At 33.8% G+C, this 72089-nt stretch overlaps 1 pseudogene; it reads right to left on the bottom strand.

Annotated features, from left to right (window-relative positions):
- Nucleotides 1-26271: 26271 nt before the first annotated feature.
- LOC149533685 (ubinuclein-1-like) lies at nucleotides 26272-66163 on the bottom strand (annotated as a pseudogene).
- Between the last annotated feature and the right edge of the window lie 5926 nt (nucleotides 66164-72089).

The following is a 72089-nucleotide window of genomic DNA, read 5'->3' as shown; positions in this document are numbered from 1 at the left end:
TTTTTTCAGGGCTATTTGTTGTGGTTCCACAACGCACACCCCATTTCCATTAAGGAAATGGGGACCCCCTACTTTTTTCAGATCCGGGCCAATTCTAAGGCCCTAAGTCCACATCATTAAATGGTAGAAGTGAAAAATCAAAAAAACCAAAAAATAAAAAAAATGGGAAAAGTCATAGAAAGGTCAAAAAATTTAAAAATGGAAAAAAAATGGAAAAATAAAAAAATTTAAAAAAATTGCACACCTGCACAGCTTTCCTATTGCACAAAAGTGCATCCCCAAAGGCACACACCACCTAAAGGGATGGGGTTATATAAACCCCCCACCCTTCTCTTCCATTTTACTTTGCTTTCAAAATATTTTACATTCAGGTGCACTCCTTGAATCGCACTTTCCACTCAGCAGATTGCACGCCTCTATACCCAAACAAGTGTGCCCAAACCCCTCTTTGCATGTGCACCATGTTGTGTCATGCACTGTGCGACCACAAATCCACGCATGCAGCATATCATGTCACTTGCCTGCATGCACACCACACACCCTCACATACTCGTGTGTTGCACACCTCACACCTTCGTGTGGTTCACTGTGCACTTCATTCCACATGTACTCCCACATCATGTGCCTCACGTTGTCGTGCACCTCCACTTCACTGCCATATGTACCTCATGGTCGTGCATTACATGCCACATAGTTCTTGCCATCATGCACCCATGCACTTTGTGCACCTATGCATCATGCACTTCTTGCCATCATGCGCTGTGCACTTATTGTCGTTGCACGCCACACACTTATCACCCATTCCCTGTGCACTTCATGCACCCACGCTCCACTCCACTCCACGCACCCCTCTACATTGCGCACACCTTGTGTGCTCACCTCCCTTCCACCTCTGCTCACCTGGTCTCACATACTCGTTCGTCCGCACATCGTGCTACACACCACACACATCCGCGCCGTGCACCTCCACTTCGTATTGTACGCGCACCACCCATTTTCAAACCCTAAAAAAGAAAAAAAATATAAAATATAAAAACCAAAAAATAAAATAATAAAATAATAAAAATAAAATAATAATAATAATAATAATAAACAACCCATAAAACACCTTACAAATGCACTTTATGTTAGAATAAGGATACATGCTATTTTTAGGCATTTAATTTTTGGTTCTGTTAAATGTAATTTTGTAATGACACTGAAGCCTGTTGTGTTCAAGTTCCAAGGCGTGCCATCGAAGTCAAGGTCCCAAAATGACTATTCTAAAATCAAAGACATTGATTTGGAACATACTAACTTGGGAGAGTTCCTCAGAGTTTGCAACACACCCACTGAGAGATCAGTTCTGGTATTTGCTTTAATTCGATCAGGGTTGGTGAGTGCAGCTTTGCATCCAGTATCAATGCAATCATCGAAGTTGATCATGACACCAGCTCAACACTTTGCTCCTGAAAAAAGAGTGGTGAAGAGTGTGATGGGAGAAGTGTTTCTTCACCTCTGACCTGACAACATATAAAGGGTCTTTCATCTCCCAAGGGTAGATCAATTCATAAGACTCTCCTATGAAGCAGAAAAGAGGTGGTATAGGGAGCACCCAAAAGAAGCATTAAAAATCATCTGATCCTCCTACCTCATTGAGAAGACTCCTCTGGGTAGGGTCACAGGAAAGGTGGACATGACTAGGGGATACATGAAGGAGGATATTGGTTATTCTATCATTCTTTTGAGTAGAGTCATGGGTCTACCAGTAATAGGACATTTGAGTGTTTTCATATTCAATTTCATTGAAACAATTAAGATGGCAAGGATGCCATTGGACTGGGCCACCACACTAAGTGAAAACTTGTGTGAGCAATTGGGGGTAGTTAAAGACAAGAAGAAGTTCTATATGACTTCTTACATGGTATATTTGCTTGTAGCAAGGGTGACAAACTGCCCTAGTTTGTACAAAAGAGGCAATATGCATGATCCTAATGCCTGGCCCTACATTTTCTACTCTCTACTAGTGAGGCAGAAACTCTCAACATAGAGCAAGGAATACAGAATTGTGAATGACACATTCATTTTTGCAGTCATCTAATTCATAGAGGGGGACTATGCAAAGAGGTTATGTGATTAGGCAATAGCATAGATAACAACCCTTAGGGCTTATTACATCCAATTTAAAACGTTCACATATTTACGGGTAGCTGGTGTATCTGTCAACGCCAAGAAGCTCCCCAAATATCCAAGTGACAAACTGGTGTTATTGAAAATTGCACAACAAATTGAATCTGTGTATGAGAGGGTGAAGAGACAATGAAGACCTTGTTGGACATGGCCCATGGTCATAGGACCATACCAGGTGAAATAGAAATAGGATATTTCATCCTTTTAGTGGGAGTGGGAGAATTATCCCCTCAAGGAATACAATTCCCCTAGGCCCTATTTTGATAATATTGGGAAAGTGGAAAGTTTGGCAAGTAGGGAATTTCACCACCAAGATGCAATTGAAGACCATTGGATGAATGCAACAAACAACTACGATGTCCGAATAAGGGACTATTGTAGGATGACTTTGTACTTAGTAGAGAAGGCTCTCAAATTGAATATTCTGGAGGAGATAAGGCAACAAGATTCACAGGAGTTGCTAGACCCCCTGTTCAACTCAAACAAAATTAGAGAGAGACCCATCATGAATACTGAGGTTGATAGTGAGGAGGGCGATGATATTAATCATCGGGCAAGGCATGTCATTAGAATGGCAAAGGATTAGATCAAGAAGCCTTTTCAACTTGATCCAATACCTGACATCGTGATCTTTCATGCTCAAGCCTGCCCAAAGAAAGGTAGAGGGAAGAAAGTTACAATTCCTACCTTTGCAGCTCAGTCTCCCATCAGGCAAAGATAGTATACCAACTTGACTACCCGGTTGGATACTATCATCCTCCAAAGAGGAAAGAAAAGAATAAAAGGAAGAGGACCTCCCCTTAAAGGATTGAAACAGAATAGGTGGAAGTGCAAACACCTCCCCAGCAGCAGGAATAGAGTGTACAAGGGTCCAAGAATACTAGAGCTACTCAAGTCCAGGATGACCCTTAATTGCCTTCCTTCGTGCCTAGCCAATCAGAAGAGGGAGAGAGTCAACAAGTTTCTATTCCTCCTTCGCAAGAAGAGAAAACATCCCCTTCTACCTCTACGAAACAAAAGAGGATTAAGATCCAAATGAAGAAGAGGCAAAGGGTGACTAGGAGGATGGTGCCTCTCCCACCTGTCCCTAAAACCATTCGAGAGGGAGAAGAAGAGGAGGAAGAAGAGGAAACAGATGAAGAGGAACAAGTGCCCCTGCAGAGAAGAACTTGGCTAGCCAGAGCCACATAGCAAGAAAGGAGGAGTCCCACATGCATATTGCCATCCACCCTAGCAGGACCCTTGGAAGTCTATTCTTTGGAAGAAGAAGTACAATAGTGGGTGGATGAGCAGAGTGAAGAGGGTGATGACATTTTTAAAATGTCAAATTTTGATTTTATGCCCATGGGAACAGAGCTAGTTGGGGATAAGATCAGGGATACCCTTAGAGGTGAACCCTAGTAGGAAGACTGGATGCAGATGTCACCAAACTTATAGGGTCCTGAGCTTACTCCCCCATCTCCACCACAAGTTAGGGTGGTAGATAAAGGCTCGGTTACTCCTCTACCCTAGAGTTCAGAAGAGGAATAGGTTCAGAAAGAACCATCACAAGAGGAGCAACCAAAAAAAATGGCAACTGATGAAGTGTTGAAGGAGGGACAAATGGTGGAATATTCTTAACCACCTTCCCATGACACTGAGGTGCAGGCTGTAGGGTCCACTAAAACAGAGGCTGTAGAAGAAGAGCCTATACAAAGGGCAAGTGCATCGAGGAGCAATAAGGGGAAGGAGGTAGTAGAATATACTCCTTCAACATCAAGAGGTAGGTCTTTGGCTGAGCACATCCCAAGATGGCTCCGAAAGGAAGTAATGAGGAGTACCAAACACCAATTCTACTCTGATGAGGAGGACATTTTTTAAATTGTAGAGATTTTGAATAATCCTAAGTCCCCATCACATGAGGCAAGACCATTGGCATTTGTTAACAATACATGAGACTAGGAGTTGTTTGCACAAGTGGTTGTCCCTCTTGAAGACACAAATGTAGAAAGCCTTGGTCCCCAAGATTATCAACTCAAAGAGGTTATGCTGGGAAAACCTACATGGCATACAACTCGACCGATGGTGAAAATGGGAATCAAAGAAGTCTTCAGGAGCATGGAGAAAGACGAGGTTGAATTCGAAACACTTCGAAGGTAGAACAAAATCCTAAGGGGATATTTGGCCAAAGTAGTTGGTCCTCTTGATCCTAAGCACCCCGAGGAGACATTGAATACCAAACTTAGAGAAGGGGGAGCTATACATGTTGATCCATTTTTGAAATCCTATCAACAGTGGAGGGAAAGTTTTGAAGAGAAGGGAATTTTGATAATCTAAGGGAACCTAAAGTTATTGCACACTACATAGGAGAATGTGAGTAAAATGGTGGCGATTTTGAAGCAAGACTTTAGCATTATGGATGAAGTGAGGGCTTGGAGTAAGGACTTACAACTTTTGTAGACAATAAAAGAGCAAAGGTATAGAGTTTTGATAGATGTATATATAGGGGTGGAGTTGGATATGATTGATGATTGGATAGAGAAAATTGCAGATAGTAATAAAGTAATGGAAACATTACATACAAAGATTCATCGACTCAAGGACCAAGCCCAAGAGAAAATTTTGGAAGCAGAGAGACAGTATAGTGATGCATGTCTAGATATTTTTGAAGATGAGGAATGGGAGAAGTTGTTTCCTATAGAGGCAGTCGTGGAGAATTTTAAGAGGATTTTTGTGGAAGTTGCTAATGATGAGAATATCTGGCAAGCCTTTGTGTCTGAAGAAGCTTTGTTAGAATTAGATACCAAACTCAAGGATTTTGTTGATATTTGAATTGAAGTAGACAATTATAGACAAAAGGCTAAGGAAAAATATGAGGCTTTAGATTTACCAGATGCGGTGAAAATCACTGAGATTATAGAGAAATTTAAGGGCAAGCATCCAAACATATCTTTGGGATGAAGAAGAAAAAAACCCAAATGCCAGAATTTCAATTTTGACACTCAGTAAAATTTTGAGATTTTGGACCATTTTGAGGTACATAGGTTCACAGGTTCGTAGGTCTGTAGGTCCACAAGTGTGCAAGTCTGTAGGTGCGCATCTTTAGTAAGTTCTGCTGACAGTTAACTGCTAGTTCTAAAAATATAGCTTTCCATGCATCGAAAGTGCATTTTGATGGCAGTTTAACTTTGACAAATGCCCAGTAAAGGATCAGCTTCTAGTTTTGGCACTTCCAGAGACTTCCACTTTGACTTACAGTTTTCTCGTACTTTTGTTTCATAATTCTTTGTTTTTTAACATGTAAAGGCTCATGCATTCAATTAATGAATAAAATATGGATGAAGTCCTACTAAGGACCAATTAGATTGTAGTTTGTATATAATTAGTTTATTTTGTTGATTAAAATTATTTTATTGCATGAAGAATATCTCTCACTCTCATCACAAATTGAGGAGATGATTTCTTATAAATACCCCATTGTAATATGTGATGAGGGCTACCATTATTTTGCAATAAAATTATGCTTTTGGTGTTCACATTTGGAGTGTAGTAATGCTTACCTGAATGTGTCATATTTTTTGAATTTGCATTCATGGAATTGTGATTGACCCAAAGGTTTATTGCTTTGTTTCTAGTTTTGCATTTCATTAGTTTTGGTATTGATGAATTCCATTGCGTAACTAGCTTGAGAAGAAATCATCAAATTGTGCTTGCATAGCTTATCATCTCGCATGAGCGCACTTTCTGTGGCCTTGCAATTTGATGAAGGGTGAAACATCATACGATCACTAAGTTTCTCACCAATGATTTCATCAGTGGAATTAGGGAAGCATTGCTCCTTCTTTCATTAGTTATTTATCGATCTCTTTGAAAGCTTAATTCGTAGATGTGCTATTCTCCATAACTTATGACTGTTAGGAATTTTCAATTTCATGTTATTTACCTTCAAGTTTTTTTACTTGCTTTGCTAATCCCCTTGTTAGAATAGGAATTCATACTAGTTGTATTGTTAGATTGCATTCATTAAAAACATAAAAATACAAAAACATAGTTTTCTTATGTGTGTTACTTTGAAGCAACATGTAGATTCTTTATCTCAATCCAAAACTAAAATGAACCAACAAAGGCCTCCTTATGAATAATCACATTTATCTTCAACTAAACAGATTCTAGTAGATCACAAGATCAACCCGAAACCTTGGAGTTGATTCAAAAAATTAGCTTTTCAAGAGAGGAATTTGTAAGGATTCTTGTCATTTAGCATCATGCATAACGATAGCTCAATAGTAGCTTTTGTCATTTTTAGGTTTTTAGTGGCAAGGAAGTTTTGCTTCAATATCTTGCTCACCAGGATTATTCATTTTGCTATATGGTTTAGGTTTGTGTTGTCATGTTCTGTTGGGCCAGAAATATTAAGATCAGGCGACATTTTATTGTGGATAAGGATAGATGATTGTAATTTTATGTATAAAGGTTAATATGATTAAAGACACAATATACATAATTTCTAATTATGTGTTGTTTGGTTGCGGATATTTGTTGATGTTTCATATTTCTTTCTTTCTTTCATAGCCAGGTGAATTATAACTAGTTGGATTTGAGATTGCTTGTTTCTTAGGAAGGGTTTGATGGATTAATATTGTTATAGAGCCCTATGGGGTTGGATATTGATTAGTTGGTCCTCCTTCAAATTATGACGCCTGAATAAATATGCTTCAGTATTGTCAGCAAATGGGAAGTGTAATATCGTATTGATATGGATTTTATGAGTAATTTTAGATTAAATGTTCAAGTGAACTTCTTTGATGAACCAGTAAGGAGAATATGGAATTAACCTAACGTTGCTTGATTATTTTGTGATTCTTGCTCGGTGTTTGATTCTGTATCTACAAGGTATTCTTTTTTTTGGATACAATTATTTAATTATGTTGTCTTTGATGTTACAGAAATGTCATATCAATTATCAGACATAGTCTATCGAGCTCAGTTGGTCAAAAAAGAAAATTATAGAGTCTACCGAGCATTCCTAAAAAATACTCTATGGAAACAGTTTCTACTAAGCTCACTCAGGCATCGAAGGATTTTGTGGCAGAAGTTAGTGTTAACTGAGCTCACATGGTTAACAAAGGAAAGTCAGTGTTTACTGAGTTCACTCGGTCTCCAAAGGATTTTGTAGAGTTTGCAGTGTTCACCAAGCTTCAGTTGGTTAACAATGGAAATCATTTTTGGAGCAGTGTTTACCGAGCAGGGTCGACCAATTAAGGATTTCATTATTTTGGGAAATAAAGTTAATTGTTTCATGTAACAATTATAGTTGACTGATGTAATGATTATAGGTAATTGTAACTTGTAAATGAGCCGACTTGACAATTTGTAAGGTATCAAAAAGAGGTCAAGTTGTGAATTCTAAAGTATTAATGAGTGTAATGAGCGAGCATGTAAGTGTGAAGAGGAAAGTGTGAGCAAATTTTGAAGAAGGATCAGATATTCTCGAGGAGCAACAAAGTTGCATTCGATCAATGAGGATCTAGTGAAGCAGAACTGAGATCTATATCAGCAAATTCAGTTGCATCTCATTCAGGTCAATTCATTGTTACTTTCTCACCATTGTAGCAGTGATTTCTAAATCTCTTAATAGAGTTAGTCTCATAGCCATTTTTTTAAATCCTCTAACAAGGTGACAATTTATTGAATTGTTCTAAAGTCCTCTAGCAATGCCACTCCTAGCAGGGTGATTAAATCCTTTAACAAGGTCACACCTAATAGTGTGTTTTGTAACCTTTAACAGGGTTGGCTTCTAACAAGGCTCACTTCAGAAGAGTGAAAATTGGTAGCTAGTTACTTGGTGGTTTTTCCTATATTGGGTTTCCATGTTAAATCTGGTGTCTCATGTGTTCATGTTATTTCTTTTATTTTTGCATGTTAATCACTATGAATGTTTAAGATCTGTTAAAGATAACATATACTATATCTATCGAGTTACAACATTTTTCTCTATAGCTACTAGTAACAAGTTTTTTAAGACATCTAAGGGATCTGTGGATTTATTTTTGTGATAACTGATTCACCCCCTAGTTACTCCATCTATATTTCCAACACTTTTACCCCATGGCTAATCATTCTGATTGTGATAGTCAATAAGGCTAATTATTTAAGTAATTAGTTTTCTTGCTATGATTATTTATCTATTTAAACTTGATACCTCTAGGGCTAGTGATAGTGGTCGTGTAGTAATCACTCTATTTTTGGTTCCTAGCAAGATGGGATGGGTTTTTATTTATATACTCTGTTAGACCAATTGCAGAGTTAGAAGCCTATTGGCCAATGGTATCGAGTATGGCAGGGATGATTTGTTGTCTAGTTACAATTTTAAATTATATTTCTACTTACTGCTATGGTGGAGAGCATGACTATTCTTCCTTATTTTGATTTGTAGATAATATCTAGGGTTTATTCTAGTATATTTATAATGGTTTTGCGACTCGAAAGTAAGTATAGTACAAGACTTGTTTGTTGCAAATTATGTATTGAAGATCTCTGTTTCTTGGTAAGATATTACCTTCTTGCATATTTATGATCCTCTAGATTAACTCATTAGGTGATCAGAGGTTCCTTATTTATTTTGTGTATTTTTCTTGGGTGTAAATTATGTTTAAGGGACGTCTAATTAATATATGGCATTTTATTCAGTTAGCTTTAGAATCATGATAATGTTAATATTGGTAGATATTATCCTTCATATATAGGAAGGTTTGAATCTTTTGATATCTTCACAAGGTTGCCATTAATCTATTCAAATGTTTAGAATATTCACTAACCATGTTTTGATAAGCTAAGAAGGAGGGATGAGTGGCTTGCTCAGATTGAGAGGAATGGCAACACAAAAGTGACTCTCGACTTAATTCTAATAAAGCACATTAGCACTTGATAAGTGAATTGATAAGATGTAATTTGACTGGGGTATTTTTGTTGAAAGAATGTTTTCAATCATTATTTTGTCATTGATGTCAAACCTACTATTATCTGGAATGACAAATTCTTATAAGATCCAAGTACTATCACTTAGTTGATTGATGAAGAGGATTTAATCAACAAGATGTAACAAAAGCACCTAAGGGAAAAGTTGAGTTATTGTTTTGTAATGAAATGCAATGATCATTTAAACGAGTTATGGTTTTGTAATGAAATGCAAGGATTAGTTAAGAAAATGGTTAAATGATGTATTCATAACATACTTGAAGATATAGAGGTTGGCCACACTTAGAAACATTGAAGGAATAAGTTGGAACAAGATTGATTGCAAAGCTTAAACTAAGTTCATTAGTAAGTGTCAAGCAAATGAAAAATCTAGTGTGTGCTGAGTGATATGGAACGAGCCGAGCATGTTTAGATGCTAAGAAAAGTAATAGGTGTCGAGCATCAGAAAAACTTAGTGGATGTTGAGTGAATACACAGTAGGTGTTGAGCATTAGTAAAATGTAGTTGATGCCAAGTAACACAGTATATGCTGAGCACCAAAATTTCAAAAGTGTCGAGCTGCTGCATTATTGAAAAGTCAAAGATTTTCCAAATCTGAGCTGACAAGTTTGTTACCTTGAATTTTTGAACCAGTTGGAGGATAAGGATGATGAGTTGGTGGCACAGAATTCTATGTAAACTATTTTTGAGTGAATTCTTCATGATGTTTCTAGAAGGAACAAAATGTGGGTTAGGTTCAATGAATCCTACCTAACCTATTCGAATAGAAATCAAAGGAGGGAAGAATCGAGCGGGAAAATAAATTCCAAAATTCTATTTAAGGAGACATAGACCAAGAAGTAAGAGTTGTTGGAGTGCCAAAAATTGTGAAGTGGTTGAAGGGTGTCAAGGAGAGGACATCAAGGAGAAGGAAGAATAGGGCACCGAGACTCTACTTTGATTAGTGGTCAAAATGAAGATTGTACTAGTACATTGAGCATGAAGACTCAAGGAGACCAAGCTTGAAAAGAGGGTAAGCTGTCAAGAATTGCAGAGAGTGAAAGCTAGGTTATGTTATGAGCTAAAGAAGTGATATGAAATCTACAAGATAAGTTGTAAAGCTATAATTAGGTCAAAAGCCCTTATTGTTACTCTCTAGCAATTTTATTAGTTAGGGTAAAAAAATTCTATGGACTTAGGTTGGTTTAACAACCATTTGTAAATCCTTTAACAGGGTGGCATTCCAAGTGAATGTTCTAAAGTCCTTTAACCAGGCCCACTTCTAACAGGGTGGTTAAATCCTTTAACCAGGTCACATTTAACAGTGTGTTGTAGCCTTTAACAGGGTAGGCCTTTCACAGGGCATCACTTCAGAAGAGTGAGAATTGAGTAGCACGTTACTGGTGGTTTTTTCCAAATTGGGTTTCCACGTAAATCACTATCTCATGTGTTGATCTTTTCATGTGTTATGCTTGCATGCTAATTTACAATAATTTTCTGAATAGGAATGTTTAAGCTTGGATGAATGAACAATTTATTAGGCTTGCTTTACTTGAAGAAAAGTTTGAATTGGACATCTAGGCCTTGAATAATGTATTTACCCACCCCCCTCAGTTATTATAAAACATTTCTAACAATTGGTATCAGAGCTATCTGTCGATTTAGTTTCAAGGTACTAGAAGTAGGAAGATCAAGATGTCAAAGAGAGAAGTTCCCAAGCTCAACAAAGATAACTTCATTACATGACAGAGTCTGATGAAACTGCACCTTGGATCAATAGGTGATTATACAAAAATCTCAATTGGAGTGGAACATGTAGATCCAACTAGACCCCTCTCTGTAGATGATTTCAACAAAAGGAAGGAGCACAATCAGACAATGTCAAAGATTACCTCTGCACTTAGTCATGCGGAATTTGATGACATCAAAGGTTGTGATACTGCATTCAAGATGTGGAAAGCCCTGTCAAATATCTATGGAGGAGATTAGAATGTTCAGTGAGCAAAGAGAGAAAGCATCAGAGGAAAGTTTGATGACATGAAAATGGAGGAAGGTGAGAATGCTACTCAATATGCCTCCATAATGAAAGAAGTGGTAAGTGCAATAAGAAGTCTAGGTGGTCATTTGGATGATGATACTATTAATAGAAAATATTTAAGAACTTTACTCCCCATTTATGCTATTAGAGTTTCAACCATCCAAGAGCTAAGGTGTGTACCAAGAAACACACTAATATTTGAAGGAATAATGGGAAGACTTACTGCATTTGAGTTGTCCAACTTTGACAACTACAGACCTGAGAATCTTGAATCTACTTTCAAGGCCAAGCTAACATTAAAAGATATCGGGGAGGTGAAAATAAAGAAGACGAGTAGAAAAAGAAAACATGCATCCAGTGACAATAGCACATATGAAGAAGATGTAGAACAATTGGAAGCACTACTGGCAAAAAGATTTTATAGAGGCAAAGGAAAATTCAAAGGTAAGTTGCCTATCATTTGTTTCAATTGTAATGAAGTAGGACACATTGTTGCAAGATGTAGACAGAAGAAGAACTACAAAAAAAGAAACAAGTACAAGAACAAAAGAGAAGATGATGACAGAGATTACAAGGACAAAGGCAAAAGATGCTACATTGTTGAAGAAGATTTTGATGAGAATGATGATGAAGTAGTCTATGTAGCCATGAAGGAAGAATTAGATGAAGATGAGGCAACAACATTGGTAACCTGTGTGAACAAGAATGACAAAAGGATCATAGATAGTGGATGCTCACAACACATGACAGGAGACAAAAGTAAGTTTATTACCTTTACTCAATATGATGGAAATAGTGTTAGATTTGGAAATGATGCTCCATGTCAAATCAAAGAAATATTTTCAATTAAACATACAGAGAAAATTTCATATGATAATACATACTATGTTGAAGGATTGAACTACATTTTGTTGAGTGTATCACAGTTAGGCAATAGGTTGCAAAGTAGAATTTGAAAACAAAACTACCAAAATTTATGAAACTGATAGAAATCTAATAGGAAAAGGTGAAAAAACCATAAGTAATTTGTTTTACCTAGATATGGAAGATGCAACTTGTCTTGTTGTAAAATTTGATGATGTGTGGTTATGGCATAAAAGGCTGTGTCATGTTAACTTTGACAATCTGATTAGCATCAGCAAAAAGAAGAAAGTCATAGGTTTTCCCAAACCGAAGAAGCCTAAAAATACAATGTGCAAACAATGTCAACTAGGAAAGATGACCAAATCAAGCTTCAAAAGCAAAAACTACACTTTCGAAGAAGTACTAGAACTAGTCCATAGTGACTTATGTGGACCAATAGAAGTATAGAGCTCCCTAGGAGATAGATACATAATGCTATTTATAGATGACTATTCTAGATGATGACTACCATAATCTGATGCATTTCAAATCTCTAAGTGGTACTTGGCCAGAGTTGAGAAGGAAACAAGTAAAAGTCTAAAGTGCCTAAGATCAGACAGAGGAGGAGAGTCTACATCAAAAGAATTTGTGATATTTTGCAATGATAAAGATATCAAAAGATAAACATCAGCACCAAGAACTCCCCCAAAAAATGGCATTGCAGAAAGAAGGAATAGGTCAGTGATAGACTATTCTAGAACATTGATTATGGAGAAAAATGTTGCGCTAAAGTATTGGAGAGAAGCTATAAGTACTGCTATTTACACCCTGAATAGAGTCCAAGTCAAGAAAGGAACAAATGCAACACCTTTTGAACTATGGTATGGTCACTCACCTAATGTAAAACATTTCAAAATATTTGGTTGCAAATGCTATATTCTCAAAGATACTAGAAATGGCAAGTTTGATGCAAAAAGTGATGAAGGCATATTCCTTGGATACTCCACTAGAAGCAAAGCATATAAGTGTTTGAATATTAACACTAATAAGATTGTGGAGAGTGCAAATGTAAATTTTAATGAGCATGCAGAAGTCTAAGATGATGAATCCAAGCAACTAGAAGATTACAGATCCTTTGTATACTTTTATGAAGGAATACCAATTGAAAATGAAGTTGCCAATCAAGTTAGAAATCATCAACAAATTTTAGTATCAACAGAGTCACAAGCAGTGAATGCCAGGTTGCATTTAGAAGTCAAGTTGGAGAATGAACAAAATGCACATTCTAACTCTAAAAATAGTACACATGAAAGAGATGATGAAATACTGGATGGAGAAGAGCAAAATGAACCTGAAACTGAAGGACCAAATATGAAAAGAAGAACAAAACCAAGACTAGCTAAGTATGTGAGAAGACATCACCCTGAAGAATTAATCATTGGTGATAAGGATGCAAGACCAATGACAAGGAACAAACTAAGGAATGAATCATGGCTGCTGAACAAAGTTGAGCCCAAAACAATGGAAGATGCACTACAAGATGATAACTAGTATAAAGCTATGGAAGAAGAGATAGATCAAATTGAGAAGAACAAAACCTAGACCCTAGTTCCTAGACCAGTTGATAAGAATTTAATTGGTACCAAATAGGTTTTTAGGAATAGAGTTGATGATAATGGTGAGATAACAAGAAACAAGGCTAGACTAGTCTGCAAAGGTTATGTACAAGAAGAAGGACTGGACTGTGGGGAAATATTTGCCCTTGTTGCAAGAATGAAAGGAGTAAGAACACTACTTGCATATGTTGCTTACAAAGGTTTCAAGGTCTACCAAATAGATGTAAAGTCTGCTTTCCTGAATGGTAAACTGGAAGATGACCTAGAGCATGGTATGAGAGACTGCACAAATATATTGTGAAGATAGGATTTGAGAGAATAGATGACAACAACAACTTGTATATCAAGGCAAAAAAACGTAAAGACATTTGATATCTAAAATCTTTGTTGATGATATAATATTTGGAGGAAAATATATTCTATGCAAAGATTTTGTTGATCAAATGAAACATGAGTTTGAAATGTCAATGTTTGGAGAAATCAAATTCTTTGTTGGATTGCAAGTACATCAATTGAAGTTGCCAATAGTGGCATGTTGTGATGGTTAAGTTGTTGCATTGTTATCCTTGTCGTCAAGGTTCAAATCTAATGGGCATGAGGTCCCTCATTTGTGGCCTCACTGGTTCATAGCTCTAGGTCAAAGTGTTTACCCCTCTTTAGTTGCCAATAGTGGTATGTTGTGATGGTTAAGTTGTTGTGTTGTTATCCTTGCCATCAAGGTTCAAATCTCATGGGGATGAGGTCCCCCATTTGTGGCCTCACTGGTTCATAGCTCCAGGTCAAAGTGTTTACCCCTCTTTAAAAAAAAAGTACATCAATTGAAGCATGACATATTTGTGACCCAATCAAAATATATCAAAGAGATACTCAAGACATTTGGATTAGAAGACTCAAAACCAATTAGTACACCAATGGTAATAGGACATAAGTTATCAAAGAATGATGAGTCAACTGAAGTGAATCAGACAATGTATAGATCAATGATTAAAAAATTACAGTATGTTATACATAGTAGACTAGACATTGCATTAGCTATTAGAATAGTGACAATATTTTTTACAAATCCAAAGGAAAATCATCTGATAGCAGTAAAGAGAATATTGAGGTATCTAGAAGGAACTGATGACTTTGGCTTATACTATAAGAAGAGTGAAAAGTTTGAGTTGAGAGCCTACGTAGATGCAGATTGGGGAGGCAATATTGATGATAGAAAAAACACCAGTGGAGGAGCACTTTTCTTGGGAAAAAGACCGATTACTTGGACCAACAAAAAGCAAAGTTGTACCTCACAGTCAACAATAGAAGCTGAATATGTTGTAGTTGCTATCAATTGCACTAATATTGTATGGATCAAACATCTATTACAAGGCATGAAAGAAGAGGTAAATGAGCTTGTGATACTTTATTGTGATAATACAAGTGCCATCAACATATCAAATGATCCTATAATGCATGCCAAAACAAAGCATAATTGCAATCAAGTATGACTATGTAAGAGAATTGGTGGAAGACAAGCAAGTAAGGATGGCATATGTCAATTCAAAGGAATAGATTGCTAACATCTTCACAAAAGCACTACCTAAAGATTCTTTTGAGTATCTTAGAGGTAAGTTAGCGGTGATACCCCTAGCCAAGGCTACTTAACATTAAACAAGATTTCCCTGCATCAAATGAGTTGATTGCTGAAATATTACATTGATGCAGAGGATACTTACTTTAGGATTTTTCTTGAAGAAATTAAAGTGCTGAAGTTTCAAATCAGTCACAAGCAAGGTGACAGAGGGAGAAATTGGAAGTACCTGCAAAATGCTACACTAACATGTTAAAGATACTGAAAACAATATGTCTTTGGCATTGTTGTCAAAGAGGGAGATGAAAAAGGAGAAAATCGATCAATAGTTGAGGGAGAAGAATGAAAAAGAATGAAGATTGAGGGAATATCAAAATAGAAGAATATGAGAAATACATATAGAGGGAGAAGATGTAAGAGGGAGTCAATAGAGTTAGTAAAGCAAAAGAATGTTCAGTTATAAAAAAGAGAGGAAATAACAGCTTAGAAGGAGAAAATCAGTATAGACAAGAATCAATCAGAGGAAGAAAACTTATTAGCAAAAGAATTTAGAGGAAGTCATAAGTTAAATTATGATGCTGATATAATGATAATGAATAATTTTGAATAAAGTTGTCTTTTTGGCATTTGATTAACTCTTTTAACCTAGTTAGCATTTCGTTAACCTGGTTGATTAGTTTGGTTTGTCATCAATGCCAAAGAGGGAGATTGTTGTTGAAAGAATATTTTCAATTATTGTTTTGTCATTGATGTCAAACTTGGTTTTGTAATGAAATTCAAGGATCAGTTAAGACAATGGTTAAATGATGTATTGATAACATACTTGAAGATATAGAGGTTGGCCACACTTAGAAACATTGAAGGAATAAGTTAGAACAAGATTGATTGCAAAGCTTAAACTAAGTTCATTAGTAAGTGCTAAGCAAATGAAAAATCTAGTGTGTGCCGAGTGATATGGAAGGAGCCAATCATGTTCAGATGCCGAGCAAAGTAATAGTTGTCAAGCATTAGAAAAACTTAGTGGATGCCGAGTGAATCCATAGTAGGTGTCGAGCATTAATAAAATGTAGTTGATGCTGAGTAACACAGTATGTGCCAAGCACCATAATTTCAATAGTGTCGAGCTACTGCATTATTGAAAAGTCAAAGATTTGCCAAATCTGAGTTGACAAGTTTGTTACCTTGAATTTTGTGAACTAGTTAGAGGAGAAGGATGATGAGCTGGTGGCACAAAATTCTATGTAAACTATTTTTGAGTGAATTCTTGATGGTGTTTCTAGAAGGAACAAAATGTGGGTTAGATTCAATGAATCCTACCTAATCCATTCAAATAGAAATCAAAGGAGGGAAGAATCGAGCGAGAAAGTAAATTCTAGACTTCTATTTAAGGAGTCATAGACCAAGAAGTAAGAGTTACTGGAGTGCCAAAAATCACGAAGTGGTTGAAGGGTGTCAAGGAGAGGACATCAAAAAGAAGGAAGAATTGGGCACATAGACTTTGCTTCAATTAGTGGTCAAAAGGAAGATTGAACTAGTACATTGAGCATGAAGACTCAAGGAGACCAAGCTTGAAAAGAGAGCAAGCTATCAAGAGTTGTAGAGACAGAAAGCTAGACAATGTTATGAGCTGAAGAAGTGATATGAAATTTGCAAGATAAGTTATAAAGCTGTAATCATGTCAAAATCCCTTATTGTTACTCTTTAGCAATTGTATTAGTTAGGGTAAAAAAATCCTATGGACTCAAGTTGGTTTAATAGCCATTTGTAAATCCTTTAATAGGGTGGCATTCCAAGTGAATGTTCTAAAGTCCTTTAACCACACCCACTTCTAACAAGGTGGTTAAATCCTTTAACCAAGTCACATTTAATAGTGTGTTGTAGCCTTTAATAGGGCAGGCCTTTCACAAGGCACCACTTCAGAAGAGTGAGAATTGAGTAGCATGTTACTGGTGGTTTTTCCTGAATTGGGTTTCCACGTAAATCACTGTGTCATGTGTTGATATTTTTATGTGTTATGCTTGCATGCTAATTTACAGTAACTTGCTGAATAGGAATGTTTAAGCATGGATGAATGAACAATTTATTAGGCTCACTTTACTTGAAGAAAAGTTTGAATTGGACATTTGGACCTTGAATAATTGATTCACCCCCCTCCCCCTCCCCCCCCCCCGCTAGTTATTCTAAAGAATTTCTAACAGGTATGCCCCTTTTATGATGTCTTTAAATGAGATGCAATTAAATACAAGGTGATTTGATTGGGGTATTGCCCCTTTTAAGATATAATAATAAAGGACGTTTGTCCCGGGCTAGACTGGAGGTTTTCTTCTTGGTTCTTTCCTACCAGTGCTTGTTTGAATGGAGAAAGATGTTGTAACTTATTTATTTAAATTAATAAAAATAATTATGACCTTGGTCATTTACTGATCAAAAAATAAAAAAACATTATTTAGAGTTTATTATTAAAATAAAACTCCTAAATAATTATCATTAAATAAAATAAATATAACTATGCCACAATTAGAACTATAATTTATCTTTAAATTTTACTCTTTTATATTTTATTTTCCTTCGGTTTATTAATTAGTGGAAGCACTAATTAAAACATAGTTTATTATTTAAATAAATAATAATAATCAAAGCTCATTGTTTAAATGCAACTCTAATTTAATGATTATTAAATAAATAATTATAATAAAGCAATATTAAATCTTTGATATTTTAATTCTCTTTTTGTCCAACTTCTCAAATTAGACTTTTAAATTAAATATTTTAAACTGGAGTACATATTTAAATAAATTATAATTAATTAAATATCATCATATTCTAATTTCTCTATAACCAATTTTCTAAATTTAGACTTCTAAATTAAGACTTTTAAATTAAAGAACATATTTAATTAGTTTTTAATTAATTAAATATTCTCATGCTTTAATATTTTATTTTTAATCAAATAATATTTAATTATATAATCAACCCAAATATTATAATTAAATCATTTACCAAATAAATCACACAATGAAATTCACATAAAAGCAACATTACCAAAACAGGTTGAAACTCAAAATCAAACAACACAGACAAAGATAAATTCATAGGTTTTAAAAAGGGTGGAAAGTTAGTTATGAGTCCTCCTTGCAAGACAAGTATTTAGGCTATGGTTGGGATTGGACCTAAACATTATTTTCCCATTCTTACCATTAAGTTATTATGATAGGGCACGCTCATTCTCGCAATTCAAGGAAGTCGATGCTCGACACCTACATTCTACATAAAAGACGAGCATGTACATGTATATAAATATATCTAAACTAAACAAGCAATGGAAGAGAGTAGTACATCATGTAGATCCCGATTAGCAAGTGACTACAACTCCCTCCCTTAACCGTATCAAACACGAAAAATAGAAAGATAAAACAAACACACACACCATACACATGCAAGTATGGGGTAAGTACCATAATAATTATAAGTCAAACATCAAATGCTAAGGTAAAATAATGAATTGTTATGAATATGAAGTAATCATCATTAAAGCATCATTTGACATTGCTATGAAAGGAATCACATTTATTAATTACAAATTATTAAAGCATCATTAATGCATCAGTAACCATAATCATTAAACAACACATGAAATATAGTCAACTAATTAATCATTGTTGATATATCTCTAGTCCAAGTTATGAAATAATATCCTTGAAACTAACACATCCATGAAATAGGCATAAAAGAGTTTGGTAAATATAATGGAAAAGCAAACTATAGGTGGGCACTACACAACCCAGGATGCTCCTGCAGCAACATATTTTTGAATATTAAAAAAAAAAAATATTTTTTAAAAAATGAATTGGAGGAGGGGTTGCAAATGTAGCACGACTACCAAGGCAACCCACTTCCTGATTGGGGTGATTTTTACAATATTTCAATTTAAAAATAAATATAAAGTAATAATATTAATAAAATACTATAAATTAATATTAATAATAAATAAAATAAAATAAAATAAAATAAAATAAAATATTAAAATTAATTTAATTAACATTTCTTAATTTAAATTTAATTATATTTGAATTTTGATTATTGTTTAAATGCTAATCAAATTTTGCAATTAAATATGATTAATATTTAATATAATTAAATATGATTATTAATAGTACTAAAATAGTCTCTTTGCTTTATGAATTTTTTTTGTAAAAGGACATTTTTTTTATTGGATAGTTAACCATCGAACTGAGATGATAATACATAGTTGAGTAGGAAAACATGGATCCTAAAAAAATGAAAATGAAACTTAGTTTTGATCCAACTAAAATTGTAAAATTTATCACATTTAGATATCTTAGGTAAACGAAAATACCATCTTATTTACTAAAATTGAAACTTAGATAATTACTATAGAAAATTTGGAATGGTTAAATATCTACACTTGTTTTAATTACTTAATGAGATGTTATGTTTTATTTCATGTTGGGGTTTGGGATTAACCTAGTTTTGACTAGATAGTTATGTTTACCAGAGGCTTGAGAAGTGATTTGGTTGTGATGTTGTATTGTAATGTTGTGATCTTCTTGGTTTAACCTATGAGGTTTTGATCAATTTTCTATTGATGCTTTTTAGTTGCTTGTATAGGACTGGGGTTGATATTGTGATTTTATGAGTTATACTTTTTATGAGCTTAAGATAGGTTATCTATGTGTATGATGGGAAGTGGCTTGCAATGGAGGTCAGAGTTCTAAAGAGGTTGCTTGGGTAACCCATTGTAGGTTGCATTAACAAGTGATAACATTTCATTAAATGGGTTAAAATGAATTAGCAAGAGTTAGCGTATTACCTCGACCATGCTTCAAGTACTAGTAGGCTAGGATGTGAGTAGAGAGGATGCTCGGTTGTGACCTTTCCTCATTAGCATACCTTGTCTGTAAGAAAGGATATTGATGGTGTATAGATTCACTATGGGGCTGGAGTCTAGAGAGGATGTCATGGTAACCTTAGAGTTGGCTCATGCAATGACACTTGCCCACTTACATAGTAGATTTCCTATGTGTATTTGTTGCTTCTAGGATTACATGGCATTTGTGTACTTGGTACCTTTGAGATAGTTTGCTACCAAGATTTCCTTGACCTAGATTCTTGTTATGGATTTTGGATTGTTATATGTTTGGGACTTGAGATTATCTTCTCAACATGGTGGCAGTAGACCATTTAGGTTCCACAAGGTCAAGTGGTAATGTTTCTTATATCATTAAGATTTAACATCTGGATGTCATTTCTAGATGTACTTGTGCAATTGTTCCATTCTTTTGACCTTGTGATTATGTTCTAAGATCACATTCTAATTTATTATACTTTGATATTTGAGATCCTATGAGATGTTGTACCCTTTCATGATGTATATTATTTTAGCATTTCATACCCTATGACTTGTACATAGGATGATTGTGCATCTTGGTTATGCCATGTGACATCTTACGTACTTGTATATTATTTCATTTGATTTCATGCTTATGATTGTCCTATGATGTAGACTTGGTTATGTATCAAATTTAATCTTAATAAAACTTATGTATGTGATTCAATGTCATAGAACCCTTGAGAGATGTAATTGTTTTTGTATTGCTTTGTATGTATGTGAGTTATTGATTTTGCTATGTTATCTCTTGTTATTTTAATCTTAAAAAAAAATGTTTGGAAAACTTAATGACATGATAATCTAATTTATTTTGGGTTCCACGACGAGGCGTTACATAATTACTATGCACACACACACACACACACACACACACACACACACACACACACACACACACACACATTTATGAAAGAATAAAGTAAAATAAAATAGAAAAAAAATAAGAAGAAGAAGAATTTAAAGGAGATAAAGAGATCAAATAATTAGTTTAAAGAATTTTCTTTAAGGTTTGAACACTTGACCTCCCACCTACTAAACCCTCTATCTACTATATCACCACTCAAACTCTTTGATAACTTCAATAAGAGAAATAAGCTATAAGATATAAATAGTAGACAAGATAACATATGATAAGTAGGAAAAGGGCATAAGATTAAAACCGTTGACCCCTTATGTAAGATTGAAGAGACTTGACCAATGAACCATGTGGATTATTTGAATAGGAGGTTCATGGCAACATAAAAAAACCATAAACTAGTTTTCCATTTAATTAAAAATAAATAAATAAATGGTTGATTTAATTAATCAAACCATGCAAGTTGCTCGGTGCAAATGGTTGCAACTAGCCAAAATTGCTATATTCTTATATAAATAAGGAGTCTTCCCGAGAATGTAATACCATAGGAAATAATTTGGAAAAACTATAGTAAAAAATTTGGACAAAATCTATATTGGAGATACTTTGGATATAATTTATAATCCAGGAAAACAATCTGAGGAAAATCTTCAAGAAATTTGCAGAAAATAGAGAAGGAAATCCTGGTTTGGTGATCATAGGAGACTCAGGAAGAGCATTCTAAGTACTTGGGGCAAATCACAAGCTTTATTCACTGATTCTTAGAACTTGTTTCCGAGTAGGTCATTTAATCTCTCATTGTCTTCCACTAACAAATAATTATTATTGAAGATAATTAATAAGGAACCATGACTATCATTTTGATTGTCTAAAGATATGAAAATGCAATGGCCACCAATGATTAATGTTTTAATGTTTGAATTCCTCTTTATAGTAAATCATTCTTTCACTTAGAAGTCCTTAGCGGATTTTTCTCCATAAAGGTGAATATGATGAGTTGAACTCCTATGGATAAGGGCTACTTGCCAAATCCATTCTAGAAATTCAATTCCTGACATTCCTTATTTTTTGTATGTTTTGGAATAGAAGCACAAGTATGTTGCATATATGTGCAGATATACCTCACATACGTATATGCATGTAAACCCATGGTACGTTTGTTAAGTTTGAACAAATGTGTAGTTATAATTCTCCAATGTACAACTATAATGAACAAATGCACATCTACATAGAACAAAAATACAACTATAATAAATATATGTGCAACTCTACTTAACAAGTGTGCATATCTAGTGAAATTAATAAATGTGTAGTTCTACATAATGGATGCGTAGGTATATTGAATGTATGTACAAAAATAATGCATAAAAGTGCAACTTTGCTAAACAAATGCACATGAATAAGAAATGAATACATAGAAATAGGGAAAGTTGCTAGTTTAACCTCTAGAGTCAGTTCCCAACATCAAGGTATAACATAAAATGAACATAGTTTTATTTTCTTATACTTTAAGTTACATTTTATGTCATTCATCCCGCACCTTTCTAGATACGTTTCAACCTCATAGAAGTTAAAATAAAAATGATAGATCTTGAGGTTTTTAGAGACTTAAAACTTAGCCAAATTTCAAGAGTCAGCAATTCAACTTGATCATTTTGTGTTTTGTGACCTTATACATACTTTTGAGGCATTGACTCTCTAGAAGTGTGATAATCATTCTTGTAAAGTGTTTGATAAGTATTTGTTGCATTTTATTCCTTATGTGATGAATTAGGGTTTAGTGGATTACCCTGGAATGTGCCCTAAATCAGTTCTCTCTGTCTAAATTATTTGAGTTGGATTTGTTTTGATCACCAAAGGCTTGTAAAGTTTTTAGCTTATCAGAAGAGCAAGCTCCTCAAATTATTGTGATTCTATGATGTTTCTTTATGTGAATATGTTTTGATATATGATTTAGTGTTTGGGGACTAGGCGTATGAGATCTTAGGTTATTTTCCCCTAAAACTCTATGTTTTTTTATTCATTTTATGAGTAGGGTATAGACCCTAGGTGACTAGCTTACCATAGGTGTTGGGGCCTAGAAGTGTAAAGCCCTGCTTGGGAACCCAAGAGAAATAAACCTAACATGATTCAATGTAAATTGAACTATTTTTTTAAAAGTTTAAACAACACAAGATAAAAATGTGGAAGCAATATACACATACATATCAAGTACACATAAGCAATTACAAATATAATTCTAATTTCTTGAGGGTTCTTCTACATTGAGTCACGTTAAGAAGTTTATATTAGTTAGTTTAATTCTCAAGTACAATGTCACGATTACAAGAAAATAATAGATACATCATCTCATAAGCAAAATTATAAACACATATGACATAATACATCTAATGAATAACATCCACTGCACATGCTACAGGGTATGCGAGAATAGATAGAAGTACATCCAAATATAAGATACTTGTTAACATATATACATCAACTAAATAGAAGTTTTCAAGATATGCATAAGAATGATAAAAGGTACAATTGTACCAATAGACATCCAACATCTGCAAATCTTAGGGGGACCCAAATGGTAAGAAGACAATACGTCCTTCCTACTTGGTCACCTAGTCAGGTTCCCACTCCCACTATGTAGGGAAGATAATGAATGATCCACAAATGTATATCAAACCATAAAACAATCATAGACAAGGAATCCTGACAGCTAAATCTACATCAAGGGTAATAAACTACCAAAGAAGGAAAGATAGTCCAACTCAAAAAGACACTCAATCTAATACCATCACCACAAACCAAGTCAACATACAAATACCAAGTATAAATCAAGTATTATAAATCTAGATATAACATTAATGAAAGATATCCATTTCAACTCAAAAGTCAAATGTCAAAAGTAAAACAACTAATAGATTACCAATTATCAGATTAATGAAAGTAACACTAGTACATTTGGGCTCATATTTTGACCATTATTGGTCAAAATTTGGACCAACCAATTGGTCACAATTTTTCTCGTCGAAACTTCAACCAATACGTTGGTTGAAAACTTTCAAAATTGTCGACACAATTTCTGCCAAGCATTGGTCAAAATTTCAACCAATGCTGGTAGAAAATTACACAGCATTGGTCGAAATTTTGACCAATGCTTGGTGGAAAACTGCCAAGCATTGGTCGAGATTTCAACCAATGCTTCGTAGAAAATTGCCAAGCATTGGTCGAATTTTTTTTGAGGCATTCCATAAAACAATTCACATGCCTTGCCTATGATTTGAAATTTTGCATCATCGTTTTAGATAACTCTCTGTAATCCATCATAAGGTGGATAAGAGAGTCCAGGATGCATGCAAAATGTCATAAACTATATATAGAATTCACTCTAATTATAGTCATAAAGTATATTGAGAAAATCAAAATAAATAGAATAAATGCATCATGTGAATTATGAATAGCAAAGGAAATGAATTTGTTTAGATACTATCAAACTTCATAGCCTAAGTAAGGATTCACAAAAAAAATCCTTACCTAACTTAGGAGCACTGTGCCAGCCGTACATTTGAATTATGGTTGTTTCTATGCAAAAAAAAAACTAGATCAATCTAAACTTGAAACAAATCTTATATACAAATTTGAAATTTAGCATTAGTTGTTGGGGGGGGGGGGGAATATCTCAAAATTGATCAGAAAATAAACCCTGATAAGATCCCCAAAAAAGTCTATGCATTACATTTGTTACAAATTGGGCAGGTAGAATTCAGTTACACTGGTTCTTTCCCTGAGCAAGTTTATCTACAGGTTGCACAACTGCATCAAATTTTTATTGATTCAAGGATTTGATACGGGTATTGGATATGATCAACTATATTATAAGGTTCCAGATAGAACTCAAGTTCTCTCCTCATTAATTTAGTCTATAATCTTGGTTCTCACAATTCTAATTGTTTGTTTTCTTTATCTAAGTTAATGTATCTGAATAATTGTTGATGTATTGATCTATTTTTGAGGGAGGACATCACAATTGTTGTTTAGATAAACACATATATTGCTCTTAAAGAAGTTAATTTTCAATACATGATAAGGGTACTGGATATGATCAACTATATTATAAGGTTCTAGATAGAACTCAAGTTCTCCTCTCATTAATTCACTCTATAATCTTGGTTCTCACAATTCTGATTGTTTGCTTTCTTTATCTGAGTTAATGTATTCAAGTTAATGTATTTGAATAATTGTTGATGTATCGATCTATTTATGAGGGAGGACATCACAATTTTTGTTTAGATAAACACATATATTGTTCTTAAAGAAGTTAATTTTCAATACATGTCCCTCCGCCCATATTTTTATATCAAATTACTTCTATGCTTGAATGTCGAATCTGTGATCTAATATGTATAGTAGTAAAGTCAAGTCTAAAATTGAACTGAGTATTTAATATCATCAAATTTGAGGAAGATATTTCAGGGAAATCACAACTTTGAACACAAATTTGAATGTAGAGTTACCATGTTAGCACCCTGGACCCTCGAACCTGGTCCATCTGCGAACCAGGTGCGGGTTTGTAGGATGGTCTGGGTAGGGTCCAGGCCTAGCCCTGTGGGTCCTCATGGGTCCAAAGTTAAATAAAAAACATTTTTTATTATGTTTTCAGGCTAGAACCCTAAAACAAGCCATTATGAAGCCTCCAAAACACACTTTTTTCCATATTTGCTTTTTCATTTTGCTCTCTCATTTTGTAATTTAGTAATTCAATCTAATGTTTTTCTTTAGACTCGTGAACATAGATCAATTATTAGGTATTCAATTTTTTAATGTTTATTTTTGACATTTGACATTGATAATGATCAAGCATCATAGATTAATACTATGAAATGATTTAGTTTTACAATTATGTATATTTCTCTTGTCATTTTGTATATATAATGCATATCTATATATAATACTTATATGTATATATAGTATATACACACAAACCCATACAAACCATAATGGAAAAAAAATCACAAATCCACAAACTGGGTTCTCATATCAAAAACCATCCCCAAACTAAAAAGTCACTTCAATATGAGAATAACTTAGAGCAAGGACAATAAAGCATCTAAATTATGGAATTTGCATGACATTTGAGTTCTTTAAAAAATGATATTCAACAAAATTCTATCAATTAATATTCCACCAAATATTATTGCATCAATAAACATTGGAATCAATGATTATAAAGGGAGTCAACATATAGACTTTCACAAAAAAGCATCTAATAACTTAATGGTGTTTTCTTGTATCAGTTCATTTGCATGAATAATAGTATCCTCGGTTGACTATAAGGACACTTCAAATATATGTATTTTTGTTTGAGATCTTCGAAATGCATACCGCTAATCTAGCTACTTTTCGAAGCTTCTGCTTGACCTCTCAAGGCAATCGCTTTTTAACTCCTTGGAATGCTTGCTCTAATTCTTGAGCATTAATAGTGGGAAGGCATACTATTAGTGATAGAAGTAGGTAAATTTTAGAATTCAATTTGATTAAAAAATGGTTGTTGAAGTTCAGAAAGAAGTGTCTAGTTAAAACACAATACTCAAAGACATACATTCTACAACTCCCCTTTCCAAATCTTGAAAAGCTTTCTCCAATATAGTGCATTTAGGTCTTGCTAGAATAGCTTCCTTGGGAGTCAATGGTGATGATTTCTGTAACAGGTTGCAATACTCTATCAATTTAAATTTATTCCTTCTTGTAAAACTCCATGAATTGCTCACAGTTAGACGTTTCAAAAGACAACTTAACTTACAACTTTGGAGATAGATGACTTGTTTCCAATTGCATTCATGTCCCTGAAGAAAGCTTCTTCTCTAGCTCTATCTATGGATATGCTTTTATCCTCAATTGACACATCATTTGCACTTTTTACATATTCTCTTATCTGGCAATCAACTCTTGGAGTAGTATATTTGCTTGAATAGTTGAAAATGTCATCATTAGAAGTTTCAATGATAATTTCTACCTTAACTGAGCTCTCTTTATATCCTATGACAAAACCATCTAAACTTCTCCCATTCTTATCAAAGGCCTTCAAATGTTGGAAAGATGACTCTACTTTACTCAAAGTTTCTTTGATTCCTGCTCTTAATGAACTGGAATCGTGACTAGTGCTTGCAGACTTTAATTCTTGCTTTTTGCTTGCTTTGTCATCTAAATATTCATCAACTGTAAGACAAGTTCTATCCTGACCAAAATTCTTTACATTCATGCCCACCAAAGGTGCAGTTCTTATAGTTGCTTTTATTCGAAGATTGCCCATCTTAATTTTCTTTGTGATAACCTTAGCGTTTGGTGCCTTTTTTATGTCCTTTCTTTTCCTTTATTTTGTGCAAGCACGGGAGAGGCAAGCTCATTCCTAACAAGATTCTAGAATTTAATCAGCATAGCACTAAAATGAAAACATAAAGTCAAACTTAAATTTTTCCATATTTTACTGGACAACAACATAAGTTGGTATAAAGAAATGTAATTGAGTTGAAAGAACCTAATTAAATAATATACAGTACTACATGAAGTGATTGACCAATGAAATAGAACAAAGATGGAATCAAGATGCCAATAACATGGTTAATAGGTTCATGCAAAGATGTACCTAGGTGGCATGATAAATAGAGGGTACATGAATCCTGAAGCTCTTTGGCTAATACTAGGTCAGAGGCTATGCCAACTATTTCAAGTCTCCTACCAATCTTGAGAGTATAAGTAATTATGTAATATTTCTGTAATGGTCATTCACTTAGGATCTTTTCATTTATAGTTACTTCTTATCTAGAATGTTTATTTTCTGTTTTAGAAATTCTACTTGTAATTCCTATTTAAGGAGTTTTCATCTCCTTTGTAATTACAATCAACTCTACCAATAAATTTTTCATGGTATCAGAGTTTAGGTTGTTTTTGACAACTTTTTTATTAAAATTCCTAGATTGTTTACTTGGAATTTATTTCCAGAAGGTTTTCTACAATTTTTTAAGAGTCGTGATATTATTACCTGAAGTTTTTTCAGAAATGTTTTGATTCTTTTGAATGATTACAAAAAAAATCATGGGTTTTTTAAACCATCAAGGGTTTTAACAAATTTTCTTCAAAATCCTAAGCCTTTTTGTGGTTTTTAACACTATTCCATTGGAGCAAATCCCACACCCTACAAAAAGTGAATGTGCCCCCACAACACCACCACTCCGCAGCCTTTACTAGGGATGGTGTTCAATTGCTGCTATATAGCACATGCCATTACATACTGATTACGTCTTTAACTTTGTGAAAGCAAGTTGGCCTTTCATTAGGCACCCAAAATGATGTTTATCAACAACACCATCTCTTCACACTATCCACCCAACATCTACAAGTTTAAGCCCACGATCCCCCAATCCATATTACCCATCCCCACATCCCCATGTTCTCCATCAAGAAGCTTTGTGGAAATATTGTTTTTACTATTTTCCCACAAAATAAAGATTTGTCAATGTTTTCACAAATCATGTCACATCAAGGGTTTGCCAATTATTCCACAAAATCATAGTGCTGATTTGCATTAATTTCTTTTGAGGACTTTTGCCAAAATTGTAGTTTCTATTTTTTGCCATTTTTTTATCAACATAAACTAAAGTTTTTAATGCTGATCTTGGTTTTTGTATCTCTTGACAGAGGAAGGGGTGGATTCCTTACACAACATCATGTTGGAAGACACTCAAAGGTTTAGGAGCAAGAACTATAATAACTAGAAGCAACAAATGTCACTATTTTTGGGTACCAATGCCTAAATCAAATTGTTCAAGGTAACACTATTCTCCCCATTACAACAAGAAAAGATAAAGAAAAGCTTGATGAGCATAACCAATAGGTGGTTATGCTACTTAAGTTATTTGTTGCTAATAATATGCTTCCAAAAGTGCCATCGAGCAAGACTACTATAGAGATCTGGAGTCACCTAAAGGATATGGACAAGACGTCAAATAAACACAGAGCTTTCTTCCTTAAGAATATGTTTTTCAAAATTATGATGAAACACAAGATGTCTTTACAAGATCATCTCACAAGATCCAACACATTTGAAATTTACTGAAGGCCATTGGTCACAAGATGGAAGAAGAGGAAATGGTGGTTATCATTGTAAAAAGCTTACCATGATCCTACGAGCACTTCATTGAAAATCTCAACATTACTTCCACTAATGGTAACTTTTGAAGTCTGATGACTCGTGCAATAAGCTCTTGTAGCTAGCCAAGTGGAAATAGTGGTTTGGTAGTAGCAACAAGATCTCTTGCATGGAATAGGCATTGAATACCAAGGATAGAGGCAAAGACAAGTCCACTCAATAAAAAGGACAAAGCAAAGATTATTCAATGTATCTGAAGCCTATCACATGTCATTATTGTGGTAAACTTGCTTATGTCCAAAAATTCTATAGAGAGTGGTAGACTAATCATAAATCCAACCAAGGAAAGTCTTAGCAATGGGTTCATGTCAAAGCATTTTAAGAGGGGTCCACCTATGCATTTATGGCCAAATGACCTGCAAATTGTGTCAAATATTTTGTGGGTTAGTGTTGTGAGGTTTTCACACCATCTCCACATTGCAAATGGGGACCCCCTGTTTTTACTTTAGCTATAGGAGTTGCAGTCTTAGGGAATCTTAGCTAGTGGCAATTTTAAATCCCTAGGGCTTAGCTTAAGGAGAAGTGCATGATTAGTATGGGGAGATGAGAATGTTAGAGCTTAATTAAATCTAGTCCAACCAATAGACATGTCATCCCTTGCAGGTTCATCTTAATAAGTGTTTGGGAAAAGGTAAATTTCACTAAGTTTGGGTGCAACATGTTACATGGGGAATAATCCTCAGGGAAAGGCGAAATCTGTAAGATTTGAGCAAAAGCACACAACAAATCCACGAAGCCCAAGAAAACCTGCATGCAGAAAACCTGTCACGGAGAAGAAAAAGACAAGAAGAGGCAAGGGTTTGATCTGAAAAAACTTAGAAGAAGAAAATGTTATTGTAGTGCCTACCCTTAGTCTACATTTTCGAGCTACATTTCTGATATGATTGCCAAACTCTTTTAGGCCAATTTATGTTTGATGATTAGTATTATTATTTTAGAGATTATCAGATGATGTTTACACTCAGTTTATTATATGATGAGATTACTTGGTACTCTATATTTCATGCATGTATGATGATTATTCAATGGTTTCAGATATCGATGATGATTAGTTAGATGGTTTATTATTCCATGTGCTTCTTATGGATACTTACCCCATACTGCATGTGTATGATGTGCGTGTTGTTTTATTTATGTATGGTGTTTCTGATATGGTTAAGGAAGGGAGTCGTAGTCACCTGCTAGTCGGGATCTACACGATGCACCACTTCCTGCCATTGTCTGTTTAGCTTAGAATATTGTGTTTGTACATGCGTGGATTTTATGCAGGTTGCAGGTACCGGGTATCGACTTCCCTGAATTGCCAGGATGAGCGTACCCTATCGCACTGTCTCAATGGTACGAGAGGGGAAATAAACTCTTAAGTCCAAATCCTAAACCCTTTAGCCAATTGTCCTAATTGATAATTAGGACAAGTATTTGAGTTAAGTACCCTCCGAATGCATCAAATGATGTAATTTCGTGATTATAACCCTTTTGTTTGATTTGGTATGTATTTTTCTATGATGGGTTTTCGTATGTTGCTTTATGAGTCCTTGGTGTATTTTCTATTAATTAAGTCTAATTAAAAAGATTAATTAATGATTTAATTTAATAGAGAATTATTATGATATCTTTATATTTAATTAATTGAGAAATTAATTAAATAAAAGAATTAAATTTGGAGATTAAAGTTCAAAGATAAATTTAGAACAGGATAATATTTATTTAATTTAATAATAATATATTTGGAGTTCATTTTTAAATAAATGCTAAATATTATTGTTATTTAAATTAATTAAATATGTTATCAATTAAGTTCTAAAATAAATTAAAAGTTGAAAGATATTAAATTATTAAGAATTCTAGATCGCATGATCTAAGCATGAGTTTAAATATGAGAATTAAATTAAAAGATTAAATTATAGAAATTAATAATGTTATTTTAATTTCTTAAAAGTGCACATAAGATTAAAGTAATAAATTAATTTAAATTAGAAGTCAAGTGGAATATTAAATAAAGTTATTTAATAATTCAACTTAATGTGCATGAAAGTTGAATGCAAAAAAATAAGAAAAGATAATAAAGGTTAATTTGGAGTTAATTGAGTTGTGCAAAGAGTCTTCTCGGGTAAACGCACAATTAGTGCCCCGATTTGAGGAGAAATTGCTTATCACAACTTTGGGGGTTCGTTTTTGGGATATATGAAGTTGGACAGGAATTTTTGGAGAGACAATTTTTGGAAGCGAATTTCAGAAAGCTGATACCAAGAAAGTTTTCCAGAGGAAGGTTATTGAGAGGAGCGAATTCTTTTACAGTTCCTGGAGATTGCATAATAGCATCAGGATCAGGTAGGGTCTTGTGTTTTCGATTATCGATTTATTACGCAATTATCCTTTCCTGTCTTCTTCGTGTCTGGGGTTTGTAAATCTGAAATTCTCTGTGAGGAATACTTAAACATTACGATATTGGAATTTATCAGATGTTTGTTTATAAACTTCTGTATACATGAGATTTAAATGGGAAGGGTTGAATCTAATACCGAAATTCTAGATTAAACGTTTGGATGATTGACTATATTTTCTATATCAATATAGAGAAGGAAACAATTTTTCAATGCATATATTTATATATATATTAAAAGAAATTATTTTAATATATATATAGTTAAAAATTTATATATATATTTATATCCAAACAAATTCAAATTTAAATTTAAAAAAAATATATTGATAAACACAAATTCGTACTCCATATAAAAAAAATATATATATATAAATTTTGTGGGGGGGAGGGAATTACCCCGTGCCCACCCCCACTGTCGGCATAGCCGATAGAACCTGCATCGTAGGTACGATGTACCTGCTGCTGCAGGCCCTGCGTCCGCAGGACTGCGGCAGGCCGTTGACTTATATAAGCCGACGGTTATTTATATTAAATGAGTTTTATTTTTTTTTAAAAACGTATTTTGTTAATTCATTTTTTTTTTATAAAAATTATATTATTTACAAAACGATTTTATCATTAATTAAAATTTTTAATTAATAAAATTATAATATATTTTAATTAATAATAGTTTTATTTTTATTAATATTTAATAAATAAATATTAAATGTATTTCACATAATTGGTAAATATTAATTTATTGATAATTTTGGTTAAATATTAATAAATTAACAATTAATGGATAGATTAAAATAAGTAATTAGATCAAATGATTATTGATTAATTTAATTAAAATTAGTTTAATTAAAGTTAATTAATAATGAATATTATTTGATTAAATAGTAGATTTGGAAGATTGAATTAATGGAAGTTATTATAGAAATGGGTTAATCGTAAGGGGTAGATATGAAAACTTTGTTACTTGAAATTCGACATTAAACTAAAACATAAACCTTACCTTAACTCAAATAATATACTTTCAGATCCAATCTCTGAGACTTTGATGTTGTCTTTGTGCTTTGAATGTTTTGGGGTTGGTTTAGCGTTGACCAGTTTAGGTTGTTACCAGAGGCTCGGGGTTGTGAATGTGATGTCATGATGATTTGGTTTCGATCTTTCTTAACCTGACCATGGTTATGTGATGAAGTGCTCTATGACATGATTGTATTTACTGTTTGTTATTGCTTTCCAGTTTCCTTGTGTGAAGCTGAGATGTACGTATTTGAGATACTTGACTTAACCATTTTCGAGTCTCGATCAGTCATATTTGATAACCATTTTTGAGTCTCGATCAGTTATACTTGGATTGCTTTTCAGTCGCTTGAAAGGACTGAAGTGTTTGTTATGTTCTTGATGATGTCATGTGTTGACTTGACCATTTTTGGAGTCTTCGATCAGTATTGTAATTTACTATTGGGATACTTTCTGGTTGCTCATTGGAGAACCATTGGATTTTGTGATTTATCATTGATGCCTTCAGTTGCTGATAGAGAACTGTCGTGATCATATGATTACTAATTGATATTATCTGTTGCTCATGAAGAATTGATGTAATTTTGTGGATTATCTTTTATGATGTTTTTCAGTGGCTTGTACAGGACTGAGGTGGTTTTATTATGATTCTTTGATTTATGATTTCATGAGCCTAGGGTAGGTTATCTATGTGTAGAGTCGGGAAGTGGCTTGCAATGGGGGTCGAAGCCCTAAGAGGCTTCCTTGAGAAACCCATTGTAAGTCATTTTTAATAAGTGAAAACATTTACACTAAATGAGAGAAAATGAACCTAACAAGATAATTGTATGTTCTCTCCCATGCCTTGAGTGCTAGTACAGACTAGGATGGGGTAGAGAGAACGCTTGGTTACGACCTTGCATTCCATAGTAGGCCTCGTCAGTACGAGAGGATACTAGTGGCCGCAGGATCAGTAGGGACCCGGGATTCCTAAGGGATTGCTCGGGTAACTTCTACGTGACTTTTGCGATGACACTTTCCCGCTTGCATATTAGGTTTCCTACGTGTCTTGTGGTACCTCTGGGATTTAGATGTCGATCTTTTTAGGGACCCTTGAGTTAGCATACTTATAGGATTTCCTGGACTTAGAGAGTAGTTATGATTATAGGTTTTGTTATCCTATTTGGGACTTGAGACTATCTCCTTAGCGCGGTGGGAGCGGACCATTTAGGTTCCATGCGGTCGGGTGGTAGTGCTTTTACTCTTACCATTGAGATCCGTTCCGTGGTCACTGTGGCTGGAGTTTTCGTGATTGGCATTTACCTTCACTATGTTCTTGGATTATTATGATGTATGGTTAGATTTTATGATAGATGTTTTATCATTATGGATGTATGGATGTATCATGTATGGTGAATAGTTTCATATATTTTTACTGTACTTTGTATCATGGATTTGAGGATGTTGTATCTTTATCTTTACATATGTATATTCTTTTAAGCCTTTCATACCCTGTGACATGTACAGTGGATGATTGAGCATTCCGAATTAATTTGCCGAGAGGCATTCAGAACAAATGTATATTATGGACATGGGACTTTCTGATTATTCTTTCATATGTATGTGATAGTTGTTAGACTTAGAATTAATTAAATTTTAAACGTGACTCAACGTCTTGTGATCTTTAAGAAATGTAACTTACAATGTATGTTGTCTATGATTACATGTTATTGCTTCCGCTACTATGTGTATGTTATACTTTCTTACTTAAAAAAAATAAAAAAATGTTTAGCTAACTTAGTGAAACTTTAGGTTAATTCTTTTGGATCCCTTGGCGAGGCGTTACATCTGGTATCAGAGCTCGAGTTTCTACATTGGGAGCTCTGGGTATAATGGAATGCCACGAGTGTTAACTAGTTGAATAAAAATGCAAACCTTAAACTGAAACTTGAAACTAGTTGAACTGAAACATTATGTAAACTATTAGTTACCTATTTTTCATACTTCAACACTTAGGCTTCAAAACTGAAATTATACTTAAACTGAAATTATAGGTAAACTGAAAATTGAAAATATCTTATTTGCAAAACATGTGTCTTTTATCTATGTGTTTCAGTAGCATGTTTCATGGTTATTTTAGCATCTTGTGTCTTGGATATTATTGTAGGATGGTATCTGGAATGAGATCTTCCGTTAGAGGCTGTAGCCTTGGCCGTGGCAGAGGCCATGGACGAGGTAGAGATATTAGTGTTCATGAGTCTATCCACGAGAGCCCCATTCAGGAAGAGAATAGGGAAGAGCATGTCAGTGAACATCAGGAAGAGAACCACGAAGAGGGACATGCCGACTCTGAGGAGGTTGATCTGAGGCAAATGATGTGAACCCTTATTGATCGCTTACCTCCTGTTCTTGAGCAGGATAGAGCACACCAAGTTGGACATGAGCATAGACGCAGATCTAGGAGTCCTCAAAGGGATCGACATATATCCATAGTATCTTCTCAGATGAAGGATCTTTAGAGGTCCAAGATCAAGCCCTTTAATGGGCAAGGTTCTGGGTATGTAGCTGAGCAGTGGCTTATTGCCCTTGACAGGATTTTTGCTATGCAGGACTTTGACAGTAATGTCAAAGCAAGGTTTGCCAGTACCAATCTAGAGTTATTTGGGGCCACTTGGTGGACTATTGAGGAGAAGAAGTTGGGCATTAACATGGGTAGTGTCACTTGGGAGATTTTCTTGGAGAGTTTTCATGAGCGATTCCTACCAGAGGAATGGAAGCAGCATAGAGCAGATGAGTTCCATAACCTGAGACAGTTCACTATGACCGTTGTAGAGTATGAGCGCAAGTTCTATGAGCTCATGCCTTTTTCGGGATTCAGTGACAACCCAGCGCAGTTGGCACAACATTTCATTCAAGGCTTGAACAACCGTTTTATTGGGGGTGTTAAGGTATTTGAGCCTAAGACCCTCAAGGATGCGGTACATCGAGCTATCCTGGTAGAGCAGAGTGTCAACTTTGGACAAGGGGGTTTTGTGGGAGCGCCTACTATAGCAGGATCTAAGGGCAACCACAATTCCGGTGGAATCAGGAAGCCTCCCTTCCCTAGGAGGAATCAGTATTCTCAGCAGCAGCCTCAGCAGCATAAGGGATTTTACCCTCAGGCACAGAGTGGTGGAAGTGGATCCAACTCTAGGATCAATCGCAATGCTCAATGTAATAAACAGAATCAACAATCTCGGCCTGCATAGAGCAGCCAGTCTTTTGCTAGTAGGGGTAGCCACCAGCGGTCGAATGCACCCCTATAGGGAGAGGATCTGGTAGAAGCACAGGATGTTATTCATGTGGACAGATTGGTCATATTGCAGCGTACTGCCCACAGTGAGCATCTCAGTATTCAGGACCTAGGCCAGCAGCATCTGAGCCCACAGTAAAAAATGCAGGTGGATCTCATAGAGTATTTGTAGCGGTGGATCACCATCAGGCAGACCATCAAGGGACAGTAGTTGAGACTACAGGAGCTATCCGAGGTACACCTCTCTCTGTATTATTTGATTTAGGTGCTACAGATTCTATCATTTCTCCATCTCTAGTTGATAAGTGTAAGCTGGAGTCGGTTAAGCAAGATCATGGTTGGCAAGTGGAACTAGCCTCAGGCGCTAAAGTTTCCACAAATTCTGTAGTTCATAAGTGTGGACTTAGCATAGGAGGGTTTGAGACTTCAGTCGATTTTCGAGTTATTCCTCTTGGCTCCTACGATGTGGTCTTAGGTATGGATTGGCTTGGCTCTCATAGGGCTAGTATAGACTGCAGAAAGAAGACCATTATGTGTCAGGATGACCAAGGGAAGGATGTTGAGATTGTGGGGATACTGAGGCCTATATCCCTATGGATGATCTCTGCTATGCAACTAAAGCGAAGCTTTTGTAAGGGATGTCAGGTATTTGCCATTACGGTAAATGAGCTAGATGAGGAAAACTCTACGAGGAAGACCCTAGATCACCCTATTTTACAAGAGTATGCTGATGTCTTTCTGAGTGAGATTCCAGGCATGCCTCCGAAGAGAGACATTGATTTTAGCATTGAGCTCACTCCAGGAGCGGAACCTATCTCTAGAGCTCCTTACCGTATGACCACTCAAGAGCTAAGTGAGTTGCGTTTGCAGTTAGAGGAACTTTTGGCCAAGGGTAGTATTCGACCTAGTGTATCACCATGGGGAGCTCCAGTGCTCTTCGTGAAGAAGAAGGATTGTTCTTTGCGCCTTTGCATTGATTACAGATAGCTGAATAAGGTGACAATAAAGAACAGGTATCCTTTACCAAGGATTGATGATTTATTTGATCAGATCAAGGGGGCTACAGTGTTCTCTAAGATTGATCTTAAGTCAGGATACCATCAACTTTGCATCAAGGAGGCTGATATTCATAAGACCGCCTTCTGAACTCGCTACAGGCATTATGAGTTCACAGTGGTACCCTTTGGACTGACGAACGCTCCATCAGTTTTCATGTGCTTAATGAATGGGGTGTTCCGTTCCTATCTTGATAGATTTGTTCTTGTGTTCCTCGATGATATTCTGATATATTCTAGTTCCCAAAAGGAACATGAGGAATATTTGAGTTTAGTTTTGCAGTGCTTGAGAGATAATCAACTTTATGCCAATGCGGCAAAGTGTGATTTCTTTCAATCAGAGATACAATATTTGGGACACGTTATTTCAAGCGAAGGTATCTCTGTAGACCCTGCGAAGATCCAGGCAATAGTAGATTGGCCTGCACCCACTACTGTGTCGGAGATTCGTAGTTTCATGGGTCTAGCTGGGTATTATCCCAGATTTGTTCAAAACTTCTCCAGAATAGCACACCCTATTACCTCCCTTCAGAGGAAAGGAAAGAAGTTTCTTTGGACAGAAAAATGTGTAGAAGCATTTCAGAAACTCAAGGAGCTTCTGAGTAGTGCACCGATCTTAGCAGTACCTGATCCAGAAGGTGATTTCATGGTGTGTACAGATGCTTCCCTTGAGGGTATTGGAGCAGTTCTAATGCAGAATGGTCGAGTGATTGCTTATGAATCACACAAACTCAAGGATCATGAGTTGAATTATCCTACACATGACCTTGAGTTAGCCGCAGTAGTTCATGCCTTAGTGAGATGGAGACATTTCTTGTTGGGACACAGATTTGAACTACATAGTGATCATCGTAGTCTTCAGTACATATTCACGCAGCCTAATCTGAATGCTAGGCAAAGGTGTTGGATGGAGTTTTTGTGCGAGTATGACTTTGAGGTAAAGTATATCCAGGGGAAGGAGAATGTTGTAGCTAATGCTTTGAGTCGCAGGAAACATGTGATATCATCTATGACTCTTAGTGTCGATTTGAGGTGTCAGATACTTCAGGCACTCCCCACTGATTCATGGTATCTGGAGGTGTGCAGTGAGATCAATTCAGGGAGACCCTTGGAGGGTAAGTTTTCAGGCTATGTCCTAGAGTCGGATGGCCTTTTGAGACATTTAAGAAGGATCTATGTGCCGCTACTGGATGAGCTTCGCATATTGATCCTATTAGAGGCCCATCGTGCACCTTACTCGGCACATCCAGGTGTCAAGAAGATGCATGCAGATTTGTGACGTTTATTTTATTGGTCCGGGATGAAGCGCGACATTGCTGATTTTGTGGCTAGATGTCTTAAGTGTTAGAGAGTCAAGGCAGAACACCAGCATCCGGTGGGACTTTTGCAACCAAATCTCGTTCCTTTGTGGAAATGGGACATCATCTCTATGGATTTCATAGTAGGATTACCTATGACTCTTCGACGTCATGATGCTATCATGGTCACCGTTGACCGGTTGACCAAGGTGGCACACTTTGCACCAATCAGGTCTTCCTACACTGCAGCTTCAGTAGCTAATGTCTTCATGCGTGACATTGTGAGACTACATGGTATTCCCTGAAAGATCATTTCGGATAGGGATCATGTTTTCACTTCCGCATTTTGGACATCACTACAGCATGATCTTGGAGCGCAGTTGAATTTCAGTTCAGCATATCACCCAAAGACAGATGGGCAGACAGAGAGAGTGAATCAGGTTCTCGAAGATATGTTGAGGATGTACGTGATGGATAGGCAAACTCATTGGGAGGACTATCTCTACCTAGTGGAGTTTGCTTACAACAACGGGTATCACAGTTCTATTGGCATGGCACCTTTCCAAGCCTTATATGGATGCCCTTGTCGTACACCTTTGAGTTGGGATAGCCTTGAGGATCGCATCCTGTTGGGCCCAGAGATGCTTCGTGACATGGAGCAACAGGTGGTGTGTATCCTAGAGCACTTGACAACGGCTTAGGATAGGCAGAAGAAGTATGCTGATGCACATAGGTCAGATAAGCAGTTTGCTATGGGAGAGAAGGTTTTCTTGAGAGTGCGTCTGCGGAAGAGTCCGATCCATTATGCAAAGGGCTCAAAGCTAGCACCTCGCTTTGTGGGACCATTCGATATTCTTGAGAGGATTGGTCTAGTTGCCTATCGTCTTGCTTTACCGCCTAGCCTGGCTCACATTCACGATGTTTTCCATGTTTTAGTACTTAGACAGTATATCCTTAATGTTGTACATATTCTTGATTGGAATGCATTGCAGGTAGAGGAAGGGCATCTGGCTTTGGAGCCAATACGTATTCTGGAGCAGCGGGAGTTGACCCTCAGGGGTTGAACCATAGAGCAGGTAAGGGTCCAATGGGACCCTACTGATGACTCTTCAGCTACATGGGAGGATGCATCTAGATTACGGGATTTATATCCATATTTGTTTATAGGCTTCTAGGAGTAAGCCTAAGTCTAGGGGGGGTGGATGTAGTGCCTGCCCCTAGTCTACATTTTTGAGCTACATTTCTGATATGATTGCCAAACTCTTTTAGGCCAATTTATGTTTGATGATTAGTATTATTATTTTAGAGATTATTAGATGATGTTTACACTCAATTTATTATATGATGAGATTACTTGGTACTCTATATTTCATGCATGTATGATGATTATTCAATGGTTTCAGATATCGATGATGATTAGTTAGATGGTTTATTATTCCATGTGCTTCTTATGGATACTTACCCCATACTGCATGTATATGGTGTGCGTGTTGTTTTATTTATGTATGGTATTTCTGATATGGTTAAGGAAGGGAGTCGTAGTCACCTGCTAGTCGGGATCTACACGATGCACCACTTCTTGCCATTGTCTGTTTAGCTTAGAATATTATGTTTGTACATGCATGGATTTTATGCAGGTTGCAGGTACCGAGTATCGACTTCCCTCAATTGCCAAGATGAGCGTACCCTATTGCACTGTCTCAATGGTAAGAGAGGGGAGATAAACTCTTAAGTCCAAATCCTAAACCCTTTACCCAATTGTCCTAATTGATAATTAGGACAAGTATATGAGTTAAGTACCCTCCGAATGCATCAAATGATGTAATTTTGTGATTATAACCCTTTTGTTTGATTTGGTATGTATTTTTCTATGATGGGTTTTCGTATGTTGCTTTATGAGTCCTTGGTGTATTTTCTATTAATTAAGTCTAATTAAAAAGATTAATTAATGATTTAATTTAATAGAGAATTATTATGATATCTTTATATTTAATTAATTGAGAAATTAATTAAATAAAAGAATTAAATTTGGAGATTAAAGTTCAAAGATAAATTTAGAACAGGATAATATTTATTTAATTTAATAATAATATATTTGGAGTTTATTTTTAAATAAATGCTAAATATTATTGTTATTTAAATTAATTAAATATGTTATCAGTTAAGTTCTAAAATAAATTAAAAGTTGAAAGATATTAAATTATTAAGAATTCTAGATCGCATGATCTAAGCATGAGTTTAAATATGAGAATTAAATTAAAAGATTAAATTATAGAAATTAATAATGTTATTTTAATTTCTTAAAAGTGCACATAAGATTAAAGTAATAAATTAATTTAAATTAGAAGTCAAGTGGAATATTAAATAAAGTTATTTAATAATTCAACTTAATGTGCATGAAAGTTGAATGCAAAAAAATAAGAAAAGATAATAAAGGTTAATTTGGAGTTAACTGAGTTGTGTAAAGAGTCTTCTCGGGTAAACGCACAATTAGTGCCCCGATTTGAGGAGAAATTGCTTATCACAACTTTGGGGGTTCATTTTTGGGATATACGAAGTTGGACGAGAATTTTTGGAGAGACAATTTTTGGAAGCGAATTTCAGAAAGCTGATACCAAGAAAATTTTCCAGAGGAAGGTTATTGAGAGGAGCGAATTCTTTTACAGTTCCTGGAGATTGCATAATAGCATCAGGATCAAGTAGGGTCTTGTGTTTTCGATTATCGATTTATTACGCAATTATCCTTTCCTGTCTTCTTCGTGTCTGGGGTTTGTAAATATGAAATTCTCTGTGAGGAATACTTAAACATTACGATATTGGAATTTATCAGATGCTTGTTTATAAACTTCTGTATACATGAGATTTAAATGGGAAGGGTTGAATCTAATACCGAAATTCTAGATTAAACGTTTGGATGATTGACTATATTTTCTATATCAATATAGAGAAGGAAACAATTTTTCAATGCATATATTTATATATATATTAAAAGAAATTATTTTAATATATATATAGTTATATATATATATATTTATATCCAAACAAATTCAAATTTAAATTTAAAAAAAATATATTGATAAACACAAATTCGTACTCCATATAAAAAAAATAATATATATAAATTTTGTGGGGGGGAGGGAATTACCCCGTGCCGACCCCCACTGTCGGCATAGCTGACAGAACCTGCATTGCAGGTACTGCGACCGCAGGTACGATGTACCTGCTGTCGCAGGCCCTACGTCCGCAGGACTGCGGCAGGCCGTCGGCTTATATAAGTCGACGGTTATTTATATTAAATGAGTTTTATTTTTTTTAAAAAACGTATTTTGTTAATTCGTTTTTTTTTTTAATAAAAAATATATTATTTACAAAACGATTTTATTATTAATTAAAATTTTTAATTAATAAAATTATAATATATTTTAATTAATAATAGTTTTATTTTTATTAATATTTAATAAATAAATATTAAAGGTATTTCACATAATTGGTAAATATTAATTTATTGATAATTTTGGTTAAATATTAATAAATTAACAATTAATGGATAGATTAAAATAAGTAATTAGATCAAATGATTATTGATTAATTTAATTAAAATTAGTTTAATTAAAGTTAATTAATAATGAATATTATCTGATTAAATAGTAGATTTGGAAGATTGACTTAATGGAAGTTATTATAGAAATGGGTTAATCGTAAGGGGTAGATATGAAAACTTTGTTACTTGAAATTCGACATTAAACTGAAACATAAACCTTACCTTAACTCAAATAATATACTTTCAGATCCAATCTCTGAGACTTTGATGTTGTCTTTGTGCTTTGAATGTTTTGGGGTTGGTTTAGCGTTGACCAGTTTAGGTTGTTACCAGAGGCTCGGGGTTGTGAATGTGATGTCATGATGATTTGGTTTCGATCTTTCTTAACCTGACCATGGTTATGTGATGAAGTGCTCTATGACATGATTGTATTTATTGTTTGTTATTGCTTTCCAGTTTCCTTGTGTGAAGCTGAGATGTACGTATTTGAGATACTTGACTTAACCATTTTCGAGTCTCGATCAGTCATATTTGATAACCATTTTTGAGTCTCGATCAGTTATACTTGGATTGCTTTTTAGTTGCTTGAAAGGACTGAAGTGTTTGTTATGTTCTTGATGATGTCATGTGTTGACTTGACCATTTTTGGAGTCTTCGATCAGTATTGTAATTTACTATTGGGATACTTTCTGATTGCTCATTGGAGAACCATTGGATTTTGTGATTTATCATTGATGCCTTCAGTTGCTGATAGAGAACTGTCGTGATCATATGATTACTAATTGATATTATCTGTTGCTCATGAAGAACTGATGTAATTTTGTGGATTATCTTTTATGATATTTTTCAGTGGCTTGTACAGGACTGAGGTGGTTTTATTATGATTCTTTGATTTATGATTTCATGAGCCTAGGGTAGGTTATCTATGTGTAGAGTTAGGAAGTGGCTTGCAATGGGGGTCGGAGCCCTAAGAGGCTGCCTTGAGAAACCCATTGTAAGTCATTTTTAATAAGTGAAAACATTTACACTAAATGAGAGAAAATGAACCTAACAAGATAATTGTATGTTCTCTCCCATGCCTTGAGTGCTAGTACAGACTAGGATGGGGTAGAGAGAACGCTTAGTTACGACCTTGCATTCCATAGTAGGCCTCGTCAGTACGAGAGGATACTAGTGGCTGCAGGATCAGTAGGGACCCGGGATTCCTAAGGGATTGCTCGGGTAACTTCTACGTGACTTTTGCGATGACACTTTTTCGCTTGCATATTAGGTTTCCTACGTGTCTTGTGGTACCTCTGGGATTTAGATGTCGATCTTTTTAGGGACCCTTGAGTTAGCATACTTATAGGATTTCCTGGACTTAGAGAGTAGTTATAATTATAGGTTTTGTTATCCTATTTGGGACTTGAGACTATCTCCTTAGCGTGGTGGGAGTGGACCATTTAGGTTCCACGCGGTCGGGTGGTAGTGCTTTTACTCTTACCATTGAGATTCGTTTCGTGGTCACCGTGGCTGGAGTTTTCGTGATTGGCATTTACCTTCACTATGTTCTTGGATTATTATGATGTATGGTTAGATTTTATGATAGATGTTTTATCATTATGGATGTATGGATGTATCATGTATGGTGAATAGTTTCATATATTTTTACTGTACTTTGTATCATGGATTTGAGGATGTTGTATCTTTATCTTTACATATGTATATTCTTTTAAGCCTTTCATACCCTGTGACATGTACAATGGATGATTGAGCATTCCGAATTAATTTGCCGAGAGGCATTTAGAACAAATGTATATTATGGACATGGGACTTTCTGATTATTCTTTCATATGTATGTGATAGTTGTTAGACTTAGAATTAATTAAATTTTAAACGTGACTCAACGTCTTGGGATCTTTAAGAAATGTAACTTACAATGTATGTTGTCTATGATTACATGTTATTGCTTCCGCTACTATGTGTATGTTATACTTTCTTACTTAAAAAAAAAAAAAAAAATGTTTAGCTAACTTAGTGAAACTTTAGGTTAATTCTTTTGGATCCCTTGGTGGGGCATTACAGTTATTCAACAGATCTTCATCAATGAAAAATACAAAGAGATCAATCCTTATAAAGGAGATCAAAACTCGAAAAGGGTAACCTAAAGCCTAAAAAAGCTAGGTTGCACAATATAATTAATAAAATATTAATTATATGCACCTACAAGATAGCTTAAGCAAACTAGAGTAATAGGCAACTTAATTATTTAAATCAAAGTGATTTAATTAATAAGTGCAAACAAATAATTACTCTAACACCCCCCCTTAAGCGAAGCTCAGGAGGTAAGCTAACCTAGCACAGCTATGAAAGCAGAATTAGGTCCCGACAACAAGGCCTGATCAGGTACCCAATCACAACAAAATCTCTATAAAGAGGAGAAATAGAGAAAACCACATGGGAAAAACCCTACTCCAAAAAGAGATAGCAAAGAATGTTCCAAAAGAAGGAACAAAGAGATCAGAAGAGAATCATTGAAGCATGGAGAACCGCAAAACTCTGTCAAAATGCTAATCTGTAGAACCTCCATGGAAATAGAAGGCATGGACCATCAACCAAAGAAGCATAGAACAACAATATAACCTCCCCTTAAGGCAGGTGAGGTGACAGGCAGCTGAAAAGATGGGCTAAAAATCTCCTACAACACAGGAGCCAAACACATCGAGAGTGAGGTACAAACACCAATAAAGGCACATGTCATCGACACTGCATGAGAAAAAAGAGAAAGAGGGCCTATAAGCGACAAACAACTATCCCCCCCATGGCACTTTATAAAATAGTGCGAGTACAACGAATCACAATGATGAAAAGGATCCCAAAACGCAAGAGTGGCACTTTATCTCAGTGCGTTGCATAAAGATGCTTACAATGAATATAAAAAATGATCAGAAAAAACATAAGGCTGAAACAACAGAAGGTAAAGCCCAAAACGAAGCATTCGAAGCAACAAAATCGATCTCCGGACTTGAAACAATTAGGATATCCACCAAAATGCTAAAATGCAAAAGAATGAATAGGATTTGCCTGGAACAGAATCTGGAACAACAACTAGCATCACTAGAAAGAGCACAGAAAGATCTTTCTAGCGATATAAAGAAGTCCAAAAACGGAGATCGAAAGCTCAAGATACGCCTCCCGGAGTGCAAAACAGAACATCTGGCTTTGACTGCCAAAATAGGCAACCAAACTGCATCAAATCCCAAAAACACCTATAACAACATCTCCATCTCAGAACCAGCTTTTCGACGCATTTTTTAGATGGAAAAAATATGTCCTTATGCTCAAGTTACGGAAGAAAAACCTCCAGGGCCTCTGAAAATGCATGAATTTTTTTTTTTTTAAAATAAAAAAATAATTTAAAAAAAAAAAAACAAAAAATAATCGCCGCCCACCGCGAGCGGCGCTTTGGCCGAGCTGTGGTCGTAGTGGTGGCAGAGTGGAGGTCGAAGGTGACTGCACCGGTGGAGGGGGAGGAAGGGTGGTTCCCGGGCGGCGGTGGAACCACAACGGCCATCGAGCTGCTGGCGGTCTGCAGGACCGCTGGCAGTTTATCGCAATCGCTAGCGGTTTCGGTGACAGCCAGTGATTTTTGCTAACCACGATGGCCAAAACCAAATTTTTTTGATTTTTTTAATATTTTTCGCATCTCGAATTGCGTGCAGAGGCCGTACAGCCTTGTACGGCAAATTTTTTTTGCCTCCCAGATCAACGTTGTCCAAATCAGACAAATTTTATATCAAAACGAGGGTTTTGATGCCTTCTGAATCCATCCGTGAGGTCTGTTTGGTCTCAAACTGCTCTGAAAATCAATGACCCCCCTATTTTCTCAGAAAAAGCCCAAAAAAATACGAGATCTAATCTACCAAACCCTTGTTCTCCCTTTTTCTTGAAACATCAAACAAGCTACAATAGATCTGGCTTTGATACCATGTAAGATTTGAGAAAAAGTGCACATTAAATCCACGAAGCCCAAGAAAACCTACATGCAGAAAACCTATCACGGAGAAGAAAAAGACAAGAAGAGGCAAGGGTTTGATCTGAAAAAACTCAAAAGAAGAAAATGTTATTCATTAGATCTTCATTAATGAAAAATACAAAGAGACCAATCCTTATAAAGGAGATCGAAACTCAAAAAGGGTAACCTAAAGCCTTAAAAAGCTAGGTTGCACAATATAATTAATAAAATATTAATTATATGCACCTACAAGATAGCTTAAGCAAACTAGAGTAATAGGAAACTTAATTAATTAAATCAAAGTGATTTAATTAATAAGTGCAAACAAATAATTACTCTAACAAAATCCACCTACCCTTGACCACCTTGCCCTGAGGATTCAAAATACTTGCACCATAGCTAGTTTGAGCAAACATACACAATACCCCTATAACTTGCATTGTCATGAGAAAATAAAAGAAAATAAGGGAAATTTGATGAAGTTTCAAGGATTAAGTGTTAGTTATTGGAAGAGATTCTTGTTAGGAATTGTTGTTAGTTATGTTTGGCAATAGTGTTTTGTCATTGATGTCAACATATAAGTCTATCTAACAGTGTTCTTGTTGATGCGCAGTGCAGCAAGAGTTTCAATGAAGACACAATTTGTTGAACTTGAGCAACCTTATGGGATGATGATTGGTGTTTGCATACTATATTTTCCATTGCATGTGTTTCAGATTTGATCTAGAGAAGTTACAGAGATTTTTTTGAAGACTGGTTACAGATGATTTATAGTGAGAACTACTTCAGACAATATTAATTGTGATTTTGGAAGCCCAATTCTGAGGTGATTTGCAATTGCTTGGCTTTGTCCAGTCAGCAAAGGTTCTAGAACTTCTAGTTCAATTTGATCTACCTTATGAATTATGAATAGTATCAGTTCTTAGCCGCTATTTCATTATTGTTCTTTTGTTGTTTGATTATGAATTCCTTTTTCAATACCCTGTTCCAAGTAAAATTTATATTTGTAACATACTTTCTTGCCCAAATGTGGCTATGCAACATTAAGAGGTAAGTTTGTGGATGTCATGAGCCTAAAAAGAGTACTTCTCAAATTCAATTTAACTATTTCTGGTAATTCACAGATTTTGTTAACTACAGTGAGCAACAATAAAAAATTTATAAAGAAAATAAATGTATGCATTTGTCAATAAGTCAATAATAGTTTACAAAATGAGTTCATGTCAAGTAATTAAAACATAAAAATATGCCCTGCACTAGAGATAAATATGCAATTCTTCAGTAGTACTTATTGACATACTATAAAAAAAGGATATGCATTCTTCAAAATCATTCTCTTCATTTACTTACACTGGCTCTAGTTTCCCTCGGTTGACAAAGAATCCCGTGTGCTTTGTCTTTGCATTATCCATTGAGATGTACTCATCCTACAAAGAGATGAAATATTCTATCAATACAAGGCTTTCAAACATTATGTCTAAACATAGTAAGCTGGAATCTATGAATGAGAGACATGAATATATATTGATAAAAGTCAAAGACTAGACAACAATGTTTCTATTTCCCCCAAAAAACCTAAGAAATGCTTAAGAGATGGAATAATGATCAATATATACACTAGTTCTGTGTCATCTATAAATGAGTCCTTTGTGTCATACTGGTCATCATCTAGACCCTTATCAAGCTATTCTTCCTCACTACTCTCATCTCCCTACAAAATTACAAATGATAAATATACTTGATTTTCACTAGAACCTGGATAGGAAACATCAAATCATTGCATTTATAATAAATGTCTTACCATGAAAACCTATTGATTCTGTCACACAATGACAAGATTCTTTAGCTAAGAAACAAAATACTAATGCTTCATGGTTGAATAAACCAAGAGATAAAGTATCTCATTTAATATTATAATCTACTGTACTCCCAGAAAATACATGAAACAAGATCTCTAACTAATTTCATTCGTCAATAATAAAATCATCCCCTTCCTCAATACAAATAATATAACCTAAAAAATTAGGGCTAGTCGTTTTGTAGTTACCTCCTTGAAAGTGCTTTTCCACTTTCCATATATTAAACAAAGGAAGTTCACTATTAATTGAGATATGGCAAAAAACAAAGGTATGGATTACCTTATACAATTGTTCAATTTTCTCAATAACAACACTGAATTGATTAATAGGAGGAGAAATTGGACCCTTCTACAAAAGGGAATTTCCAGCTGTAGCCTACAACATAAAGGAATGTGATAAGAAGTAAATGACATGCCATTGCCATCTTAGGAACTCTATTATCATGCTAATGCATATACAAATGATGAGTAGAAAATTCTTTCTATTTCATGTGTTTTGAACTCATGCACATTTAGAAATCAATTAGAACTTAGAATGATCAATATAAATTTCATGCTTACTATATTTCATACAAATGGATATTCATTATAATTTTCCTGATCACACAAAATTCAAATGTAAAGATTATACACCTAACAGGAATTGAATAATTTACCTTATCATAATAAAGCTACTTATTTATTGAAAGGATAATAGATACAATATTCCTTCCCTTCAAAATTCAAATGTTAAACATTTCATAACAAATAGTAATTGTATAAGTCTAATCTACCATAAAATTGACATAGACTAGTTTCCTCACAGTTGGCATCAAATTTTATAGGTCTTTTAACATTTCTATTGGACTTATGTTACCTTTCTTGATAGCCCTTATAAATTTGCACACTTATAGTTCCTAGGAATGCTCCAATAGTTGAACCTAGATTAGTAGGCTTTGAAGATTCACAGTTTGTATTTCATCTTGACTACAAGGAATGGAAGGTATCTTAAATCTTAAGAGTAAACATTAGATTTTTTTGTGGGCATAGCTATTTTCAAGGTTTTTTGCATTGCTCACATCAACAACTAATATTCTATGCAGGAAAAACATCAAAAGAGTGAAAACATAGCAAAAAAAAGAAAGCAGACAGAGACCAAAATGGTCGAGTTTGATAGGTCCAAGTTGCCTTATTTTTTGCTTTGTTAGAAAGATTTTGTGTAAAGAGTTGGACAATTTTTGAACATTGATGGGATCATGTTGGATCCTCAGAGTTCAAATTGGGGTTTTGAGGGGCAGAAAGTTTTTTTCTACTAAGTGAGTATTTGATAAATCCTTGATTGCTAAATCTTTGTTCTATTAGGAAGTTTTTATTTTTTAGGCTGAGTGATTGATGAATGGCTAGCATGGATGATAGGGAGGTGGATTTCTTGAACTAGGAGATATTTGGGGGCACCAATATTCCCATGGATGATCTTGATAGTAGGAATTCAATGGAGAGGTCTTTTGAGGAGATTCTAAGGGACACTCATGCATGGACTCACACACATACTTGCAACCCTCTGAGACCAGATTTATGAATAGATATAAGCTGCTAGGTGCTCTTGTAGCTCCCACACTCCAAATGGAATGCTTGTGTAACTTCCGCGCGCACTTTGTGAAACATAACAATAAACATTAACTTGCCCTTTTTTTATTTTAACATGTTAAGCTTGTGTTGGTCAAAATTTCAACCAACACTTTCGACCAACATGGGCATGGATTTAAAAAAAAGATATTTTTTCCTTTCATATTCTGACCAATCTAAAACATTTTAATAGATGGTCAAAAAGTTTGGTCTAAAATGGGGTCAAATGTACTAGTGTAAGTCATCAGCAATAAATACATCCAACAATAAGTACACCACCAAAGGCAAACATAAAATATATGGAGGAGACTTGGGATACATACTAGGAAGTATCATCACATGGTCAAACTACTTGAGTTACAATGGACTAGTCTCTCATTAGACCCCATACCCTCAAGCATTGAGCTACCATGGACTGGTCAGTCTCGACCCTAGACCCTCAATTTGACACATGCAGAACCATACTACCCTCTCATGAAGATGAGGAAAACTAGCCATACCTATCAGTAAGTATCATCCCATTCCCATCCTTAGCCTATACAAGCACTCCAAGAATAAGTGAGGCAATATCTCCAACCTATGTTTTTAATGTGTGTCTAAATATTTAAAATTATTATTTTATCACTTGTTACACAACTTATAATGAGTTACCCTAGCAACCACTTTGGACCCTGGCCCCCATTGCAAGCCACTCTCATAGACAAGCACCTAGACTACCTTCCCAAATCTCACAAATCACAATTGCATCCCATACCACAAAAGTAATATTGATCGAATTTAGTTCCTTAATAGGCAACCTAAAAATAAATTTGGTTCTCAAACCCAGGCTCTCATAAATGCTCATCAAAAGATATGTCATAAAATAAATCTCATTTTGAATCATAAAATACGTCATGACTTCTAGTCAAATAATTATAAAAGGAATCTCAAAAAAATGCCTTTGGTGCACATCCTAACTTGGCCAAGTAAACAAACCACAAAGAAAACCATCACACAAATAAACAACAAGCCCATATATAGAATGTTTAAGAAACACATAGTTTTCAGCCATATGGTTTAATTTCATCAATTTCTCTTGTTTAGTTTGGTCATAAGGATGTGTTGAACAATAAGGTAAGAATATACATGTTAATACAAATCGTTATGCTAATATACTTATTTAAATAAATAAATATTTAAATGTCAAATCTTTATGTGCAAATAAAATATCATGCAACATTACCATATTATTAATTTAAATAATCTTAAATCATAAACGATATAATTAATAACATAAATGTATGTTATTAGATTAAATATTAATATCAATTTTATTTCTAAAATATTAATTTGACTTCTATTTAAGTATAATATTAATATTTACTTTTCCTTTAATTCACAGTGCAACTAGAGATAACTCAAACTTGAAATTATAATTTTAATTGAGCTATCTACAATTTCTCTCATAATATTAAATATTCATATAATTGCTTATGTGTATGTGATGTATATGTGTATATTGTTTCCACATTGTTATTTTGTGTTATTAATTTTTTTTAAAAATAGTCTAATAAACATTGAATCATGTTAGGTTTATTTCTCTTGGGTTTCTGAGCGAGGCATTGCATCTAGTATCAGAGCCTAGTTTCAACATTGGGGACTTTAGGCATATTGTGTGTCATTAGTTAACAAGTAGTTAAACTTGCAACAAGATTAAACAACAAGAATTATCAACATAAAATATAAACAATAAAATTGGAAACAATAGAACTATGAACAATAAAACTTGGATTCATACAACTTGGTGTTTCAAATGCTATTTTGTTACAATATATTTCACCTTTGTTATCTTAGTAGTGATAGCCGACTTCCAGGAGTAAGCTTGTTTTAAGCGGGGAGGATTGAATACCCCTCTTTTTCTATCATTGCAGAATTAGTTGTTATTCTATATGACTCTTCTATAGATGTGTTAACTCTTATTTGATATTTGAAATGCAATACTTTGAGATGTTGAGTAATTGATTATGTTAGGTTGCAACAATTTCCTACTTGCATTGATGATGCTTTAATTGCTCTTAATTAGTTAATGAAATTACTTTTATGATAATGCCATACGATGTGTCTTAGAAAGATGTTTATTATGTCTTCATGATGATGATATATTCATGTTAAAATATGATGTTATTTATATTTAGGATTTATTATTATACTTACCCCATACTTGCATGTGTATGATGTGTGTCTATTTTATATTTATGTTTGACATGCTTGATATGGTTGAGGGAGGGAGTTGTAGGCACTTGTTAGTTGAGATCTACACGATGTACCACTCCCTGCTATTACATGTTTAGATTAGATATGTATGCTCATGTACATGGTCATCTTTTATACATATTTGCAAGTATTGGGCATCGACTTCCCTGAATTGTTAGGATATTCAATGGTAAGAACAAGAAGATAATGTTTAGGTCCAATCCCAACCATAGCCTAATTACTTGTCTTGATAAGGAGGACATGTATATGACTTTCCACCCTTTTTAAACCTATGAGTTTATCTTTGCCTATGTTGTTTAATTCTGAGTTTTGGTCAGTTTTGGTTATGTTGATTTTATGTTGATTTGGCTATGTGATTTATTTGGTAAATAGTTTAATTATAATATTTGCGTTAATCATATAATATTAAGAGTTATTAAATATTATTTGATTAAAAAGAAAATATTAAAATATGAGAATATTTAATTAATTAAATCTGTGCTTTATTTTAAAAGACTTAATTTGGAAGTCTAATTTTAAAAATTGGTTAAAGAGAAATTAAAATATGATGATATTTAATTAATTAGAAATTTATTAAATATGTACTTCAATTTAAAAGATTTAATTTAAAAATTTAATTTGAAAAGTTAGATTAAAAAAGAATTAAAAGATTTAATATTGCTTTATTATAAATATTTAATTAATAATTATTAAATTAGAGTTGCATTTAAACAATGAGCTTTAGTTATTGTTATTAATTTAAATAATAAACTAGGCTTTAAATAGTGTTTGCACTATTTAATAAAGTGGAGGAAAAGAAAATTTCAATTAAAAAGTTTTTTAAGAGTGTATTAAAGAATTAAACAATTAAAACATTAATATTTTTAATAAAGTTAGTGGCTTTTGAAATATGGGGGAATAGAAACCCTAGTTAGGGTTATGATTCTTTATTAGAGGGTTTGTAGTTCATTTGAGGGACACACAGGTTTTGGAGAGCGAAATTCAAAATTGAATCAAAAAAATTGTTGAAAGTTTTAGAGGGTTTTGATTTGCAAGCGTTCACAGATTGTCTCAAATTTTAGATGTTATTTTGAAGTCTGGTTTGGAAACCCATTGTAGAATTTTATAGAAAGATCTGCCTACTTCGTGTCTTCCTAGGTGTTTACATAATGCTTATTAATTTATTTTATTAATTTTTGGATAAAGAATTATGTTGTAGATTTTAAAAATAAAAACTTATTGATGAAGAAAACTTGACTGAGGAAAATTGTAGAAAAAGCTAAAAAATTATTATGACTGTATTCCCTTAAAACCCTTTCTAATATAAAGAAAATTGAATTATAGAAAATTGGAAAAAAATAACAAATTGAACAACTAGGGTTTTAACTTTAAATTTGACATTAGAACCATGTGATTATCATGAATTTCTTAAATAAAGATAAACATTCTTCTTATAACTAAAATAATTTGGTTGCAAAATTTATTGGAAAAGCAAAGGATTAATTGATAGGAAAACATGTTGTAATTAAAATTATACATGCATGTGAAAAGAAATATACTAAAAATAGAAAACTAAGTATATTATGGATCCATGATTTGAGAGATCAAAGGCGTGAGAAAATACTAATTGCATATTTATTTTAATTTTATAAAAATATAATATAATTTTTGAATTTTAATAAATTAAAAAAAGAAAAAAAATATGATAAATTATTATTTTTGAAAATTAAAAAATTTAAAATTATTATTTATTTATTTTAAAAATTAAATAATAAATACTACTTATTTTCTTATAAGTAGATTTTTAATATTGACTCTTTTAAAAATTCTTAGTGGGTTATAACTTGTTTTATATTTATTAATACAAGTGGAGTTATAAATGAATAAATATATAATTGCGATTTAGTTATATTTTAAGAGAATTTACAGTGGAGTTCATTATATAATCCTCTAGTTATTAATATCTAATATTATGAGAGAAATTTTAGATAACTTACTTAAAATTATAATTTCAAGTTTGAGTTATCTCTAGTTGCATTATGAATTAAAAGAAAAGCAAATATTAATATTGTATGTAATCTATTTCTAGATTCAATTGTGTGTATAATTTTTTAGCATCAATGTTTCAGATCACACTCTGTGAACCATCATCAGGATGAGAGAATGCAAGAATAAAATGGTAAAAATGGGTTCCCCCCTCTCTCTGTTATTGCCAACCTCTACATAGAGCATTTTGAGGAGATAATCATTCATTCCTTTCCCCTCAAACCTAGATGATGCAAGCCATATGTTGATGATACCAATATTTGCTGGCCACATGGGCTTGACAAGTTGGAAGAGATTCATGTGCATCAACAACGTGGCTAAAAACATTTCCTTTACCAAGGAGCTTGAGTTGGACAATCAATTACACTTCCTTGATGTCCTTCTCATCAGGAAGTTTGATAGCACCCTTGGAAGAGGTGTATATTGTAAGACCACCCACATTGACCTATACCTCCACTCGTCCACACACCATCAACCTAGCCAAAAAGTGGGCACCCTTAAAACCTTAGCGCTAAGGGCACATAGAATTTGTGATGTAGACAACTTAAACCTAGAGCTTTCCCATCTTTGCCAGGTCTTTAGATTAAATGGCTATTTGCATAAACAAATCTTGGAGGCTCTTAATCAAGCTGAATCCTTCTATCATTCTTTGGCTAATACTAAACCTTCTTTAGACCTTGCTCCCAGAACAACCACCCTACCTTTTGTTGATGGCATCTCCCAGAAGATTGCCAAAATCTTATTCGAAAAAGGCCTCCGCGTTGCTTTCAAACTGCTCTCGAGGCTTAAAAATCATCTTTCGTTGCTCAAAGACTCTAAAGATCCACTTCTAGACTCTGAAGTCTACAAGATCTCATGCTCATGTAGTGTTCCCTACATTGGGGAAATAGGTTGGGCCTTCAACACTAGAATTTGTGAGCATGGTGTTGACATCAAGCATGAGAGGACCCAAAAATAAACTTTAGTTGAGCATTCCTCTACTACCAAACATCACATATGTTTGGAAAGCACACAAATCCTCTCCAAGCAGGATAACTGTTTCAAGAGAAAGTTCAACGAAGCCATTGAAATCAAGTACCATCTCAGGAACCTCAATAGAGATGATGGTTGGTCCATAAACCTATCATTGAAACCTCTATTAAGTATGCTTAACAACCTCCATCAACCATAATTCTATCCAACCCTCATAGCCCCCAGTTAGTCTTGTTACCTTGTTGGTCCTCCTCTATTTGTCACCTTCCAATTAGTCTTTCCTCTGTGGTTGTCTCCCCGTGCCTTGCGTGCTCCCTTGCTCCTTCCTCCATGTCTGCTTCTTTTAGTTCATGTTGTGTTGTTATTTCTTCTTGAGGTCCCTCTTGGCCTCTTCTTCTCTTGGTTGTAACCTCTAGGACCCCCATTCTTGTTTGGGTAACCTCTGTCTGGGGTTATCATCACCTATTGTTTCTCTAAATTCCTCTTTGGTTTTATTTTTTCTTTTTCCTTTCTTTGCGCTTCTTGGTGATGGGTGTTTTTCATCACTTCCTCAGGCCCTTCTCTCACTTTGGTCTTGCCATTGTATTTGTTTCATTTTTGTGTTCTTAGGCTTACATTATTTTCTATTCATTTAATTGCTTTTTTGTGCTTGTATAATCTCGGCCCTAAAGATACACATATAATTGCACACACTTGTGCACACTTGGCTATATATTATTCGTGATGATATGTAGGTATCTATTTATTTACTCCCATGTACACACACACACACACACACACACACTCACATACCTCTCACATACATATATACACTGTACTATACATATACACTCCACTATACATCTTTCTTACACACACACATTTATGTACTTCTATACACACACACACACACACACACACAAGTTCTAAATTTAGCATATGCCCTCTTATATATTATATTCTTTATAAGTGTAAGTTCTAAATAAAGAACATAGCTTCCTTAATAACATATTCTTTATTTAGAACGTACATAAGTGTAAGTTCTAAATAAAGAATATAGCCTCATGCATAACATATTCTTTATTTAGAACTTACATATGCAAGTCTCCCTTATATACATATTAAATTTTCAAGAACTTAACACACTCTTTATTTAGAACTTGCATATATAATAGATCATGTTATTAAAGTTCTAAATTAAAGTATATAACCTCTTATATATATAATTTATTATTATTATTATTTTCATATAATTATATTTTTTGATAGAGATTTTAAAGCTTATCATACATACTCACTTTGTATATACATAGCTTTAACTAGTTTTAGATTATAGATCATATACATATCAGATTCATACCTTATTCTAATATTATACATATACACATTGCACACATAGGTTATACTTTTTCTTGAGTTATGTTGTAATTGTATCTTTTTGGTGTGGTGGGTTTTTATTTTCTATTTTTCACTTTAGGCCCTTGTCTTCCTTTCTTTATGTTCCTTTATTTCTTTTATTTCTTTTTTAGTTTTTGACCTTTTCCTTATGCTCCTCAGTTTGAGTGCTTACCTTACCCTTCTTTTATTCTACATGAGTAAGGGTCAGTCTACATATTTTACCATTCTATTCTTGCATTCTCTCATCCTGATGATGTATCATAGAGTGTGATCCAAAACATTGATGCTAAAAAATTATACACCAAATTACATGTAAAAATGGATTGTGGAAACTTGATAAAATTCATTAATATTGTACTTAAATAGAAATCAAATTAATATTTTAGAAATGAAATTGATATTAATATTTAATCTAATAATATACATTTATGTTATTAATTAAATCATTTATGATTCAAGATTATTTAAATTAATAACATGATAATGTTGCATGATATTATACATGCACAAAAGAGATTTGACATTTAAATATTTATTTATTTAAATAAATATATTAGCATAACAATTTGTATTAACATGTATGTTCTTACCTAATTGTTCAACACGTCTTTATGACCCAAACTAAACAAGAGAAATTGATGGAATTAAACCATATGGCTGAAAACTATGTGTTTTCTTAAATATTCTATTTATAGTCTTGTGATGTTTATTTGTGTGATGGTTTTCTTTGTGGATTGTTTACTTGTCCAAGTTAGGATGTGCACTAGAGACATTTTTATGAGATTTCTTTTATAATTATTTGACTGGATGTCATGATGTATTTTATGATTCAAATTGAGATTTATTTTAAGAGGTATCTTTTGATGAGCATTTATGAGAACTTGGGTTTTGAGAACCAATGTTATTTTTGGGTTGCCTATTAAGGAACCAAATTCGATACATATTACTTTTGTGGTATGGGACACAATTGTAGTTTTTGAGTTTTGGGAAAGTAATCTAGGTGTTTGTCTATGGAAGTGGCTTACAATGGGGCCCAGGGCCCAAAGTGGCTACTAGGGTAACTCATTGTAAGTTGTGTAACAAGTGATAACATAGTAATTTAAAATATTTAGACACACATTAAAAAGATAAGTTAGAGATATTGCCTCGCCTATGTCTTGAGCACTTATATAGGTTAAGGATGGGAATGAGATGATACCTACTGACATATATGACTAGTTTTCCTCATGTTCATGAGAGGGTATTATGGTTTTGCATGTGTCATGTTGAGGGTTCGAGGTCTAGAGTGACCAGTCTAAGATAACTCAATGCTTGAGGGTCTGAGGTCTAACGAGAGACTAGTCCAGGGTAACTCAAGTAGTTTGACCATGTGATGACACTCCCTAGTATGCAGCCTAAGTCTCCTCCATAGATTTTTTATTTACCTCTTGTGGTGTGCTTATTGTTGGATGTATTTATTATTGATGATTTACTTTCATTGATGATAGTTGGTGATCTGTTGTTTTTTGTACTTTTGATATGTGACTTTAGACTTGAAGTTGATATCTTTCATTGATGTTATCTCTTGATTTTTTATAATTGATTTATACTTGGTATTTTTATGTTGACACATGGCATGTGGTGATGGTATTAGATTATCTTTTTTATTTGGATTGTCTTTCCTTCTTTGGCATTTTATTACCCTTGCGATACATTTGGCTATCAAAATTCTTTGCCTAGGATTGTTTTATGGTTTGATATTCATTTGTGGATCATTCATTATATTCCCTACATAGTGGGAGTGAGAACTTGACTAGATGACCAAGTTGAACTGGGAGGTAGTGTCTTCTTACCATTTGGGTCCCTCTTAGATTCATAGATGTTGGATGCTCATTGGTGTAATTGTACCCTTTATCATTCTTATTCATATCTTGGAGACTTCTATTTAGTTGATGTATACATGTTAACATGTATCTTGTATTTGGATATACTTGTATCTATTATTGCATACCCTATTAAATGTGTAATGGATGTTATTCATTAGATGTATTGTGTCAGATGTATTTATGATTTTTCTTATGAGATGATGTATCTGTTATTTCATTGCGATTATGAGATTGTACTTGAGACTTAAACTTATTAATATAAACTTCTTAACGTGGCTCAACATGAAGGAACCCTCAACAAATGGGAACTATATTTGTAATTGCTTATGTGTATTTGATTTGTACGTGTATATTGCTTCCACATTGTTATCTTGTGTTGGTTAAACTTAAAAAAAAAAAAGTCCAGTAGATGTTGAATCATGTTAGATTTATTTCTCTTGGGTTCTCAAGCGGGGTGTTATAGGAAGTGGCTATCAAGGATCCTATGTTTGGAAGCTAGAGCCCTACGTAGGTTGGTTCCATTCATGAGTTAGTTAACAAGTGATAACATCATAATAAATGAACTTATGGGTTGGGTTTTGGGATTCACACACTATATAATATAATTGTGGTAGTATTGTTGGGGTACTGAGGGAAGGGACATCTTGAATATCTTATAGGTCCCTAACCCAACTAGACGATCCAAACATTACTTGGTCATGCCTATCCTTGTTGGAGTACTCAGGAAAAATACATTTTGTGCGATAGGATGACCTCAAGCCCGAGAGGTTGATCTAAAAACCTTGAAAGGTACAATGACAATCATCTAGATGCATTTGAACCCCTCACACTTCTTTTGCCTTTTCTTGTCCATTTTCTTTGTGATTTCATTTTGAGCATTGTTCTTTTGTGGGGCCTTATGTTACCTTTGTACTTTGACTTTGGGGTATAACCCTTAGATTACCTTAGAGCCTACGTGGATCATGGTCTTATCTCCTTGCTCAGAGGAGTGGACATTTTATGGCTCTACATGGTTGGGTAGAAAAATATTGCGAGGCACTATTTGAATTTTCATGGATGACACTATATGAATCCTTGTTGAGTAGCATTCAAAGATTATAACTTGACGTCCATATATATTGCATATCTTGGAATAAATTTGTGTAATATTGTAATATAAAATCTTGAAGAAAGTAAAAGCTCATATGTATATGTATCATAAAATGGAAAGCTATGTAAAATGGTAAAAGGGTATCTCTAGGAGAAATAAAGGGAAATGTGAACATATTGTATTATTTCAAAGGATAAATGAAGTTATGATGATGCCATGACATTGTATATTTCCTTGTGTTAGATGAATGTATTATGAATAAAAGAATTGTGTGCTCAATAATGTTATCAAATGAACAATCTATGATTTGGTTTACATGTATGGTTAGTGGCTCAAATCTATTTCATGTATCTTTATTACATGTTAAGTTTATACATTTGATTGTAAGCATTACGACATTAGTTCCAACTTTGTAAATGGATATTAGGATGAATAACATATCAAATTATAAGTTGACATACACTAATAGATGGATTAACTTAAGAAGCAAGGATAAAATATTATATATTTTTTTAAAGTAATGTTGTTTAAAGATGGCATTAGGGAACCTATCAAAGAGAAATTATCAAGTAAAGATGTTAAAAAAAAATCACTCACCAAAATTTACCTGGTGGGGCATTACATTTGGTATAAGAGCCCTGGGTTGATACATTGGGAGCTCTAGGGCCTATTATGCTTAAGGAAAAACAAGAACAATGAAAACATGAAACTTCCTAAACCTTATTGCCTTGTAATCTTTAAGATGCCTCCTCATGCATGAAGATTAGAAAAGAGTAGAGCACTCCATAAGTTCCCAATATGAGATTTTTCAAGGAGAATATATTCGAATCACAAAATCCCAACTCTGAGAAAAAGGATACAACACTAAGGATAGGTGTGTTAAAAATCACTTAAATATTTCATCTCGATGGTGAAAGGAAGAGAACTTTCCAAAAAAATAGGAAACCTATATTTCTCTAGTGCATAACTCTAGTATTGGGCAAGACCATTAAATTTATATAAGCACAATATAATTCACTGTTCAAGATAAACCCATTTTCCAAAATTAGTGTCTGGCATCCTAGGAATTAAAAACATAGTTATAAGGTTAATTATAGCATGTTTATTTATTACAAATGTTTGAAAACATTGCCAGGGTAACACCAAAATTTCTAAACACATTCTTAACTCATTTTAGAACATAAAGTATTGTAGTATGAACTCATAGGATACTATACATTCTTGGGTCATGAATTATGAGACATGGATGTCTAATGTACTTAAGAAAATGTGGCAATACCACCTATTAGATAGCCATCCCTTATTGTTACATAAAGGTCAAGAGTTCATAAGAATATAATTATTAGATAGCCATATATTGTAAGACCAATGGTTATTAAGAAGAAAAGGATTTCAAGTTCTAAAACTTTAATTTCTAATATTAAGTTTCAACTTAATAAAAATAAATCAAATGACTGATTTAGGAATTTTGTATTATTTCTTATGAATCCAAATATGGTAAACACATAAGGTATTTTGTTTTTCTCAAAGCAAGTATGCTCAAGATCTTTTGGACAAGTTTCAAATGAATGATTTTAACCATGTTTCTATTCCATGTGATTTAGGAACTAAGTTAATGGTTGATACAAACACTCTATTTGTTGATGCTACTTCTTATATACAACTTATAAGAAGTTTGAATTATCTCACTCTTACTAGACTTGACATTGCTTATAGTGTTGGTTTAGTTTCAAGATTTATGTCCAAACCTCAAAAAACACATTTAAAAGTTGCTAAAAGAATTTTAAGATATGTCAAAGAAACTCTTAATACTGGTTTATTTTATGATGCAAATTCTAATTTTACTTTACAAGGATTTAGTGACATGGATTTGGGTGGAGACCCCAATGATGGGAAACCTACTTGTAGTTATTGTTTCTTTGTTGGTTCAGGTGCTATATCTCGAAAAAGTAAGAAAGGAACCTTTATTTCTCTATGCTCTATCGAAGTTAAATATAAAAGTTTTACTAATGCATACAAAGAAGCTCTATGGCTTAGAAGAATACTTGAAGATTTGGGTCTACCTCACCAAGAACCTACACCTTTGTATTATGACAATCAAAGTGCAATAGCCTTGTAAAAGAATCCTATCTACCATGCAAAGTCAACGCATATTTCTCTCCACCATTACTTGATTAGAGAGAAAATTGAAGAAAAATAAGTGTCCCTCATCTATTGCAAGGGTGAAGATCAAGTTGTTGATATTTTAACAAAGCCTCTTTCTAGAAAGAATTTTTTTTATTGTCAAAATTTGGGTTTAATACCCTTTGATGTAATCTCCCCAAGTAAAGATTAAAGGGGGATGTTAGAATTTGTAATCTTTCCTTGGTTGTATTTATTTAATTTGGGATAAACCAAGGTATCCCTTATGTATTTTTTCCTCTAGTACACAAGTGAGGACATGCCATTTTATTGTCCTATTGTCCGTGTGTGAGGACAAATCATTTTTTAAATTATTTTTATAAGAAAATTATTTTATCCTCCTTAAGAGGATCCTGACACTTTGCACACACTTATTATTAATGGAAAATTTTACAAAAATGGGATTTACACATGTAACCACATGCAACTCCATTCTCATCTCTATAAAAGAGACACCTCTCTCTCATTATTCTACTCTTCTTCTATAAATCATATTGATGTTATTGTAAATGAGTAAATGTTTCTCTATGCTCTATCAAAGCTGAATATAAAAGTTGTACTAATGCATATAAAGAAGCTCCATGGATTAGAAGAATACTTGAATATTTGGGTCTACCTCACCAAGAACCTATACCTTTGTATTGTGACAATCAAAGTGCAATAGCCTTGGAAAAGAATCCTATCTACCATGAAAAGTCAAAGCATATTTGTCTCCATCATTATTTTATTAGAGAGAAAATTGAAGAAAAACAAAGTGTCCCTCATCTATTGCAAGGGGGAAGATCAAGTTGCTGATATTTTGACAAAGCCTCTTTCTAGAAAGAAATTTGAATTTCATTGTCAAAATTTGGGTTTAATACCCTTTGATGTAATCTCCCCATATAAAGATTAAGGGGGGATGTTAGAATTTGTAATCTTTTCTTGGTTGTATTTATTTAATTTGGGATAAACCAAGGTATCCCTCATGTATTTTTTCCTCTAGTACACGTGTAAGGACATGTCATTTTATTTTCCTCTTGTCCCTATGTGAGGACAAATCATTTTTGTAATTATTTTTATAAGAAAAATATTTTATCCTCCTTAAGAGGATCCTCACACTTTGCACGCACTTATTATGAATTGCGACTTTCATAGAAATGGGAGTTACACATGTAACCACATGCAACTCCATTCTCATCTCTTTAAAAGAGATGTCTCTCTCTCATTATTCTACTCTTCTTCTATACATCACATTGATGTTATTGTAAATGAGCTAGCTCTCTCTCTCTCTCTCTCTCTCTCTCTCCCCATAGGATTTGACCTCATTTTTAATATTACACAAGGGGTTTTCTTTGACTTTCCCTTTCAAAATCTATTTGTCCCTATTTGTGTTGATCTTTGGGAATATCTCTCTTTAGATTTATGTTTATGGTAACTTACTTCATTTAAAACTCTCTTGTATTAATATATTATATTTCATATTTGATCTATTTTTTTTCATTCTCAAATCAAACTTATAACAACTTTACTTCAAACTATTATCTCATTGTTCCTTACTTATGCTGAGTATTAGAGTAATCACTTAGCTTACACCAAGTTGCAACATTAAACAAATAACATGAAAATAAACTTTACAACACATAAGCATTCACACATTTGACACAAATATTTACCATGTAAATATTGTAAAGGGAAAAACCACCTAGGAACCAACAACCCGAATATTTCACTCTTTTGAAGCAAACATTATTAGGAGCCAACCTTGTTAAAGGTTACATGCAAATTTTTAGTGTGATCTAGTTATAGGATTTCAACCAAATACCATCTAGACCTTTTCATTCCTTGACATTTATAAAGAGTGGCCTACTGTAAAGGACTTATAAACATCACTAATTGATATACCATATAGGATTTGAAAGACGTAGGTCCACTCAATTAAGAGATTTTATCTACTAAAATGGTAAGAAAGTAATAGTCAAGTGATCTTCTAGGTTTAGCACTACCTTTCTTGTTTAGATCTCTATTTTTCTCTATCTTTTCCTTTTGATCTTTTACTGGTTGATTCACACACTAATAGTTTCACTTAGCACTTCCTCTTGCTTGATCTTCACACTATTGTTCTAATTGGTTAACCTTCTATCTTCTTCCACTTCAATTCTCATAATAACATCAATCAACACATTATCACCAACCAAAAATATCTCATTCATCTCCTTCAATAAGTAAATTCATCATTCCATACTTTTCTAGATTTTTTCACTTAATCACATTTATAGATCTCATATTCAATGAGTTTATTCACTTAGAAAATAGTTAGACCTTGAACTTTGTGATCATCTCCATTATGTTAAATCCCCTTCATCAGATCTTCAATACATTTCTCTAGCCATAGATCTTATAACTTATTTTGACTTTATCCATTGCACTTCTTGAACATTCTAAAGTTTCATGAAAGGTCAACTTCAGATTAATCTTTTCTTAACTTTCTCTTTTTGTTTAAGATTGGTACAACTTTACTTGGGAAATACATAACTCAGTTAATGCTAAAATTACTTGATTAACACTAAACTTTAACTCTTCTTTTCCATGTGCTTAGTGACAACTATAGTAGCTCGGTAAATACTGCTTTTATTCTTTCACCGATCAAACTGTCTTACATATAAGAAATCTTCATCATATAATCACAAAATTACATGATTGTAAAATAATCAAACCAAAATTAGACTATCATAGTTCAACTCATTCAAGTACTCATTAAATGACATACTTCTTATTTCTTTCATCATCACACTTTCTTCAAATCCTCTTCACCAATCCAATAATCTTGTACTCTACTAAATTAGCATCATGTCTAACCAAGGCTTGACATCAATGAAAACATAGCAACATACATGACTGTTTTACATACAATAAAAACATTATAAGATGGGGCTAATAATCTCCCCCTTTGGCACTAATGACAACACATAAACATAAGATTTTACATTACAAAACATTACACATAAGATAATAAAATGTAATGCATTGACATCAATATAACTTTATCATCTCTTTGACTTCATGCAAGTTCTCTACAACATATTTTAGCATCATATTCACTTGGTATGTATCTTCAATAGCTTAATCTATACAAATTCTTCCCCTTTGGGTTTACTTTTCTATTCAACTTCTCTAATTGTTACTTCTCTCCCCTTTTAGTCATTCTCTCCCCCTTTGACAAAAATGCCAAAGGTAAATATAAGTTCCAATGTGAAACTTATAAAACCTTTTAATGATATTACACCTTGTACCTTGCATGTATAATAATTATAAGTTCTAATGTGAAACTTATAAGTTTTAATGTGAAACTTATATGTTCTAATCATCCATGAATTGATGAAACATGCATCTTTGTTAAGTTAATCTTGGGTAAAGAAGGACCCCTAACATACCTCTTAGATACTCAAATAATCCTTAGAAAATAACTTAGTAAATATTTCTAAAATGTTCTCTTTGTATTTACATATTCAAGCTTCACTTGCTTCTCTTGTACTTGTTCTCTCAAGTAGTGATACTTGATAGATATATGCTTGGTTTTTTCATGTATCACTAGATTCTTGGATATTTTTATTGTACTAGTGTTATCACAATAGATAGTGACAAGATCAATAACTTCTTCTTGCATTCCTTCCAATAGTTGCTTAATCCAAAAAATGTTTGAATAGTTACTTGTAGCAACAACATACTCAAGTTCAGTTTTAGATTGTGCTATGCAACTCTATTTCTTTCTCAACCATGTAATCAAACTTCTCCTAAGAAGAAATCTCCACCACTTGTACTTTTTTGTTAGTAATATTTCCAGTATTATATTCACTCAGTTAGGGCTCAACATTCATGCTTAGGTTGTTTTATCTATGGCTCAACTAATACAAGCTGACTCTTAGTGTCTCTTTGCTATTTCTCAGGCATTACATCAGAAGCATCTTCATATATATACACAATTTTTTTGTAATCATCAGGTTCCCTTTGCTTTCCTCACCATTCTTATCTGTAAACTCATCAATTCTTACATTTGCACTTTTAGTCATAGTGTTAGTAGCCTTGTTCAATCATTTATAGGCTTTTCTCTTAGAACAATAACCAAGGACAATACCTTAATCACCTTTAGAATCAAATTTCCCATTCCTTGCATCTTAATGAATTCAACATCTACTTAAAAATATCTTGAAATAAATTACATTAGGTGTATGAACATACTAGGATTCTTAAGGTGCTCTGTTTGTTCCTTTCTTTATGTGAAATCAATCGAGAGTGTAAACTATAGTGCTAATGGCTTATCTCCATAACATTTGAGAAATTCCCTTTTTAATTAGCAGTGTTCTTGTACAATACAAAATTGACCTTTTCCTTCTCTCAAAAATCCCATTATGTTGTGGTGTCATCGGTGCTAACAACTATCTCTTAATTCCATGATCAACACAAAATTTAATGAATTCAACAATCATAAACTCACCATCTCTATCAGATCTCAAACATTTCAACTATTTACCAGTTTATTTTTCAACTCTACCTTTATACCATATGAACATGATTTTTTGACTTTAACTTCATAAACATGACAATCATCATCTTAGAATAATCATCAACAAACAATATGAAATATTTGTCACCATAATAACTTTCTACTCTCATTGGTCCAAATAATTTTGTATGCACTAATTCCAATATATCATGAGATGTATGTGTCTAACTTTAAAATCTTGACTTGGTCATCGTACCAAGCTAACATTGTTTACACATAGCATTCTTAGGTTTATGCAAATTAGGTAAGTCTCTAACTCTTCTCTTTCTACTGGCTTTAACCATGTTCTCAAAATTAACATGACATAACTTCTTGTGCCACAACCACATATCTTCAACTTTTGAAAAAAAAAAGTATAAACCATAATATCAAGATAAAATAGATTACCTTTTGTTTTCTCTCTAGTGCCAATTAGATTTCCATCATAATCATAAATCTTGACTTTCCCATTCTGAAATTCTAGCTTGTGATCAATATTACTCAACTGATCAATACTCAACAGATTATATTTTAGTCCTTGCATCCAATATGCATCATCACATTTGACTTTATCATTTAACATCAATGAGCCTCTACCTTTCACTAGACATATAACATCGTTTCCTAATTTAAGAGTTCCTTCATCATATTCCTCAAGTTTATAAACTTACCAATGTCTCCAGACATGTGATGTGAACATCCACTCTCAATGATCCATGCGTCATTCTTACTAACATGTGAAACAATAGATTTATCAGCCTCATACATTTTCTCATTAGGTCCATCTTTAATATCAACATACACAACTTCTACTCCATCTTTCTCATCTATAATATCTGACTCAGTGCATTTTTCTTCAACAATATAACACTATTTCTTTCCTTTATCCTTGTAATCTTTGTTCTTTATGCATTTGTGATCCTTTTTATTATTTCAATCACTCATTCTCTGATTAGGACATCTTGCAAAAATATGACTTACTTCATTATATATAAAAAATATCAAAGGTAATTTACCTTCACCTCTTGGTAACCTCCTTGTAAGTGATGCCTCAATTTCATTCATATTATCTTTTGATTATGATTCACTTTCATCTTTTCTTTTCTATCTTTAAAATCCCAATAGTTAGTGAAGTCTTGAATTACTTCTCAACTGTAGGATCACTAATATCAAAATTTCTTAAATTCAGATACATTCAAATGACCAACTAAATCATCAAGAGAAAGGAAATTACCATGCATAGCTTTGACTTCCTGAATTGTAGATACTTTTATAGCTTAGATATGTAAGAGAGTTATGAGAACCTTACTTACAACTTTAGTATCACTCATGACTCCTCCACAAGCTTTGATTTCATTCACAACTTTCTTGATTCAATTCATATATTTTACATCATTTTCACCTTTTTTCATTCTCATGTCATCATATTTTCCTCTTAGATTCTCAACTCTTTCTCTCGATACATTCTCATCTCCACCATGTACAAGTACCAACTTATCCTACATTTCTTTAGCATTAGTATAGTTCTTAATATCATTAAACTTGACATCATTCAGGGTAGATGTTATCTCGATCATCAGTTTATTATGCTCTTTCTTTTGTGCCCTCTCTTCTAAAGTCATAGGAGGGGTAGGAGAAACATATGCATTTGTCTAGCCAATGTGTAGCATTATCTCCAATTTTAGATAAATGTAGCCTCATAATATTTTTCCATGAGGAGAAATTCTATTAGGATTAACCCCAGATAGAAATAACAGATACATGCAAATATAACTAATATCAGAGAATAATAGATTGCACAGAAGAGAACACAAGACATAAAGATTTAACGTGGTTCACCCAATCACTAGGTTATGTCCACCAATAACAAGTCTAATATTATTATTATCTAGTGATTACAATTTGTAATCCCTTATAGCTCAATACCGCTGCAAGAAGCTACAATATCACCATCATTTTGAAATCCCTAACCCTAAGCCTTTTTATACAAGCTTTTTCTACTTACAAAATTAGGGCTAGAATAAATCGTTCAATAGAAAAAGAGCAGCTAATGCCTTTTACAATATAAGGTCATTTTTGGCTTCAAGGGCGTTGCCACCAAAAATCCCTGTGGGGGCATTGCCCCTCAACCCCACTTTGTACTGTGACATGGAGCACACATGGGGTGCTGCCCTAGGACCCCACAGGGGCACAACCCCCAAACCCCCATAGAAAATATCTAGGGAGAAACTGTGCCAAATGAACCTCCAAGTCTGATTAGGCTCCACATCACAACAACTTCTTCTTGTTCAAATTTTTCTACTTCTCTCTTATACATTTTTGGATCTTTATCTCAAGTCCCTTCAAACTTCTTCCAAGAACTCATCTCTAATACCAATTATTAGATAACTAAGAGGGGGGGAGGAGAGGGGGGCGGGGGCGGTGAATCAATTATATCTAATTATCCTATAGGCCTTTCAAAAAATTTAGTACCAAGTCAAACTCCATAATCTTTCATATCAATAACTCGATAACCACATTCAAATTCTCAAATCAAACTTATAAAAAATTTACTTCAAATTGTTGTCTCATTGTTCGTTATACCGAGCATCACAATAATCACTTAGCTTATACCTGTGTGCTAAAATGTTGCCACACTTCTATGAATCATTACATATAAGAAAACTCAAGAATGAGCCCTCACAAATCGATCCATAGCTCTCTACTCATAGAGTGCAAGGGTTTGCAATGGAGGCCCTCAGTTTGACCTATTTTTGTGCCCATGCAAGTACACCATGAGATGAGAGATTCAAAGAGGAAAATCAAGAATGCTAGTCTCCATGATTTTCAAATATGCATGAAAATAAGATCTAATCTATGAAAGAAAAATCTAATCTATAAATGCAAGATTTAAGCTAAAAGCCCATGATGGGTGCAAGAGAGAAAAAGACAAGAAAATAGAAGTTCTCCACAAAAAGCTTTTGTATTCAAACTCTTTCAAAAATTAGTCTTCAAACCTACAGCATAACGATAGCATAATCATGGGTCTCTAAAATGAGGAGAGGGCTCTCCCTTATAAAGGAAATTATGGAGGTGAGAGGCTTCTCACAACCAATATGGGATAATAGAGCTTGATCCACGTGAGACAAAATTCCACCAATGAGAAAAGAGGAGTGGTTGAGGAGAAAGTGGAAAGATAAATCCCACTTAGATCACTTTTTTTAAGTGTAGAGAAATTAAATAAAAAGAATTTATTTTATTTCCTTTTTTCATCAAAAGAGATATTTAAGTGGGATTTTTATTTAATTAAAAGGAAGCAAGTTCTTTTTAATTAAATAGAAGATATTTAATTAAATTAAAAGAGAGGTTTTTCTCTTAATTAATTAAATGTGGATGAACTGTTTAATTAAAAGAGAGGTTTTTTTTAATTAAATGGGGATTTTATTTTATTTAATTAAAAGAGAAGATTTTCTTTTAATTAAATAAGACTTGGAATAAGATGATCAATCTTAGAAATGAAATAAATCGAATTTGATCAAGGAAATTGATTTGAATTGATTTAATAAAATATTACAAACCATTGATTCAAAAAATTTGATAAATTGATAAATTGAATAATGGGGGCCCATAGTCTAGGCGACCATTTTTGGGTGCATACATTTGCCCCTCTTTGACTAATGTGTGATCGATTCGGGAACACATGTAGTCAAAGAAAGAAATTGAAGTGTGAGGTCAATTTGGGATCACAAAACAACCCAGATGTGTGGTCGACTCGGGAACACATTAGGACAAAGAATACAAATAAATTTTAACTTGAAAAAGTCGAGGATAAAATTGATAAAACTGAATCAAGGATTGAAATTGATAATTACTGCCCCCTCGTGATCGAAATCGAAATGAGATAGAGGAGAAACAACAAAATGATAAATTTGATCAAATCGAACAAAAGATAAGGTTCTTGATGTAAGATGAAAGATATAAGAATCATAGAACCAAGGTAGATCATCAAGCATGAAATATTATGCCCCAAAGGTGATTTAGAAGAAAAGAAGTGGGGAAAAAGAAAATGGAAGATAGAAGTTTGAAAGATATGGAAAGAAATAGAAATAAGAAAAGAAAATGCTCCAAAAATCAATCAACTGTTTAAGATAGAAATTTCGATTGAGATCACGAAAGAAAATAAGGAAATGAAGATCAAAATGTGACCACAATTGATTAAATGTCCACAATAAAGATGAAAGGAGAACCCTCTCAAACTCATAATGCAGCCTAAAAATGCAAACTAACATGAAGTCTAATAATGCAAGCTACATGAAATGCAATGGTGTACTTGCAAAAGAGCAATTGTAACATAGGATTTTGTGTTCATCATTCATTAGAGAATGTAAAAGAACTTATTTTCATCATTGGGCAATTATTAACGGACATCGAAAAATCACACAATCGTCACTAGTCACAAGCGCAACTATGAAGATATGAATGTAATTAATATCGGATTGGAATGTGGAAAGATTCTAACATAAGCATCAAAGACATAAAGATCAAGATGACTTCGATATTAGCTTACCCAATTTAATGTAGCAAAACCATGCTCGCATCAAGGCATAGATGCCAAGATGACCATAAGAATGGTTGTGCAAAAACAATCAAGGATGATACCTCAAATCTCCTAAGTGTTTCAAGGGGACAACAAGAGACACTCTAGAGTTTCAAGACCACACGCACAAGAAAACAACAAATAAAAACATGTCCCATGCCCCAAGTCTTCTAGCAATGCATCATGGAGAGACTTATCAGACAAAGACACTCAACAAAAATCAATAACAGTTAGTACACAGAGAAAAAAAATCATGACATAAGTCAAGCATTAAGTGTTGCGTTTAAAAATTTAATTGTGTTAACTGATACTGAGTTCTGAGGACAAGGATCAAATGCTTGCAGGAAGGTAAGATCACATGATGATACTGGGTAAGACCAAACCAATAAGTGTTGAAAAACACTCGATGTCAATGGGTGTTGAAAAACACCATTTGCGAGGTGTCCTAAAGACTCACACATCTAAGAAACCAAAGCTAACATAGTTATGCCCCCTAGACAAAGACCAATTCCAAAGCAAGGTAACAAGGACAAGGCAAGGTGGAGAAAGGAAAGTGTCAAGGACATGTGCTAAGAAACATGGGTGCAAAGGCCTCAAGTAGCGCCCGTTTCCAAGTTTTCACCACTTGGATTTTTTATTTATTTATTTATTTTTTTTTTTTGGTTTTTTTTTTTTTTTTTGCTACCAAGGCGCCTGTTTCCAGGTTTTCACCAAGGCACTTTTTCTATTTTTTTTGAATTTTTGAATTTTTAAATTTTTTTTTGTATTTTTGGAATATATAATTTTTTTGAAGATACATCAAAGTTCCTTTTGCTAGGTTGTCACTAAGATGATCATTTTTTCAGGACATTTTTCAATTTTTAGAATTTTTACAATATATCATTTTTTTGGATTTTAAAAAATATATCAATTTTTTTGGATTTTTTAAAATATATCAAATTTTTTTGAATTTTTTAAAATATATCAATTTTTTAAAATTTTTTTTCAGGATCAATAAATATGTACAAAGATACCCCTAGATAGAATGGGCATTAAACTCTTAAGCAAGATCACATCGTGCAGTCCCAATGTCTAACAAGGTGGAGGACGTGATGAAGCAATAAGCTAATGGATATTATGGATAAGCAAGGAGTGTATGAAGCAAGTGAAAGTGATCTTCAAAGGTTGACTCCTCAAGAGTACCCAAGCTAGGGAAAATTTGTCATGTAAAGAACATTTGGACAAGAAATGAAAGGCCAGTATAGGATAATTCAAGAAAGCATAATGTAAAAGTGGGAAAGATGCAATCCAAAGAAGTAGACATGTCAAGAGACTTTATAGCATCATATTTTACTCTATTTTATTAGATCAAGACCAAAGGGGTAAATGGGAAAAGGGTAGCGAAAGACTAGAATGAATGGAGGAAAATAGATATGAAGGCTAAACATGAAAGGAATGAAAACAAGATCATCATAAGATATCTCACAAGATAGCCAAATGTTTTTCTATAGGTTAACATTGTCAAGATCAAAGAGAGAAGACGAAATGAATGAAAGATGTAGAAGAACTACGCATGATGCCTATTTGTTAGGTTTTCATCATGGTACTTATCCAAGGCACCACAAGGGAGTGGTTTTCACCATAGGATGAATTTATTTCTCTTTACTTTTGCTACCAAGGTGCCTGATTACCAGGTTTTCACCAAGGCACATTTTCAAAATTTTTATTTTTTTTTCCTTTTTTTTTTTTTTTTCAATCTTTTTCAAAAATTTTTTTTTGGAAGAAGTCAAGCTTTTGAGATAATGCTCTTTGAATGTTTAAACCATGATATACAAAGGAATTCAAATGATATGCTCAAAGATGCTAATAGGGAAAGGAAGATGGGAGACAAAAATGGAGGATATGGCTTTATGCGAAGTGAGTGAGATTGAAAAATGGAAATGAAGGCAAGATCAACGTCAACACACACCTTGAAGGGTGGTGAGAGGATGCAAAAAATGTGAATGAAGGAATACATGAGTAGAAAGAAGAGGTTTTGGTTTAGGCACATGGAATGGAAGAATGCTTTTGGAAGAAGATGAAGTGTAAGTCTTTGG

The sequence above is a fragment of the Cupressus sempervirens genome, chromosome 10 (assembly GCF_028749045.1).
Source record: "Cupressus sempervirens isolate cs-2001-9-10 chromosome 10, ASM2874904v1, whole genome shotgun sequence".
NCBI lineage: Eukaryota > Viridiplantae > Streptophyta > Pinopsida > Cupressales > Cupressaceae > Cupressus > Cupressus sempervirens.
The sequence above is the reverse complement of the archived record's forward strand: the minus strand, read 5'-3'. Positions and strand labels throughout refer to the sequence as shown.